This window comes from Chlorocebus sabaeus, chromosome X (assembly GCF_047675955.1).
Source record: "Chlorocebus sabaeus isolate Y175 chromosome X, mChlSab1.0.hap1, whole genome shotgun sequence".
Lineage (NCBI taxonomy): Eukaryota > Metazoa > Chordata > Mammalia > Primates > Cercopithecidae > Chlorocebus > Chlorocebus sabaeus.
This window is the reverse complement of record NC_132933.1, coordinates 105,342,556-105,413,491: the sequence shown is the minus strand read 5'-3', so window position 1 is coordinate 105,413,491 and position 70,936 is coordinate 105,342,556. Positions and strand designations below refer to the sequence as shown.

At 45.4% G+C, this 70,936-nt stretch overlaps 1 protein-coding gene and 2 non-coding genes across 5 annotated transcripts; 2 read left to right on the top strand and 1 right to left on the bottom strand.

Annotated features, from left to right (window-relative positions):
• Positions 1-3,442: 3,442 nt before the first annotated feature.
• On the bottom strand, positions 3,443-3,545 carry LOC119622044 (U6 spliceosomal RNA). The gene has a single exon (XR_005238640.1). It is a non-coding gene; the product is annotated as a U6 spliceosomal RNA (small nuclear RNA).
• Positions 3,546-17,294: 13,749 nt separating this feature from the next.
• Positions 17,295-66,799, top strand: ZNF157 (zinc finger protein 157). 3 transcript variants are annotated; one of them, XM_007991527.3, is made up of 5 exons: positions 17,295-17,586; positions 21,494-21,680; positions 61,226-61,352; positions 61,630-61,725; positions 63,342-66,799. In XM_007991527.3, exons 2-5 carry the CDS (start codon positions 21,609-21,611, stop codon positions 64,565-64,567), a joined length of 1,521 nt encoding a protein of 506 aa, XP_007989718.1. In that variant the 5' UTR covers positions 17,295-17,586; positions 21,494-21,608; the 3' UTR covers positions 64,568-66,799. The 3 variants fall into 3 exon arrangements, with proteins under 3 accessions (XP_007989718.1, XP_007989717.1, XP_007989719.1); XM_007991526.3 differs by having other exon boundaries at positions 17,295-17,762; XM_007991528.3 differs by lacking the exons at positions 17,295-17,586; positions 21,494-21,680 and having other exon boundaries at positions 61,246-61,352; positions 61,544-61,725.
• On the top strand, positions 40,929-41,057 carry LOC119622054 (small nucleolar RNA SNORA11). Its single transcript, XR_005238648.1, has one exon. It is a non-coding gene; the product is annotated as a small nucleolar RNA SNORA11 (small nucleolar RNA).
• Positions 66,800-70,936: the final 4,137 nt, after the last annotated feature.

The window sequence follows — 70,936 nt, the reverse complement described above, 5'->3', positions numbered from 1 at the left end:
TAATATCAAATGCTGTTATAATTTTTGTTTCAATAATCAAATATGGTATATAAAACTCATGAAGAAAAGGAGAGTCTATTTTATGTACCCATATTTCTGCTGTTTTCATTGAGCATTTTTCCTTCCTGATGCTTCAAGAATTTTTTTCTTTTTCTTTGTTTGTTTTTCTTTTTCTGTTTTTTTTTTTTTTTTTTTTTTTTTGAGACAGGATCTCACTGTGTTGGCCAGGCTGGAGTGCAGTGGTGCCATTATAATTCCCTGCAACCTTGAACTCCTGGGCCCAGGTGGTCCTCCTGCCTCAGCCTCTGGAGTTACTGAGACTACAGGAGTGCACCACCATGCCTAGCTAATTTTGAATTTTTTTGTAGAGATGGGGGTCTTGCTATGTTGCTCAGGCTAGTCTTGAACTCCTATCCTCAAGCAATCCTTCAGCCTCAGCCTCCCAAAGTGCTGGGATTACAGGTGTGAGCCACTGCACCTGGCTGAATCTGTCTTTTCTCATTTTCTTTTTCTTTCTTTCTTTTTTTTTTTTTTTTTTTGATGAACTTCCTTAGCCAATTGTTAAGGGTAGGCCTGCTAGCAACAGATTATTTAGTTTTCCTGTCTATGTCTTTATTTCCCTTTTTTTTTTTTTTTTTTTTTTGAGACGGAGTCTCGCTCTGTCGCCTAAACTGGAGTGCAGTGGCTGGATCTCAGCTCGCTGCAAGCTCCGCCTCCTGGGTTTACGCCATTCTCCTGCCTCAGCCTCCCGAGTAGCTGGGACTATAGGCGCCCGCCACCTTGCCCGGCTAGTTTTTTGTATTTTTTAGTAGAGACGGGGTTTCACCGTGTTAGCCAGGATGGTCTCGATCTCCTGACCTTGTGATCCGCCTGTCTCGACCTCCCAAAGTGCTGGGATTACAGGCTTGAGCCACCGCGCCTGGCCTTTATTTCCCTTTTTACCTGACAGTTTCACCAGATGTAGAATTGGTAGTTGACAGCTCTTTTCTTTCTAGCATTTTGAAAAATATTATGCTACTTCCTCCTGACCTCCAGATGAGAAATCTCCTGTCATTTATCTTTATTTATTTATTTTTTTTCCCGTTCAGGAAAGGAAGAATGCTGGCATTTAAAGTGGTGTTCTGCTATGAGTAACGCTTGTTTCTCTCTAGCTGCTTTCATGTTAGTTTCATTTTCTTTAGCTTTCAAAAGTGTTTTTTATTTGTTTGTTTGTTTTAAGATGGAGTTTCGCTCTTGGTGCCTAGGCTGGAGTGCAATGGCGTCATCTCGGCTCACCACAACCTCCGCCTCCCAGGTTCAAGAGATTCTCCTGCCTCAGCCTCCCGAGTAGCTGGGATTACAGGCATGCACCACCATGCCTGACTAATTTTGCATTTTTAGTAGAGACAGGGTTTCACCATGTTGGTCAGGCTGGCCTTGAACTACCAACCTCAGGTGATTCACCCACCTTAGCCTCCCAAAAGTGCTGGGATTACAGGTGTGAGCCACCATGCCCAGCAAAAGTTTTATTATAATAGACATGGACTTCTTTGAATTTATCCTCTTTGAGGTTCCCCCTGCTTCTTGGATTTGTAGGTTGGTGACCTTTGCCAAATTTGGGACATTTCATTCATTATTTCTTCAAATACTCTTTTGGCCTCATTGCCTTTCTCATGTCGTGGGACTTCCATGGTATGAATACTGGGTGATATGGTTTGGCTCTGTGTCCTCATCCAATTTTCATGTAGAATTGTAATCCTCACATTTCAGGGGAAAGACCTAGTGGGAGGTGATTGGATCATGGGGGCAGATTTTCCCCATGCTGTTCTCTTGATAACTAGTGAGTTCTCACAAGATCTGATGGTTAAAAAGTGTAGCACTTCCCCTCTTTGTGTGCTCTCTCTCTCTCTCCTGCCACCATGTAAGACGTGCCTTGCTTCTCCTTCCCCTTCCACCATGATTGAATTGTAAGTTTCCTGAGGCTTCCCCCAGTCATGTGGAACTGAGTCAATTAAACCTCTTTTCTTTATAAATTACCTAGTCTCAGGTAGTTCTTTATAGTAGTGTGAAAACAAATGAATAAGGCTGGGTGTGGTGGCTCATGCCTTTAATCCCAGCACTTTGGGAGGCCAAGGCTGGTGGATCACCTGAGGTCAGGAGTTCAACACCAGCCTGACCAACGTGGAGAAACCCCGTCTCTACTAAAAATACAAAATTAAAAATACAAAAAAATTAGCCAGGCATGGTGGCAGGCGCCTGTAGTCCCAGCTACTCAGGAGGCTGAGGCAGGAGAATAGCATGAACCTGGGAGGCAGAGCTTGCAGTGAGCCGAGATCACACCACTGCACTCCAGGCTGGGTGACAGAGCAAGACTCCATCTGAAAAAAAATAAATAAATAAATAAATAAATAAATAAACAAAATTAGCCAGGCATCATGACTCATGCCTGTAATCCCAGCTACTTGGGAGTCTGAGGCAGGAGAATCACTTGAACCTGGGAGGTGGAGGTTGTGGTGAGCCAAGATCACACCATTGCACTCCAGCCTAGGCAACAGAATGAAATGCCATCACAAAAAAAAAGAAAAAAAAAGAAAAAAAGAAAAAGAAAACGAATGAATACACTGGGTCTTTTGTTGTTGTCTCACAGGTTTTCGAAGCTCTGTTCAATATTTTCTGCCAGTTTTCACTCCTTTATTCATAGTGGGTGAATTTTACTGATCTGTCTTCAAAAGTTAACTGATTCTATCTTCTGTCATCTCCATTCTACTATTGATCCCATCCAGTGAGAGGTGTTTTTTTTGTTTTTTTTTTTTTTTTTGAGACGGTGTTTCATTCTTGTTGCCCAAGCTGGAGTGCAATGGTACAGTCTTGGCTCACTGCAATCTCTGCCTCCCAGGTTCAAGTGATTCTCCTGCCTCAGCCTCCCAAGTAGCTGGAATTACAGGCATGCTCTGCCACATCTGGCTAGTTTTTGTATTTTTAGTAGAGACAGGGTTTCACCATGTTGGCCAGGCTGGTCTCGAACTCCTGACCTCAAGTAATCTGCCCGCCTCGGCCTCCCAAAGTGCTGGGATTACAGGTGTGAGCCACCACACCAGGCCCCAGTGAGATTAAAAAAAATTTTTTTTTGTTGTTATTTTGTTGTTGTTGTTAATAGAAATGGGGTCTCACCATTTTTCTCAGGCTAGTCTCTAACACCTGGGCTCCCCACCTCGGCCTCCCAATGCTGGGATTACAGGTATGAGCTACTGCCCCCAGCCCCGGTTTTTATTTCTGTTACTGCACTTTTCAGTTCTATATTTGCCTTTTTTTTGTATTAATAATTTCTATTTCTTTGCTGAGATTTTTCTGTTTTCTTGTTTGTTCCAAGAGAATTTGTAGAATTTGTAGTTGATTGTTGAAACTTTTTATGATGGCTGCTTTAAAACCCTTGTCAGATAATTCCATCATCTGAGTCATCTTTAAACAAACTTTTTTTTTAATTTGCATGTCATCCTTGCACAGGGGCCATGCTAATCTTCTCTGTATCATTCCAGTTGTAGTATATGTGTTGCCAAAGCGAGCACATCTGAGTCATCCTGATGTTGGCGTGAGTTGGTTATCTTTTCGTATTCAAGTTGTGATTTTCTTGGTTCTTAGTATAATGTGTAATTTTCTATTGTATTCTGGCAATTTGTTTTTAATTAAAATTTTACAATGGCCAAAAATTGTGTGTGTGTATATATATATAGTACAACATAATGTTTTGAAATATATATACACTGTGGAATGGCTACATTGAGCTAATTAACATGTATTACCTCACATATTTATCATGTTTTTGTGAGAATACTTGAAATCTATTCCCTTAGCAATTTATTTTATTTAATTAATTAATTTATTTTTTTGAGACAGGGTCTCACTTTGTTGCACAAGCTGGTGTGCAGTGGTGCAATCTGGGTTCATCTCAGCCTTGACCTCCCAGGCACAGGTGATCCTCCCATTTCATCCTCCTGAGTAGCTGGGACTACAGGCACCTGCCACCATGCCTGACTAATTTTTGTATTTTTTGGGGAGACAGGGTTTCTCCATGTTGTCCAGGCTGGTCTTGAACTGTTGGGCTCAAGTGATCCTCCCGCCTCAGCCTCCCAAAGTGCTAGGATTACAGGCATGAGTCACCGCACCCAACCAGCAATTTTCAAGAATACAACACCACCAGGCACACGGTGGCTCATGACTGTAATCCCAGCACATTGGGAGGCCAAAGCAGAAAGATCACTTGAGCCCAGGAGTTTGAGACCAGGCTGGGCAACATAGCAAGAACTCGTCTCTACAAATAAAAAAATCAGCTGAGTGTGGTGGCACGCACTTGTGGTCCCAGCTACTCAGGAAGCTGAGGCAGGAGGATCACTTGAGCCCAGGAGATCGAGGCTGTAGTGAACCATGATTGTGCCACTACACTCCAAAGACACAGGGAGACCCTGTCTCTATTAAAAAAAAAAAAAAAAAGACTACAATACATTACTCTTAACTATAGTCACTGTGTTGTACAATAGATCTCACTTATTCCTACTATCTAATTGAAATATTGTATCCTTCACCAACATCTCCCCAACCCCCTTCACCCCCAGCCCCTAGTAACCACCATTCTACTCTCTGCTTTTATGACTTCAACTTTTTTAGATTCCACATGTGAGACCATGTGGTATTTGTCTTTCTGTGCCCGACTTATTTCCTTATATACCGTCCTCCAGGTTCATGATATAGTTTCCTTTGGTTATGTATCTAGTAATGAGATTGCTGGATCATATGGTAATTCTATTAAATTTGTGTGTGTGTGTGTGTGAAATAGGATCTAGCCCTCTCCCCCAGGCTGGAGTGCAGTGGCATGATCAATCACAGCTCACTACAGCCTCCACCTCCTGGGGTCAAGTGATCCTCTTGCCTCAGCCTCCCAAGTAACTGGAATTACAGGCGTGTGCCACCATGCCCAGCTAATATTTGTATTTTTTGTAGAGACAGGGTCTTGCTATGTTGCCCAGGCTGGTCTTTACCTCCTGGGCTCAAGTGATACTCCCTCCTTACCCTCCCAAAGTCCTGGGATTACAGGTGTGAGCTACTGTGCCTGGCCTATTTTTAATTTTTTGAGGTGCATCCTGGTCTATTATGTTAGGAGACTCGGAGTCCTATTTAAGTCTTTTATTTTAGCAGGCAGTCACTCTATTTAGGTTTATCATGTAGGTTTTGGCCTAGTTTTTCTGCTGTGTTTCTAATGGCGGTTTAGTCTTCAGAGCCTTTGTGGTGTTATTTTTGTCTGTTTGGTCTATCTGGTACCTCTGAGGCGCCCACTTGTCTCTGCTTGGTGCTGCCTGAAGGAACAGGAGAGATTTCTACAGGCCAGGTCTCCACGTGTTTCTTTCTTTTTTTTTTTTTTTTTTTTTTTTTTTTTTTTTTTTTTGAGACGGAGTCTCGGTCTGTCGCCCAGGCTGGAGTGCAGTGGCCGGATCTCAGCTCACTGCAAGCTCCGCCTCCCGGGTTCCCGCCATTCTCCTGCCTCAGCCTCCCGAGTAGCTGGGACTACAGGCGCCCGCCACCTCGCCCGGCTAGTTTTTTTGTATTTTTTAGTAGAGACGGGGTTTCACCGTGTTAGCCAGGATGGTCTCGATCTCCTGACCTCGTGATCCGCCCGTCTCGGCCTCCCAAAGTGCTGGGATTACAGGCTTGAGCCACCGCGCCCGGCCCACGTGTTTCTTTCTTTCTTTCTTTTTTTTAACAGAGTCTCACTCTGTCACCTAGGACGAAGGAGAGTGGCGTGATCATGGCTCACTGCAGCCTCGACCTCCTGGGCTCAAGTGATCCTCCTGCCTTAGCCTCTCGAGTAGCTGGGATCACAAGTGCGTGACGTCACGCTTGGCTAATTTTTAATTTTTGGTAGAAACGAGGTCCCCTCATGTTGCCCAGACTGGTCTCAAACTCCTGGGCTCAAACAATACTCCCGCCTCAGCCTCCCAAAGTGCTAGGAGTATAGGAAGGAGCCACCACGCCCAGCCCTGGGTGTTTCTTGATGGTGGGGCAATGTGATGAGATCCCCCTACCAGTGCCTTCTGGCTGCCCAGGTGTCTCTGCAGGGAAGTGGAATCCCAGGCCTGCAAGGCCAGTGGGGCTTCCTGGGCCAGGATGCTTGTTGTAGCTGGGTCCCTTTTGCTGGTTCTGCCTGTTTGTCCTAGTGCCTCTGAGCAGGAGAGGGGTTTTCTGAGTCTGGTCACCTGCTGTGGTTATATCATTTCTGCCAGTTTCACCTACTAGTCCCAAGCCTCCTGTTGGGAGAAGGGAGTCTCGAGTCTTCAAGGCACCTAAGGTAAGGGGTTGTCCAGGCCTGGCCTCTTGCTATGGCTGTGTCTTTTTGATGCAATACAGGTTCTCTCTGTCGGCCTGGGCAGGGTGGGGTTGGGGGGAGGTCCCTTACTGGGGAGGGGTATCCCTGGCCCTGTGGAGAAGGACAGCACTTCTCATGACCACTTACTGTTAATGGGTTCCCGATCCACCCTCTCACTGTTGGTGTTGGGTTTGCCTCACGTTATCAGAGGGACTTCCCTTTCATCCAGGGGAGGAACTAGCCTATTAGGGCTGCCTTCCATGGCTTGGATCAGGGTTAGGAAATGCTGGGCTCGAGTTGCCTTCTTCTGGTGAGTGGGGGGACATAAGATGCCCTGTAGTAGTGCTGTTTTTCCAATCTTGGAATTCTAAATGAGTTAACTTTCTTTTTCTTTCTTTTTTCAGATGGAGTTTCACTCTTGTTGCCCAGGCTGGAGTGCAATGGCGTGACCTTGGCTCACCGCAACCTCCACCTCCCGGGTTCAAGCGATTCTCCTGCCCCAGCCTCCTGAGTAGCTGGGATTACAGGCATGCGCCACCATGCCCAGCTAATTTTGTATTTTTAGTAGAGATGGGGTTTCTCCATGTTGGTTAGACTGATCTCAAACTCCTGACCTTAGGTGATCTGCCTGCCCTGGCCTCCCAAAGTGCTGGGATTACAGGTGTGAGCCACTGTACCTGGCCAAGGAGTTCAGTTTTTTCTTACTGCCATTCATAGTTTCCCTTTGGTTGTCTCTTGTACTATTTCCAGGGTTGATAGTTGTGCTCAGCAGGAAGGAGCAGGGAGAAATAGGTCTATGTTACCTCATTCAGACTGGAAATCTCTATTTTTTAGCCACCAATGCCTCTCAGGTCTGACCTTAAACCCAAGCCTCTGTTAACTATTCCATCAACAATGCCTGCTTTTTTTTTTTTTAGACAGAGTGTCACTCTGTTGCCCAGGCCGGAGTGCAGTGGCACGATCTCGCCTCACTGCAAGCTCCACCTCCTGGGTTAACGGGTTAACCCCATTCTCCTGCCTCAGCCTCCCCAGTAGCTGGTACTACAGGTGCTCACCACTACACCCAGCTAATTTTTTTGTGTGTGTGTGTATTTTTAGTAGAGACGGGGTTTCACTATGTTAGCCAGGATGGTCTCGATCTCTTGACCTTGTGATCCACCCGGCTCAGCCTCCCAAAGTGCTGAGCTTACAGGCATGAGTCACCATGCCCGGCCTTTTTTTTTTTTTTGAGATGGAGTTTCACTCTTGTCCCCCAGGCTGGAGTGCAGTGGTGTGATCTCAGCTCACTGTAACCTCTGCCTCCCAGATTCAAGCCATTCTCCTGCCTCAGCTTCCTGAATAGCTGGGATTACAGGCATGCGTCACCATGCTGAGCTAATTTTTGTATTTTTAGTAGAGACACAGTTTTACCATGTTGGCCAGGCTGATCTCGAACTCCTGAACTCAAGTGATCTGCCTGCCTCAGCCTCCCCAGGTGCTGGGATTACAGCCTTGAGCCACCGCATCTGGCCTCTTTTTTTTTTTTTAATACAGAGTCTGGCTCTGTCACCCAGGCTGGAGTGCAGTGGCATGATCTTGGCTCACTGCAAGCTCCGTTTCCTGGGTTCATGCCATTCTCCTGCCTCAGCCTCCCGAGTAGCTGGGACTACAGGCGCCTGCCACCACGCCCAGCTAATTTTTTTTTTTAATATTTTTAGTGGAGACAAGGTTTCACCGTGTTAGCCAGGATGGTCTCGATCTCCTGACCTCATGATCCGCCTGCCTTGGCCTCCCAAAGTGCTGGGATTTCAGGCGTGAGCCACTGCGCCCAGCCTCTTTTTTTTTTTTTTTTTTTTTTAGAGACAGGGTCTTGCTATGTTGCCAGGGTAATCTCGACCTCCTGGCCTCAAGCAATCCTCCTGCCTTGGCCTCCAAAAGTGCTGGGATTACAGGTGTCAGCCACCATACCCAGCCTACAATGCTACTGTTGTCTGTCCTTGAATATGGGCTTCTGTCAATAGTTCACCCTCAATGCCCATCTTTTATACATCTTTAACTCTGGCCTCTATTAACTCTTATCATTCATGGTCCTCTGGTCTACAATAAAAAACCATGTCTCTCTCAGCTTGATGTGATTTACGATTCTCCTGCTTCAGCCTCCCGAGTAGCTGGGATTACAGGCACGTGCCACCGTGCTTGGCTAATTTTTGTATTTTTAGTAGAGACAGGGTTTCACTATGTTGGCCAGGCTGGTCCTGAACTCTTGACCTCAGATGATCCACCTGCCTCGGCCTCCCAAAGTGCTAGGATTACAGGTGTGAGCCCCCATGCCTGGCTGCTAATTTTTTTTTAAAGAAATGGTACATTAGGGCCAGGCGCGGTGGCTCACTCCTGTAATCCCAGCACTTTGGGAGGCCGAGGTGGGCAGATCACGAGGTCAGGAGATCGAGACCATCCTGGCTAACACGGTGAAACCCCATCTCTACTAAAAATACAAAAAAAATTAGCCGGGCATGGTGGCGGGCACCTCTAGTCCCACCTGCTGGGGAGGCTGAGGCAGGAGAATGGCGTGAACCTGAGCGGTGGAGCTTGCAGTGAGCCAAGATCGCACCACTGCACTTCAGCCTGGATGACAGAGCAAGACTCCCTCTCAGAAAAAAAAAAAGACAGAAATGGTACATTAGGATGTTCTTGCACTGCTCTAAAGAAACACCTGGGGCCAGGTGCGGTGGCTCATGCCTGTAATCCCAGCACTTTAGGAGGCCGAGGCGGGCAGATCACGAGGTCAAGAGATCAAGACCATCCTGGTCAACATGTTGAAACCCTGTCTCTACTAAAAATACAAAAATTAGCCAGGTGTGGTGGAGCGCACCTGTAGTCCCAGCTACTCAGGAGGCTGAGGCAGGAGAATCACTTGAACCTGGGAGGCAGAGGTTGCCGTGAGCCGAGATTGCACCACTGCACCCCAGCCTGGCAACATAGCAAGACTCCATCTCAAAAAAAAAAAAAAAAAAAAAGGCTGGGCGCGGTGTCTCACGCCTGTAATCCCAGCACTTTGGAAGGCTGAGGCGGGTGGATCACAAGGTCAGGAGATCAAGACCATACTGGCCAACACAGTGAAATCCCGTCTCTACTAAGAAACATACAAATAAATTAGGCGGGTGCCGTAGCAGGCACCTGTACTCCCAGCTACTCGGGAGGCTGAGGCAGGAGAATGGCTTGAACCTGGGAGGCAGAGCTTGCAGTAAGCCGAGATCACGCCACTGCACTCCAGCCTGGGAGACAGAGCGAGACTCCATCTAAAAAAAAAAAAAGAAAAAAAAAAAAACAAAGAAAGAAATACCTGAGACTGGGTAAAGAAAAGAGGTTTAATTGGCTCATGATTCCACAGGTTGTACAGGAAGCATGGTTCTGGCATCTGCTCAGCTTCTGAGAAGGCCTCAGGAAACTTACAATCATGACAGAATGTGAAGAGGAAGCAGGCACAATTTACATGGCTGGAGCAGGAAGAGAGAGGGTGAGGTGCTACATACTTTTAAACAACCAGATCTTTTGATAACTCACTCACTCACTATAGTGAGAACAGCACCAAGAGGATGATGTTAAACCACTCATGAAGGAACACCCCTATGATCCGATCGCCTCCCACCAGGCTCCATCTCCAACTTTGGGGATTACAATTCAACATGAGATTTGGGAGGGGACACAGATCCAAACCATATCAGATGGGGGGTCTCACTATGTTGCCCCGGCTGGTTTCAAACTCCTGACCTCAAGTGATCCACCTACCTCGGCCTCCCAAAGTGCTGGGATTACAGGGATGAGCCACCACACCCGGCCCCAGGCTAGTCTTGAACTCCTGGGCTCAAGCAATCCTCCCACCTCGACCTCACAAAGTGTTTGGATTACAGGCATGAGCCACTGCCCACAGTGCTTTTGTTTTTTTATGGAGGCTTCATTACCTAGACATGATTGGTTAAACCATTGGCCATTGGTGATCAAGTCAATCTTCAGCCACTCTCCCCTTCCAGGAGGTTGGGGGTGGGTCTCAAAGTCCCAGTTCCCTATTTAGTTGCTCAGCCCCCAACCTGAAGCTATCTGGAGGCCCCCAGCCACCAGTCGTCTCATTAACAAGCAAAAGACACTCTTATCATTCTGGATATTCCAAGGGTTTTTGGAGCCACTTGTCCGGAAACTGGGACAAAACCAAATATATATTCCACAATATCACTTAGCTCCATCACCATCAATGGCATGTTGTTGAGGCTGGGCGCAGTGCCTCACCCCTGTAATCCTGGCACTTTGGGAGGCTGAGATGGGAGAATCGCTTGATCCCAGGAGTTTGAGACAAGCCTGGGCAACGTGGCAAAACTCTGTCTTTACAAAAATTAGCTGGGGTGTGGTGACTTGCACCTATAGCAGCAGCTACTCAGGAGGCTGAGATGGGAGGATCAACTGAGCCTGGGAGGTCAAGGCTGCAGTGAGCTGTGGCCATGCCACTGCACCCAAGCCTGGGCAACAGAGTAAAACCCTGTCTCAAAAAAAAAAAAAAAAAAATGTAATTTTGTCTAGAATTGTGCCATCAGATAAGGCCGAAATAGTCACATGGTTATTGAGCACTTGAGGTTAATGAGGCCAGGTGCAGTGGTCATGCCTGTAATCTCAGCATTTTGGGAGGCTGAAGCAGAAGGATTTTTTGAGCCCAGGAGATGGAGGCTGCAGTAAGCTATGATTGTACCACTGCCTTCCAGCCTCGGCGACAGAGCAATACCCTGTTTCAAAACAACAACAACAACAACAAAAAACTATGGGGCTAATAAGACTGAGGAACTGAATTTTTAAATTTATTCATTTTAGTTAATTTAACATTTAAATTAGATACACACCTACTGTGTACCCACAAAAATAAAAAATAAAAATTTAACACACACAATAAAATAGATAATTCAATTATTGGAAAACTTTTAAAGTACATTTGGAACGACTTATGAATTTGTTGTTGTTTGTTTGTTTATTTATAGAGACAGAATCTTTCTTTGCTGCCCAGGCTGGAGTATGGTGGCACAATCATAGCTCACTGCAGCCTGGAACCTCTGGCCATAAGCCATCTCTCCTCCTCAGCCTCCTGAGTAGCTGGGACCATAGGGGAGCACCATGATGACTAGCTAATTTTGTTTAGTTTTTGTAGAGACAGGGTCTCACTATGTTGCCCAGGCTAGTCTGGAACTCCTGGCCTTGAGCGATCCTCCCTCCTTGGCCTCCTGAAGTACTGGGATTACAGGCATAAGCCACTGTGCCTGGTCACTTGTGAATATTTTTGTTTTGTTTTTTGAGACAGAGTTTCGCTCTTGTTGCCCAGGCCAGAGTGCAATGGCGTGTTCTTGGCTCACTGTAACCTCCACCTCCTGGGTTTAAGTGATTCTCCTGCCTTAACCTCCCAGGCACACGCCACCACACCTGGCTAACTTTTTGTATTTTTAGTAGGCACGGGGTTTCCTCCATGTTGGCCAGGCTGGTCTAAAACTCCTGACCTCGGCCGGGCATCGTGGCTCAAGCCTGTAATCCCAGCATTTTGGGAGGCCGAGACGGGCGGATCACGAGGTCAGGAGATCGAGACCATCCTGGCTAACACAGTGAAACCCCGTCTCTACTAAAAAATACAAAAAATGAGCCGGGCGTGGTGGCGGCGCCTGTAGTCCCAGCTACTCGGGAGGCTGAGGCAGGAGAATGGCGTGAACCCGGGAGGCGGAGTTTGCAGTGAGCCGAGATCGTGCCACTGCACTCCAGCCTGGAGGACAGAGCGAGACTCCGTCTCAAAAACAAAACAAAACAAAACAAAACAACAACAACAACAACAAAAAACTCCTGACCTCAGGTGATCCACCCATCTCGGCCTGCCAAAGTGCTGGGATTCCAGGCATGTGCCACCATGCCAGGAATGTTAACCGATGTTTTCAACTAAATTTTGTGAAAGATATCTGAGTACAAATAAAGTACTTCTGATGAAAATTTAGCTTTCAAAATTGAGATTTGCTGTCAGTGTAAAATACACATCTGATTTCACAGTCTTATTACCACAAAAATAGTGCCAAATATCTAGGTAATTTTAAAAATTAATTACATGTTGAAATAAGAATGTTTGGTTATGTAGTTCAAACAAAGTATGTTATTAAAGTTCATTTAACTTATTTCTTTTCCTTTTGTGTCATCTGTCTGCAACGTCTCATGTTACATCTCCTCCCTGTCTTCCACTTGGATTGGAAATTGAGGCTGCTGTTCTGTGTCAAAGTGATTTAGTCTCTCAGGCATTAAGATGCTTCATTCTTAATGATGTAATTTGAACTGCAAAATTATTTCGCCTAGTGACAAGGATGTTCGCACTTCATTGGCCATGGAGACTAAAGCCTGCCTCCCACACAGAGCCATTGGCTAGCTGCGCCCTCTCTCCAAAGCAACCTCGGGCTGTGTTCCCACCCACTTCAACTACCTCCAGCTGTGCCATTTACCTGCATCCCCGTCAGGCTATGTCCGACCGGCCCCTTCCTTGCACTGGACAATGGGGACTTCTGCTGATTTATAGATCAGGCAGCCTCATATTGACCTGGGAGACCAGAGCCTATTTCTTATATTCAGCCATTAGCTAACTGCACCTTCAGTCCACAGCTTCTCAAGCTAGGCTTTGGCAGCCTCAATTCACATGGCAACGGGGTTAGTTACTACCTAGTAACAGTTTACCGTTACTGCCATAGGCTGAAGAGACAAACGCCCAACTTCTCGTGCATTCATTGGCTAACTATTTGCAGCAACTCAGGTCCTTTCCACCCTGCACATAGCAACAGGGGCTTCTCCCTAGAACCGGCTGCTTCATCCCATTGGCCACCAGAAACCAGATCCCACCTCCCCGATGCAGCCATTGGTCAGCTGCACCATCTATCTACAACTCCCCCCCCCCGATTTGGTCTAGACAAGAAATCTCAAACTGCTGGTTTCTATGAACTCTGCTGCCACCACTGCTCATCTGGCTGGACCTCGAACTTGGTCATCTGTTATCTAATCCACCGTCAATAATTCCCTTGTCAAAATCTAAAATCTAGGCCCCTGTTAACATTTTCACCACTTCTGGACCAACTTCAAACCCCATCTTTTTTTTTTTTTTTTTTTTTTTGAGACAGTCTCGCTCTTTCTATCGCCCAGGCTGGTGTGCAGTGGCGCGATCTCGGCTCACTGCAACCTCTGCCTCCTGGGTTCAAGCGATTCTCCTGCCTCAGCCTCCCAAGTAGCTGGGATTACAGGTGTGAGCCACCACATCCAGCTGATTTTTGTATTTTTGGTAGAGACAGGGTTTCACCATGTTGGCCAGGCTGGTCTTGAACTCCCAATCTCAGGTGATCTGCCCGCCTTGGCCTCCCAAAGTGCTGGGATTACAGGCGTGAGCCACCACGCCCGGCTTCCCAGCAGTATTAATTTAGTCTGACCTCAATCTAGTGCTCTAATAACTCTTCCACCATCAATGCCTTTCTGGTATAGCTTAGCATTCAGCCTTTGACTAACTATTCCCCCAGCAATGCCCCGCTGACCTGGAGCCTGAATCAGGTCTATTCATTTTTCCACCGTCAATGCATACTAGGAATGATCTCAAACTTCACCTCTGTGAACTCTTCCAACATTAATGACCTTGATAAAGACTACCAAGGTCACATTCCTAGTCCCGAAAGAAATGGGTTTATTAACCTGCTGCAGCAAGGAAGACCACGCCCCACAGGAACTGTGGGGATGTCTCACCTAAGGTAACTTAACTTGTTCCAGTTTGCCCAGGACTTTCCTGCTTTTAGAACTGAATGCCCTTGTCCCAGTAAACTCCATTCCTAGGCAAACAGGGATGGCTGATCACCTTAGTGTCAATGAACAAAGGAAGGAATGGGATTACTATAAGATATAGGAATGGAATTTAGGTAAAATTTAAGTGAAGCAGTGTTTTGACAAGCCCAAAGCAAAGGAGGTTGGTATGGAAAAGGATCAACATTAGGTTCAGACTGTGAAGCAGACCTAAGGTCCTTTTTCTTTAGAAACACAAAAGAAGCTGGGCGCGGTGGCTCACGCCTGTAATCCCAGCACTTTGGGAGGCTGAGGCGGGTGGATCACTTGAGGTTAGCAGTTCGAGACCAGCCTGGCCAACATGATGAAACCCTGTCTCTACTAAAAATACAAAAATTAGCTGAGTGTGGTGGCACACACCTGTAATCCCAGCTACTCGGGAGGCTGAGGCAGGAGAATCACATGAACCTGGGAGGCAGAGGTTGCAGTGAGCCGAGACCACACACTGCACTCCAGCCTGGGCAACAGAGCAAGACTCTGTCTCAAAAAATGAAAAATGAAAAAACGAAACAACAACAAAAAAGAAACACAAAAGATAGGCTGTGTGCAGTGGCTCAGGCCTGTAATCCTAGCACTTGAAGTGGGCGAATCCCTTGAGCCCAAGAGTTCAAGACCAGCCAGGGCAACATAGTAATATCTTGTCTTTACAAAAAACGAACAAAGGTAGCTGGGTGATGTGGTGTGTGCCTGTAGTCTGTCAGCTACTTGGAAGGCTGAGGTGGGAGGATCACTTGAGTCCAGGAGGTTGAGGTTGCAGTGAGCTATGATCATGCCACTGCACTTCAGCCTGGGTGACAGAGTGAGACCCTATCTCAGCAAAAAAAAAAAAAAAAACAAAAAAGAAAAAAGAAAAGAGAAAAAGAAAAGAAAAAAAAAAATAAACACTAAACATAGATGTGAAGTTTTGACTTCAGATACCCATTATCTGAAGCTCTGCGCCTGGGTCAGAAATCAAGGCTATTTCTCTGTGTCACAGTAGCTTAGATCCTCCAGGGAAGAGTAGGAGGTTTTATTCTTATTGATATTGTTTCAAACAGGAAAATTTCCGATAGTCTATGATTTTAGAGAACAAGGTTTCCAAGGTTTCTCTGCAGGGCTAGGACTAGGGTAAGGTGAGGGAGGCATTCGCCTTAAGTGTAAAATGTAAGGAGGTATTAAAAAAAACTCAGTAATCAAGATCAATACCATTTGATTGATTGATTGATTGATTGAGACAGTGTCTCCCTCTGTCCCTCAGGCTGCAGTGCAGTGGTGCGATCATGGCTCACTGCAGTCTGGACCTCCCAGGCTCAAGAGATCCTCCCACCTCCTCACCTCCTGAGTAGCTGGGACTATAGGTACACGTCACCATGCACAACTAATTTTGCTTATTTTTTGCGGAGATGAGGTCTCACTATATTGCTCAGGCTCGTCTCAAGTGATCTGCCCACCTCGGCCTTCCCCAAAATTCTGGGATTACAGGCGTGGACTATCACGCCCAGCCAAGATCAATAACATTTTTTGTTTGTTTGAGATGGAGTCTTGTTCTTTCACCCAGGCTGGAGTGCAGTGATGTGATCTCGGCTAACTGCAACCTCCACCTCCCGGGTTCAAGCTATTCTCGTCTCTCAGACTCCTGAGTCGCTGGGATTACAGGCACGCACCACTACGGCCGGTTAATTTTTATATTTTACTAATACAAGAGACAGAGTTTTACCATGTTAGCCAGGTTGGTCTCAAACTCCTGACCTCAGGTGATTCACCCACTTTGGCCTCCCAAAGTATTGGGATTACAGGCCTGAGCCATGGCGCCAGGCTCCTCTTCTCTTCTCTTTCCTTTCTTTTTTAGACAGGGTATCACTCTGTTGACAAGGGTGGAGTGCTGTGTCGCGATCTCTGCTCACTTGCAACCACCGCCTCCCAGGTTCAAGCCATCCTCCCACCTCAGCCTCCTGAGTAGCTGAGACTACAGATGCACACCACCACACCCGTTAAGTTTTGTATTTTTGGTAGAGACGGGTTTTGCCATTTTGCTGAGGCTGGTCCTGAACTCCTGACCTCAAGTGATCCTCCTGCGTTCCCTTCCCATAGTGTTGGGATTACAGGCATGAACCCGTACCTGGCCGCTCCTGGCCATTTTCTAAGCATTTTTCTTTAAACAAAAAAATTGAAATGAGGTCTCACTCTGTCACCCAGGCTGGAGTGCAGTGGTGCAATCATAACTCCCTAACTCCTGGGCTGAAGCGATCCTCCCACCTCAGCCTCTTGAGTAGCTAGGACTACAGGTGTGTGCCACCACACCCAGCTAATTTTTGTATTTTTAGTAGAGACGAGTTTCATCATGTTGCCCAGGCTAGTCTCGAACTCTGGATCTCAAGTGATCCGCTCACCTCAGCCTCCCAAAGTGCTGGGATTAGAGGTGTGAACCACCGCGCCTGGGCTTTAAGCATTTTTCTATTGATAATTTGCTAAAAAAAACCATTGGTTGTCCATGGCCCGGCGCATGGTTCACGCCTATAATCCCAGCACTTTGGGAGGCAGAGGCGGGTGGATTACCTGAGGTCGGGAGTTTGAGACCAGCCTGACCAACATGGAGAAACTCCATCTCTACTAAAAATACAAAATTAGTCGGGTGTGGCAGAGCATGTCTATAATTCCAGCTACTCCGGAGGCTGAGGCAGGAGAATCGCTTGAACCCGGGAGGCGGAGGTTGCGGAGAGCCGAGATCGTGCCAATGCACTGCAGCCTGGGCAACAAGAGTGAAACTCCATCTCAAAAATAAATAAATAAATAAATAAATAAATAAATAAATAAATAAATAAAAAAGGAAAGAAAAACCATTGGTTGTCCATATCAAAGACTATTATTATTATTATTATTCCTAACTACTATCATTGTAGTGGGGCAAGGAGGGTAACGGAGATGGGGGAGTTCAAGTCTTCTCCATGGTAACCGCAGCATATCGGGAGATTGTACACCCTGACTCCTTTCCCCTCTTCTCCAGTGGTATCGCCCACGATGGGCACCTGTGTTAACCTGATTTCTCCCCCTCTTCCCAGTGGTATCGCCAAGGGGGGGATTGTACCACCCTGACTTCTTCCTCTTGCCCAGTGGTGGATCCCTTGAACATCAGAACACGCCCCATCCTCCCTGGGTAGGAGGCACACCTCTGCTTCTTTAAACTTTGCCCAAACTTATAGAACCGAGTTCCAAAGACCAGCTTCTCCCAGAATCTTGCCCCAGAAGGATTCTACCCGTGAACGCCCTCTCGCCCCCGCCTTCTGTGGAACAGCCCACTGTACGGAATGGGTGCTAAGATGGCCGCCCCCATGAGACACGACATAGCGCAGCCATATTCCTCGCCTGACAACGCCACTCATGGACCAAGTCTCCGCCGATCCGTAACAGGGCTGTGTTCAGTGAGTAGACTACAACCTCTCAGTTCTCCTGATCGTGTGCAAAATCAACAGCCCTAGAAGGTGCAGTGTCGGGGTGAGGACAGGAAACGGAAATCCCCCTCAGAGGCCGTTTAAGTCGTCTTGGCGCGCGACGCTAAATGCAGTGCACGAGGTTTTATGGCGTGATAGTCGCTCAGGTGATTTTGAAGCTTTGTTGGCTTCGGGGGATGATGCATTGGCAGTTGTGGTGTCAACTGGTGGGGAAATAAAGAACCTGATGAATGGGAATCTATGAGTGTCAGGGATGAGGGCCTCTGGAGTAGTCAGGTTTTAGATTCCCTGCTGTGTCTTGATGTCCAGCCTTAATAGTGTGCGCTTTGGGTTTTTCCTTTATCAGTATTCCCAGAGGTTTGCTAATTTTATTAGCCTTTCCCAAAAAACAGCTTTTGACCTTGTTGCTCCTCTGATCACATATCTCTTCTGATGTACCTTTGTTTTCTATTTCTTCAATTTCTGCTCTTATCTGTACTGTTTTCTCTTTATCTAACTTCTTAAATTGAATGTTAATTCATTAATGCTCAGCCTTTCTTTGTTAAAAAAAAATTTTAAGAGCATACCCTTTTCCTTAAGAATCTCTTTAGCTGCAATCAAGAATATGTTGTATACACCGTGTTTTTTTTGTTTTTTTTTTTGACGAAGTCGCACTCTGTCGCTCAGGGTAGAGGGCAGTGGCGCGATCTCGGCTCACTGCAACCTCCACCTCCCCGGTTTCCAGCGATTCTCGTGCCTCGGCTTCCCGAGTCGCTGGGATTACTGGTGCGCGCCACCAAGCCCGGCTAATTTTTATATTTTTAGTGGAGATGGGGTTTCGCCATGTTGCCCAGACTGGTCTAGAACTCCTGGATTCAAACGATCCACTCGCCTCGGCCTCCCAAAGTGCTGGGATTACAGGCGTGAGCCACCGCGCCAGGCCGACTATTTTATATTAGTCAAAATTTTTCTCTTTTTGTAATCGTATAGGCCCACCTCCTTAAAATGTTTATTCTGGCCGGGCGCGGTGGCTTACCCCTGTAATCCCAGCACTTTGGAAGGCCGAGGAGGGCGATTGCTTGAGTCCAGGAGTCGAGAACAGCCTGGGCAACACAGGAAGACTGCCGTCTGTACGGGGAAAAAAAAAAAAAAAAAAAAGCTGAGGTGGAAAGATCGCCTGACTGCGAAAGCCTTGATTGCACCACTGCACTCCAGCCTGGATGACAGAGGGAGACCTTGTTTCAAAACAAAACAAAACAAAACAAAGTTACACTTACGTATTTTATATAGTTTTTACTATCATTATTTATGCAATTTTGTTTCCATTGGCTCGTTGTTATTGTAGAGAGAAACTGTCTGCTTTTGACCAGGCTCGGCGGCTCATGCCTGTAATCCCCGCCCTTTGGGAGGCCGAGGTGGGCAGATCACGAGGTCTGGAGTTCGAGATCAGCCTGACCAACATCGTGAAACCCCGTCTCTACTAAAAATACAAATATTAGCCGGGCATGGTGGCGCTCGCCTGTAATTCCGGCTACTCAGGAGGCTGAGGTAGCAGAATCTCAGAATCGCTTGAACCTGGAAGGTGGAGGTCGCAGGGAGGCGGAGGTAGCAGTGAGCCAAGATTGCGCCACTGCACTCCAGCCTGGGTGGCAGAGTGAGACTCCATCTCAAAAAAAAAAAAAAAAAAAAAAAAAAAAAAAAAAAAAAAGAAGCTATCTGCTTTTATAATTTTACCTTGTATCCAGCCCCTTACATTGTATTATACCCTATGAATTTTAGTAGTCTTTTAGCAGTCTGGTAGGGTTTCTATGTATAAAATAATCTTATTGGCAAGAAAGCTACATTTTCATTTTCATTTCTTTCCAGTGTTCATGTTCACCCTAATTATTTTTTTCTTTTTTCTTTCTGCCTTTTTTTTTCTTTCTTTTTTTCTTTCTTTTTTGTTTTCAGGCAGAGTCTTGCTCTGTTGCCTAGGCTGAAGTGCAGTGACGCAATCTCGGCTCACTGCAATCTCTGCCTCCCAAGTTCAAGCAATTTTCCTGCCTCAGCCTCTCGAGTAGCTGGGATTACAGGTGTGTTGCCACCATGTCCAGCTATTTTTGTGATTTTAGTAGACACGGGGTTTCACCATGGTCTCGAACTTCTGACCTGCTGACCTCAGGTGATCAGCCTGCCTCGGCCTACCAAAGTGCTGGGATTACAGGCGTGAGCCACCTCGTCCGGCCTCTTTTTTTTTTTCTTTAATAGAGACAAGGTGTCACTCTGTCGCCTAGGCTGGAGTATAGTGGAGTGATCTCAACTCACTGTAACTCTGTGTGTGTTTTTTGTTTGTTTGTTTGTTTTTTAAGGATACTGGGTTTTGTCATGCTGTCCAGGTTAGTTTTGAACACCTGGGCTCAAGGGATCCTCTTGCCTCGGCCTCCCAAAGTGTTGGGATTAAAGCCACGAGCCGCCGCACCTAGCCTGATTATTTATATCTTTTCTTTTCTTTCTTTCTTTCTTTTTTCTTTTAGAGACAAATTCTTGCTCTGTCACCCAGGCTGGAGTGCAGTGGCACCATCAGAGGTCACTGCAGCCTCCACCTCTCAGGCTCAAGTTATCTTTCTGCTTCAGCTTCCTTAGTAGCTGGCACTACGGGTGTGGACCACCACACTTGGATTATTTCACTTCTTGTAAAGACGGGGGGGGGGGGGGTCCTCACTTTGTTGCCAATGCTGGTTTCGAACTCCTGGACTCAAGCAACCTTCCTGTCTTAGCCTCCCAAAGTTCTGAGATTACAGGCATGAGTCACTGTGCCCAGCCCACTCTAATTATTTCATCTTCTCTTGTGTGAGCTAGAGCCCACAAAACAATTTTGGGTTATAGCAGACATTACTAATTTTATGGCAATAGCTTCATCATTTTACTTTTTAGCATGGTGTTTCAGGGTTATGTTTCAAAATTGATTTTTGTGTCATTTAAGTGATTTCCTTCTTCCCTGATTTCAGTTTGAGCTTACATTAGTAATGGCTGCTGAATTGCGTTGGATGCTTTTTTGGTGTAAGTTAATAGCAGAGTGTTTCCCCCTGTAATTTGTTGATGTAATATATAGCATTAGGCCAGGCGCAGTGGCTCACGCCTGTAATCCCAGCACTTTGGGAGGCAGAGGTGGGAGGATCACTTGAGGTCAGGAGTTTAAGACCAGCCTGACCAACATAGTGAAAACCCATCTCTACTAAAAATACCAGCATTAGCTGGGCGTGGTGGCGGGCGCCTGTAATCCCAGCCCCTAGGGAGGCTGAGGCAGGAGAATTGCTTGAACCTGGGAGGCGGAGGTTGCTGTGAGCAGAGATTGCACCATTCCACTGCAGCCTGGGTGACAAGAGCAAAACTCTATCTCAAAAAAAAAAAAAAAAGAAAGAAAATACATAACATTATTAAGATTGAACCATTTTTTTTTCTGGAAAGAAGAGGCTAAAAGCTTCCCAATAGAAGAATTTAAGAGGGATATTTCATCTAAGAGTGGAAAAAAAAAACAAAAGAAGACAGAAGAAAGGATCGGCTAATTTCCTTTCATTTAGATTATCAGCTTTCCAGGTTTCCTGCCCTCACAGTCACCCACCAGGTCCCCTTGAACATGCCCATCACCTGCCCACCCCATGGGCCTTAAGCACCCTTAAGCACTGCCCCGGTTCTACTTCTCCTAAACCCAGATCTGCTTTGAACTTGAACTGAGGTGTAGGCTGGCTGAGTAGCAAGTGAAGCACCTGGTAGAGCCACTCAAGAAGAGACCCCAAGCTCATTAATTTGGCTCCAAATTTGATCATTTCATAATCCACCTTGGCTAATGCTCTGGGGATGCTGAACATTGTGGCATGAATGTGGGATGACACTGATGATACGGATACTGTCCTTTTAGGATTTCTTGGCGTCCCTGTGGAGCCATTGAGCCTTACCCCTTACTGGAGGCTGCAGGACCCTCTACACACAGACAGCTGTCCAGCACGGAAGGTGGCCTGAGGCCCAGGGTGAACATGCCAGCTAATGGGACATCACCCCAGGGATTCCCTGCCCTGATTCCGGGAGAACCTGGCAGATCTTTTGAGGTAAGGAAGAGGATCCTATATTTTTTTCTATATGTTGTTTTAGTTTATCTATTTTTAGTTAAATTTATATTTTGGGATAATTGTAGATTCAAATGCGACGTACCATTTACCTAGTTTTTGTCCCCAGTAGTAACATCTTAAAATACCCAGGATATTGACATGCAGAACATTTCCATCCTCACAAGGATCCCCCATGTTGTCATTAAACAGACACAACCACTTCACTTCCTCCATCACTCCCCTCTCAACTCCGGGGCACCACTAATCTGTTCTCCAATAGTATAATTTTTTCATTTCAAGAATGTTGTGGCTGGACACGGTGGCTCACACCTGTCACCTGTAATCCCAGCACTTTGGGAGGCCAAGGTGGGTGGATCACTTGCAGCCAGGAGTTTGAGACCAGCCTGGCCAACATAGTGAAATCCTGTCTGTACTAAAAATACAATTAACCGGGTGTTGTGGTGCGCACCTGTACTCCCAGCTGCTCAGGAGGTTGAGGCCGGAGAATCGCTTGAACCTGGAGGCGGAGGTTGCAGTAATCCGAGATCACATCACTGCACTCTGCCTGGGTGACAGAGTGAGACGTTGTCTCACACACACACAAAAATGTTGTATTTGCTGGGCATGGCGGCTCATGCCTGTAATCCCAGCTCTTAGGGAGGCAGAAGCGGGAGGATAATTTGAGCCTAGGAGTTTGAGACCTGCTGGGCAATATAGTGAGACCCTGTTCTCCATGAAAAGGAAAAAAAAAAAAAAAAGGACAAAAACAAGATACTGTTGTATTATTCAGATTGTACAATATGTACCTTTTGGGACTGGCTTTCATCATTCAGCAAAATTCTGTGGAGATATCAATAGCTAACAGTATATCAATAGTTCATTCCTTTTTTTTTTTTTTTTTTGAGACAGAGTCTCGCCCTGTCACCCAGGCTGGAGTGCAATGGTGCGATCTTGGCTCACTGCAACCTCTGCCTCCCCGGTTCAAGCTATTCTCCTGCCTCAGCCTCCCAAGTAGCTGGTATTACAGGTGTGCACCACCACACCTGGCTAATTTTTTGTCTCTTTAGTAGAGATGGGGTTTCACCATGTTGGCCAGCCTGGTCTCTAACTCCTGACCTCGTGATCCACCTGCCTCAGTCTCCCAAAGTGCTGGGATTACAGGTGTGAGCCACCGTGCCCTGCCCATTCCTTTTTCTGCTGATACTTTTCCATGGCATGGATGTACCACATGGTGTAACCATTCACTGGTTGAAAGACATCCTGGTTGTTTCTAGTTGTTGGATATTATGAATAAAGATCCTATGACAGTTTGTGTAAGGTTTTTGTAGGGATGTGATATTGTGAAATATATAATTGGTCTTTCCTGGCAAACAACTCCTAATATCCTCAGAATCTCTAAAGTACTAAAGGGTCTTTTTGTATGCTAATGAGTTGACTGATGCCTGGCAGTCCCTAGGCAGCTTCCGAATGGGGCTGGTCACAAGAAAGACTAAGGTAGGTTTAGAGGGTTGGGACCCTCCAACCACCTGGGAGGGGAGAGGGTGCTGACAGTCAAGTTGATCCACAAGGGCAGATGATTTAATCAATCATGCCTACATAATGAAGCCCCCCTGAAACCCCAAAAGAATAGTTTGGAGAGCTCTGGGTAGCCGAACGCATGAGGATTCCTGAAGGGTGGTGCACCCAGAGAGGGCATGAAGACTCCAGGCCCCTTCCCCCATGCCTTGTCCTGTGTATCTCTTTATTTGACTGTGATTTATTTGTATTTGTTTTTTTTTGTTTGTTTGTTTGTTTTTGAGATGGAGTTTCGCTCTTGTTGTACAGGCTGGAGTGCAATGGTGTGATCTCGGCTCACTGCAACCTCTACCTCCCGGATTCAAGCGATTCTCCTGCCTCAGCCTCCTGAGTAGCTGGGATCACAGGCATATGCCACCATGCCCAGCTAATTTTGTATTTTTAATAGAGATGAGGTTTCTCCATGTTGGTCAGGCTGGTCTCAAACTCCCGACCTCAGGTGATCTGCCTGCCTCGGCCTCCAAAAGTGCTGGGATTACAGGTGTGAGCCACCACGCCTGGCCTGAATTTGTATTCTTTAAAATATCCTTTATTGGTGGGAGAGGTGGCTTATGCCTGTAATCCCAGAACTTTGGGAGGCCAAGGCTGGAGAATTGCTTGAGTCCAGGAATTCAAGACCAGCCTGGGCAACAAAGTGAGACCTCATCACTACAAAAAATAAAACAGGTGGGGCACGGTGGCTCATGCCTGTAATCCCAGCACTTTGGAAGGCTGAGGTGGGAGGATTGCTTGAGGTCAGGAGTTCGAGACCAGCCTGACCAACACGATAAAACCTCATCTCTACTAAAAATACAAAATTTAACTGGGTGTGGTGGCGGGCACCTGTAATCCCAGCTACTCGGAAGGCTGAGGCAGGAGAATCACTTGAACCTCTGAGGCGGAGGTTGCAGTGAGCTGAGGTCACACCACTGCACTGCAGGCTGGGCAAAAGAGTGAGACTCTGTCTTAAAAAAAAAAAAATCCTTTATAATAAACCAGTAAACATAGTCAGTTTTGTGTTTCCTGTTGAGGGTAAGCGGCCACTGTCTGGGCCGGTGGCTCACAGGTAAAAGAATTTACCACAACAGTTGTAGGTAAAGAAAGGCAGATTTATTAGAGAAAGTAGGAAAATACATTGCAAGAGAGCAACGGGTAGAATCAGCAAAAGAGGAACTGACTTCGAGGAAACGAAGGCTTGCTGGAGATTTTATAGGATGGTTCTTGATCTGTTTGATAACGCCATGGTAGCAGGGAGCTAACTTGCATTCTTCTATCAGCCGAGGTGTTTGATGATGAATTGGAGTGTTTGATGATAAGCAGGAAGTTTGTGAGTTATGTACATTATTTGCTCAAGAGAATTATATGTCCTGGGCCATAAAGAAAGACAGAGCCATAACTTAAACTTACCTGCGTCTTCTTTTTGTTTATATGTCCTGGACCAACTCCTTTTCCCTAATTAGGACTGCACATTTCCCTGAACTTTTTTTTTTTTTTTTTTAAGGCAAAGTCTCTCTGTCGCCCAGGCTGGAGCACAGTGACAGCTTACTGCAACCTCAGCCTCCTGGGTTCAAGTGAGCCTTCCAAGTAGCTAGGACCACAGGTGTGTGCCACCACGCCCAGCTAATTAAAATTTTTTTTTTTTTTTTTTTTGTACAGATGAGGTGCCACTTTGTTTCCCAGGCTGATCTTGAACTCCTGGCCTCAATCAATCCTCCCTCCTTAGCCTCCCAAAGTGCTGGCATTACAGGCATGAGCCACTACTCCCAGCCTTTCCTTGAGTTCTATGAGCCACTCTAGCAAATTAATTGAACCCTAGAAGGGGATTGTGGGAAGCTTGACTTGTAGCTGGTCAGTAAGAAGCTCTGGAGTCTGAAGTGGGGGTAGTCTTCAGAACTGAGCCCTCAACCTGTGGGACCTGATGCTATGTCCTGGCAGATAGTGTCAGAATGGAATTGAATTGGAGGACACCTAGCTGTTGTCTACTGCAGAATTGACCTCTTGCTTGATGTGTGAAGAAAATTCCTCACTCATCTGTTGTCACAGCATGTTATGAGAGTCTAGTAGGAGAAACTGTGTTTGTATTTCTACTCCTACACAGTGGGGTAAATGCATGCGAGGACAATTGCGGGATTATATGCCAAGTGCATATAGAACAGAATTAATAGACAATCTTTTTTTTTTTTTTTTTTTTTTTTTGAGACAGAGTCTCACTCTGTCGCCCAGGCTGTAGTGCAGTGATGTGATCTTGGCTCACTGCAACCTCTGCCTCTCGGGCCCAAGTGATTCTCCTGCCTCAGCCTCCCCAGTAGCTGGGATTACAAGTGCCCACCACCACACCCTGCTAATTTTTTATATTTTTAGTAAAGACAAGGTTTCACCACGTTGGCCAGTCTAGTCTCTAACTCCTGACCTCAGGTGATCCACCTGCCTTGGCCTCCCAAAATGCTGGGATTACAGGTGTAAGCCACCACACCCAACTTTTTTTTTTTTTTTTTTAAATTGATGAGACGGAGTCTCTATCTGTCACCCAGGCTGAAGTGCAGTGGCACAATCTTGGGTCACTGCCACCCCCGCCTCCCGGGTTCAAGCAATTCTCTTGCCTCAGTCTCCCAAGTAGCTGGGATTACAGGCACCCATCACCATGCCCGGCTAATTTTTTTGTATTTTTAGTAGACACAGGGTTTCACGATGTTGGCCAGGTTGGTCTCGAACTCCTGACCTCAGGTGATTCGCCTGCCTCAGCCTCCCAAAGTTCTGGGATTACAGGCGTGAGCCCCGAGCCAGGCTGACAATCTTTTTTTTTTTTTTTTTTTTTTTTGAGACAGTCTTGCTCTGTCACCCAAGCTGGAGTGCAGTAGCATGATCTTGGCCCACTGCAACCTCTGCCTCCCGGGTTCAAGTAATTCTCCTGCCTCAGCCTCCCGAGTAGCTCGGAGTACAGGTGTGCGCCACCACGCCCGGCTAATTTTTTGTATTTTTAGTAGAGACGGGGTTTAACCATGTTGGCCTGACTGGCCTTTAACTCTTGACCTTGTGATCCACCCACCTCGGCCTCCCAATGTGCTGGGATTATAGGCGTGAGCCACCACGCCTGGCCGACAATCATTTTTAATACAGTTTTAGAGGTACAGAAAAGTTAAGATACTGCCTGCAATTCCATGTACTGTCACCTCCTCAACCCCACAGTTTTCCCTATTATTCACATCTTGCATTAGTGTGGTACATTTGTAAAAATTAATGAACCAATAGTGATATATTACTATTCATTATAGCCTACAGTTTACAGTAAGGCTCACTGCTTTGTGTTGTACATAGGGGTTTTAGCAAATAGATCATGATATATATCCACCAGTGCAGCTTCATACAGTTTCATTCCATTTCACCTGTGCTTCAGCGATTCATCCTGCCTTTCCCTCTGCCTGAACCTCTACCAACCACTCATTTTTTACTGTCTTTGTAGTTTTGCCTTTTTTTTTTTTTTTTTTTTTTTTGACACAGTGCCTCACTCTGTGGCCCAGGCTGGAGTGCCACGGTGTGATCACTGCTCACTGCAGCCTCCACCTCCCAGGCTCAGGTGATCCTCCCATCTCAGCCTCCTGGGTAGTTAGGACCACAGGCACATGCCACCATGTCTGACTAATTTTTAGTATTTTTTATAGAGACACAATTTTACCATGTTGCCCAGTGTGGTCTTGAACTCCTGGGCTCAAGCAATTTGCCCACTTCAGCCTCCCAAAGTGCTGGGATTTACAGGTGTGAGCTATCATACCAGGTCTAGTTTTGCCCTTTCTAAAATGTCATATAGTTGGAATCATGGAGTATGTAGTCTTTTCAAACTGGCTTCTTTCACTTAGCAATTTGTATTTAAGGTTCCTCCATGTTTTTTTGTGGTTTGATAGTTCCATGGATTGCAGTGCCAGTTTGCTTAATTCCTTCACCTACCGAAGGGCACTTTCATTGTTTTTAGGTTTTAGCAATGATGAAAAAAGCTACTATGAACATTTCATGTGTGGAGTTTTGTGTGAACATGTTTTGAACTCAATTGGCTAAATAACTAGGAGCATAATTGCTATGTCATATAAGCTTTATAAGCTTTATAAGAAACTGCCCAGGCAGAGCACGATGGCTCATGCTTATAATCCCAGCACTTTGGGAGGCTGAGGTGGGTGGATCACCTGAGGTCAGGAGTTCAAGACCAGCCTGGTCAACATGGTGAAACCCTGTCTCTACTACAGATACAAAAAATTAGCTGGGTGTGGTGGCAGGTGTCTGTAATCCCAGCTGTTTGAGAGGCTGAGGCAGGAGAATGGCTTGAACCTGGGAGACAGAGGTTGCAGTGAGGTGAGATCGTGCCATTGTACTCCAGCTTGGGCAACACGTCTAAAAAAAAAAAAAAAGGAGAGAGAGAGAAAGAAACTGCCCAACTGTCTTCCCAAGTTTTTCACCATTTTGCATTTCCACCAGCAATGAATGAGTATTACTGTTGCTCCACATCTTCACCAATGAAACCACTATTGCAAAATTGTAACTGAGACAGTGAAAGAGATCTGATCTAATCAGCTGCATCTTGCTTCATGCCTCCGAGCTGTCCTTGTTCATTCCTGGGCGTAGGCTGAACTAATTTAGGGAGGAACTTAGTTTGTAGTTTAAAACAAAGATGATAACAGGCCTTTCCCAAGGCAAATCCCCTGCTTGCCTGGGGACTAGATTGCCTTTGTAGGACTAACAAATTAGCCACCCGACTAGAAATTATGGTTTAGGAGTCATGCAGCTGGAGACTACAAGATTCTGACCCTCCCTAAACTGCTCCTAAGATCAGTGCTTGAGATATTTTGCAGACCCTGCACTTGATGGATCAGCTGGCACCACCCAGATCGATAAACTGGCTCATCTGATCTTGTGGCCCCCACCCAGGAACTGACTCAGCACAAGAAAACAGCTTTGATTCCCTATGAATTCGTCTTTGACCTGACCAATCAGCACTTCCGGCTTACACTGCCTCTCCGCCCCCCACCCCCCAAATTATCCTTTAAAAACTCTGATCCCCAAATGCTTGGGGAGACTGATTTGAGTATTAATACAACTCCAGGTCTTTGCGAATTACTCTGTGTGAATTACTCTTTCTCTATTGCAATTTCTCTGTCTTGATAAATCTGCTCTGTCTGGGCAACAGGCAAGGTGAACCCATTGGGCGGTTACACCAGTATTTGGTATTGTCAGCTTTTTAATTAATTAATTAATTATTTTGAGACAGCACAGTGGTATGATCACAGCTCGCTGTAGCCTCAACCTCCCCGGGTTCAGGTGATCCTCCTACCTCAACCTCCCAAAAGTAGCTGGGACTACAAGCATGTGCCACCATGCCTGGCTAATTTTTGTATTTTTAGTAGAGACGGGGTTTCACCATGTTGCCCAGGCTGGTCTTGAACTCCTGGCCTCAAATGATCCTCCTGCCTCAGCCTCCCGAAGTGCTGGGATTACAGGTGTGAGCCACCGTGCCCACCCATTTTTTTTAAAAAAAAATTCTAATAGGTGTGTGGTCTATATCCTTGTTTTAATTTGCAATTCTCTAGTGACATGAAGTTGAGGACCTTTTTATATGCTTATTTACCATCTGAATGTCTTTGATGAGGTTATCTTTTCAGATCTTTTGCCCATTTTTTAATTGAGTAGTTTGTTTTCTTATTGTTGAGTTTAAGAGTTCTTTGTATGTTTTGGATACTGTAACCTCCCAATGGGTTCACCTTGCCTGCTGCCTAGACAGAGCTGATTTATCAAGACAGGGGAACTACAATAGAGAAAGAGTAATTCACGCAGAGCCAGTTATAGGGGAGACTGGAATTTTTATTATTACTCAAATCAGTCTCCCTGAAAAGTCGGGGATTGGAGTTTTTAAGGATAATTTGGTGGGTAGGGGCCAGTGAGTTGGAAGTGCTGATTGGTCAGGTCACAGATCAAATCATAGGAGTTGAAGCTGTCCTCTTGTGCTGAGTCAGTTCCTGGGTGGGGGCCACAAGACCAGATGAGCCAGTTTATGGATCTGGGTGGTGCCAACTGATCAATTAAGTTCAGAGTCTGCAAAATATCTCAAGCACTAATCTTAGGTTTTACAATTGTGATGTTATTCCCAGGAACAATTTGGGTAGAGTCAGAATCTCGTAGCCTCTAGTTGCAAGACTCCTAAACCATTATTTCTAATCTTGTGACTAATTTCTTAGTCCTACAAAGGCAGGCTAGTCCCCAGACAGGAAGGGTGTTTGTTTTGGGAAAGGGCTGTTATCCTCTTTGTTTTAAACTATAAGCCAAGTTCCTCTCATGCTGGGCTTGGTGGCTCATGCCTATAATCCCAGCACTTAGGCTCACACAGGCGGATCACCTGAGGTCAGAAGTTTGAGACCAGCCTGGTCAACATGGCGAAACCTCATTTCTACAAAAATACAAAAATTAGCCAGGTGTGGTGGCCTGCACCTGTAATCCCAGCTACTCGGGAGGCTGAGGAAGGAGAATCGCTTGAACCCAGGAAGCAGAGGTAGCAGTGAGCCGAGATCGCGCCACTGCACTCCAGCCTGGGAGACAGTGCCAGACTCCATCTCAAAAAACAAAACTAAGTTCCTCTCAAAGTTAGTTTGGTCTGTGCCCAGGAATGAACAAAGACAGTTTGAAGGTTAGCAGCAAGATGGAGTTGGTTTAGGTTGGATCTCTTTCACTGTAATAATTATCTCATTATAATTTTACAACAGTGGTTTCAATACAAGTCCTTTATGAGATAAGTGTTTTGCAAATATTTTCTCCCAGTCTGTGGCTTGTCTATTCTGTCAGCAGTGTCTTTTACAGAAGAGAAGTTTCTAATTTTAATAATGTACAACATACTTTTTTTTTCTTTCACAGGTCATACTTTTGGTGTTGTATTCATATACATATATATATTTACAGAGATGGGGTCTCACTAGGTTGCCCAGGCTGGTCTTGAACTCCTGGGTTCAAGCGATCCACCCACCTCAGCCTCCCAAAGTGCTGTGATTACAGGCACGAGCCACTGCACTTGGCTGGTGTTGTATTTAAAAACTCATCACCAAACTCAAGGTTTCTTGGATTTTCTTCTTTGTTATCTTATAGAAATTTTATAGTTTTCATTTTACATATAGGTCTATAATCCATTTTGAGTTAATTTTTTTTTTTTTTTTGAGACAGGGTCTGCCTTTGTCACCCAGGCTGGAGCGCAGTGGTGCGATCTCGGCTCACTGCAACCTCTGCCTCCTGGGTTCCAGCAATTCTGCCTCAGCCTCCTGAGTAGCTGGGACTACAGGTGCACACCACCACAACCGACTAATTTTTGTATTTTTAGTAGAGATGGGGTATCACCATGTTGGCCAGGCTGATCTCGAACTCTTGACCTCAAGTGATCCGCTGCATTGGCCTCCCAGTTTTGAGTTAATTTTTGTGAAACATATAAGGACTGTGTCTAGATTATTATTAATTTTGCATATGGATGTCCAGTTGTTCCAGCACCATTAGTTGAAAAGACTTATTTCTTCACCGAATTTCTTTTTTTTTTTTTTTTTTTTTTGAGACGGAGTCTCGCTCTGTCGCCCAGGCTGGAGTGCAGTGGCCGGATCTCAGCTCACTGCAAGCTCCGCCTCCCGAGTTTACGCCATTCTCCTGCCTCAGCCTCCGGAGTAGCTGGGACTACAGGCGCCCGCCACCTCGCCCGGCTAGTTTTTTGTATTTTTAGTAGAGACGGGGTTTCACCGTGTTCGCCAGGATGGTCTTGATCTCCTGACCTCGTGATCCGCCCGTCTCGGCCTCCCAAAGTGCTGGGATTACAGGCTTGAGCCACCGCGCCCGGCCTCTTCACGGAATTTCTTTTGCTCCTTTGTCAATGATCAGTTGACTGTTTTTGTGTGTATATATATTTCTAGGCTCTCTATTCTGTTCCATTGATCGATTTGCCTATTCTTTCACCAATACCTCTGCCTTGATTACTCTAGTTTTATAGTAAGTCATGAAGTTGGGTAGTCTCAGTCCTCTGACTTTGTTCTTGTTTAGTACTATGTTGACTATTTTGGATTTTTGCCTTTCCATATAAACTTTAGAATCAGTTTTTTGATAGCCACAAAATAATTTGGTGGGAATTTGATTGGGATTATGTTGAATCTCCTGATCAAGGTGGGGACAACTGACATGTTAACAGTATTGAGTCTTCCATTTAGCAGCAGAGAATCCATACGGGTCTGCAGCAACCTCAATTCTTGCCTACTCAGAAGAAAGAATTTGAGGGGCATAAGACAGAGTGAGAGACCGGGACAAGTTTTAGAGTTGTAGTGAAAGTTTATTAAAAAGCTTTAGAGCAGGGATGAAAGGAAGCAAACTACACTTGGAAGAGGGTCAAGCAGGCGACTTCAGAGATCAAATGTGCGGTTTGACCTTTGACTTGGGGTTTTATGCTTCCTGGGTCTATATTACTCCTCTGATTCTTTTCTTGGGGTGGGCTGTCCGCATGTGCAGTGGCTTGTCAGCGCTTGGGAAGGGGCTGCATGCACATTGTGGTTACTGAAGTTGTACGCATGCTCACTTGAGGAGTTTTTCCGTTACCAGTGGAGTGTTCCTAAAGGAAGGTTACATACCAGTTAAACTCGGCCATTTTGCATCGTAGTGCACATGTCTTGAGCCCACTGGCCCAACTCCTGAGATCTTATTGGGAAGCTGCTGATCACCAGTTTCAGGTTTTTTTGTATCTATTGAGAGACTGCCTTTCCCTGGCGCCAGCTGCAACCAATTATTATTTTTATTTTTTATTGTTTTTTTTTCTTTTTTTTTTTTTAGGAGGAGCAGGAGGAGGAGGATGAGCAGGAGAAAAAGGAGGAGGAGAAAGAGGAGGAGCAGGAGGAGGAGAAAGAGAAGGAGAAGGAACAGGAGGAGGAGAAAGAAAAGGAGGAGGAGCAGGAGGAGGAGGAGAAAGAGGAGGAGCAGGAGGAGGAGCAGGAGGAGGAGAAGCAGGAGGAGAAAGAGAAGGAGGAGGAGCAGGAGGAGGAGAAGCAGCAGGAGGAGGAGGAGCAGCAGGAGGAAGAGGAGCAGGAGGAAGAGGAGCAGGAGGAGGAGAAGCAGCAGGAGGAGGAGGAGCAGCAGGAGGAGGAGAAGCAGGAGGAGGAAGAGAAGCAGGAGGAGGAGGAGCAGGAGGAAGAGAAGGAGGAGGAGCAGGGAGCAATTATTATTTTAGAGAAACAATTTTAACTGCCTGAACATCACCTCCTGGTGGGATTTGGGGGGTGGTGCTCTCCTGCTCTGCTCATGTCTAACTACCTAAGATAACTACCTAACTATTCTAACATTTCTGTCAATAAACATACAATATCTCTCTGTTTACTTATATTTTCTGATATATTTCATGCCAAATTTTGTTTGATTTTCCTCATGTATGTCTTCTAGATATTTTGTTAGGTTTATGTATATTTTATCTTTTTGGTGCTAACGTAAATGGTATTGTGTTTTTAATTTCAAATATCAATTGTTCATTTCGGGTATATAGGAAAACAATTGACTTTTATTAAGCCTGTATCCTGTGACTTTACTATAATCACTTAAGAGTGCCAGAAAATCCTTTACTGAAATGAATTGTGAGAGTAGCTAATTTATAGTGGTAGTATGTTTGATTTTGAATGCTGTAGAGTGGAAGAGCATGTCTGGGTTGATGCAGGACCCACAGCTCATAGTGACCAATCACAGATGGCTATACTTGAGCCAGACACACAAAAACACAAGAAGTTATTCATGAGGGAAGACCTAGCATGCCAGACTCGCCCAAAGCGCCTGTAAAGTGTGTTTACCCTGTTGACGAAAAGACTCAAACTCTGTAAAATATTTGAAGAGATTTATTCTGAACCAAATATGAGTGACCAAAGGTAAGTGACACAGTACTCAGGAGATACTGAGAACCGGTGCCCAAGGTATGTGTTAGATGTCCATTGATTCCGTTCGGAAAGGCGGGGCAACTTGAAGTGGGGGCTTCCAGGTCATAGGTAGATAAGAGACAAAAGATTGCATTCTCTTGGATCTTTGATCAGCTTTTCACTGAATACATAATTTACATGTGAGAGGGGATAGACTAGTCTGTCTAATGAAACAACAGGGCTGAGGAAGCAATCAGATATCCTTTTGTCTCAGGTGAGCAGAGGGAGGACATTGAGTTCTGTGTGTCCTTTGTCATCCTGCACCTGTGAAGATAAGCTATCAATTTACGTTGCCAGGGTGAAAATCAACAGAACTTTTTTTTTTTTTTTTTTTTTTTTTTGAGACGCCCAGGCTGGAGTGCAGTGGCGTGATCTCGGCTCACTGCAACCTCTGCCTCCCGGGTTCAAGCGACTCTCCTGCCTCAGCCTCCAAGTATCTGGGATTACAGACACGCACCACCACGCCCGGCTAATTTTTGTATTTTCAGTAGAGACGGGGTTTTACCATGTTGGTCAGGCTCGGCCTCCCAAAGTCTGGGATTATGGGTGTGAGCCACCGGTGCCCAACCCAGAACATCTTAAGGTAAAGGTTTGAGGCCCACAAGGTATTTTCTTGTGGGCAAATTGTGAGGGAGGCATGTAGCCTTTTTTTTTTTTTTTTTTTAAATCTTTGTAGCTATCTTACTTGGGAATAAAATGTGAAGCAGGTTTGCCTAACACTCCTTGGTTTAATGATTTTGGAGTCCTGAGATTTATTTTTCTTTCACAACCCTAAGTACGGGACTGAGTAACATATGCCAAGAGGAGCACCCCTGATGAAGCAGCTGATATGATGGACTGGCTTTATGGTGCCTGTGATATTCACCTGCTGAATATGCCCGTTACCCAGGCCATATTCAGCTATGGTTAAGGGGTCTTTTTGCATAGGCACCTCATGTAAACTTCCAGCTGCAAAATACAGCAATAGTCCCAAAAACCTCATTGAATTTGCTGCCCCAGCTTCCCTTCAGGGATCCCACAGCTGCTAATGAAAACATTAAGTCAACATGAAAATGGGGAGAAGCCTAGGGAAGAGTCAAGTCTACCAGCAAAGTGGAAATCTCTCAGTGGCTATTAAGAAATGGGATGGCCGGGCGCAGTGGCTCATGCCTGTAATCCCAGCACTTTGGGAGGCCGAGGTGGGTGGATCACAAGGTCAGGAGTTCAAGACCAGCCTGGTTAATATGGTGAACCCCCATCTCTACTAAAAAATACCAAAAAAATTAGCCGGGCGTGGTGGCGGGTGCCTGTAGTCCCAGCTACTCGGGAGGCTGAGGCAGGAGAATTGCTCGAACCCGGGAGGCAGAGGTTGCAGTGAGCTGAGATTGCGCCACTGCACTCCAGCCTGGGTGACAGGGAGAGACTCAGTCTCAAAAAAAAAAAAAAGAAAGAAAGAAAGAAAGAAAAAATAAAAAAAGAAAAAAGAAACGGGATGGCTGGGCTTTGGTGGCTCATGCCTGTAATTCCAGCACTTTGGGAGTCCCAGGCAGGCAGATCACCTGAGGTCAGGAGTTTGAGACCAGCCTGGCCAACATATAGTGAAACCCTGTCTCTACTAAAAAATACAAATTAGCGGGCGTGGTGGCGCATGCCTGTAGTCCCAGCACTTGGGAGGCTGAGGCAGGAGAATCGCTTGAACCTGGGAAGCAGAGGCTGCAGTGAGCCAAGATCACACCACTGCACTCCAGCCTGGGTGACAAAGCCAGACTCCGTGTCTCAAAAAAAAAAAAAAAAAAAAAAAAAAAAGGGATGAATAAAATGGAAACTGATGATGTTGAAACAGAAGTCTTAAAACAGCACCATCAAGGTTGGGTGGGCCAAAGGGATCCTCCTTAGTCCCCAAACATTAAAGGGTCCTTAACAAGTTGATTCCATTTATCACAGTGTGGGAGGAATTTAAAAAGCTGGAAAGGCAAAGATTACAATGGGAACTCCGCCATCAACTGCCTGGGGCATTAGCCAGGCAGATTAGTCGAGGTAAAAAATTGACCGGCTGGCGCGGTGGCTCACGCCTGTAATCCCAGCACTTTGGGAGGCCGAGGCGGGCGGATCGATGACAAGGTCAGGAGATGGAGACCATCCTGGCTAACATGGTGAAACCCTGTCTCTACTGAAAATAGAAAAACTAGCCGGGTGTGGTGGCGGGCGCCTGTAGTCCCAGCTACTCAGGAGGCTGAGGCAGGAGAATGGCGTGAACCCGGGAGGTGGAGCTTGCAGTGAGCCGAGATCGTGCTACCGCACTCCAGCCTGGGCGACAGAACGAGACTCCGTCTCAAAAAAAAAAAAAAAACCAAAAATATTGGCCAAGGTCAGTCCGGGAGCTGTAGTTCAGGCCTGTAATCCCAGCACTTTGGGAGGCTGAGACAGGTGGATCACTTGAGCCCAGGAATTCAAAACCAGCCTGGGCAACATAGCGAAATCCCATCTCTACAAAAAAAAAAAAAAAAAAAAAAAAAAAAAAATTAGCTGAGTGTGGTGGTGCACGCCTGTAATTCCAGCTGCTTGTGAAGCTGAGGTGGGAGGATCACTTGAGCTGGGGAGGTCAAGCCTGCAGTAAGCCATGATCGCACCACTGCACTCCGGCCTGGGGGCAGAGCGAGACTCTATCTCAGAAAAATAAATAAATAAATAAATAAAATAAAACAAAACAAAATAAAATAAAATAAAAAAGACCAAGGGCAAAGGTTCTTTGGCTCCACCTCGGGATGGGGACCCAAAGCTTTATGCACATAAAATGGGTGGCAAAGAGAAGTCTCTGGGTAAAATGGGAGGAAAAGAGAACTTTCTGGGACTCCTTTACATGGAAGCCTCACATATGGAGGTACCAAAATCCATTAGTGAAGGTGTAACATGGGCTACAACTAGATTGGGAGAATATAGAAATGTAACAGTTGATAGGATTAAGGTGTACATTTGGGTGAAAATTGGAATGTGTTTAAACAGGCTTTGTGGCTGGGTGCAGTGGCTCACCCCTGTAATCCCACCACTTTGGGAGGCCGAGGCTGGTGGATCACTTGAGGTCGGGAGTTCGAGACCAGCCTGCCTCACATGGTGAAACCCTGTTTCTACTGAAAATTAAAAAAAAAAAACAAAAAACAATTAGCTTGGTGTGGTGACACGTGCCCGTAGTCCCAGCTTCTTGGGAGTCTGAGGCAGGAGAATCACTTGAGCCTGGGAGGGGGAGGCTGCAGTGAGCCGAGATCGCGCCACTGCACTCCAGCCTAGGCGACAGAGTGAGGCTCAGTCTCAAATAAATAAATAAATAAATAAATAATTAGTTTTTTTTAAAAAAATAAAAACAAACAGGTTTTACCTGAATGTTTTATGGGAATGGATGTTATGACTGACAGGGAACACTTCCTCTAACTAGTATTGTGACACTCAAACCTGTTGATGAAATCCCAGTGGAGGAATGTAAGGGTTGATGGGATTAAGGTGAAAGTTTGGAAAATTTGCAGATTTGAACAGGCTTTATTTGAAATGGTTGCATCTCTTTTACCTCAATGTATTATGGAGATTGAAATTGTATCTGACTGTGGAATGTTTCCCCTCTCTAGTATTGTAAATCCACCCTTCAAGCAGTATTACTTGGACATGCTAAATGGGAACCAATAAGATTGCCCAAGCCTACGAAGTATAGAATAGAACCTGGGGTGCCGGCACAGACAGATTATCTGTACAAAGGCCCTTTGTGGAACAGAGACCGGCGCTTATGGCAAAAGCCTAAGAGCGCCTCCTAGTGGTAATCTGGGACTTTGGACTAGAGAATTTCCAGTTGAGCTTGGATTAGACATTAATTGAAAGTGCCCTTATGATTGAAGGACATAAAATAATTTTGAAACCTAAAATATCCATGATGTCTTGGGTGATAGTGTAAAGCTCCAATAGGGAGTGCAGTGCCCAGAGGAGTTCCATAATTACATGGAAATGGTTCGTACAAGAATATGCTGCCAGGGGAGTGCAGAGTTAGCAGTTTTCACAACCAGGTAGACTCTTCCGCCAGGACTAATGAAGGAGGAGTTGGTCAGTTCTATCATCGATTGGACAATGCTCCAGCTCTCAACTGACCAACAAAAAGATGCTTGGTTTGTGGATGGCAGTTCCAAAGCGAATGGACTGCGTCGTGTTTGGATGTCCCAATAGCATCCATTATAGCAAAAGGATCCAATTTAGGATTATGTTTAGCATTTACTTGTCATCACTTTAGTGTTATTCAGTTGAGAAGGGTCCTTCTTTGCCTTTCATAACTCTTTGAAGATTTAATTAAATAATAGTATTTAAGTATTTACAAATGTATATTCTTCTCATAACAAACTCTTGAATGCTGGCTCTGTGTCAGGTGCTGCCCTAAGCGATTCCACGTGTGTGTGTGTGTGTGTTTGAGACAGAGTCTTCTCATGTTGTCTAGGCTGTAGTGAGGTGGCTTGATCTTGGCTCGCTGCAACCTCCACTTCCCGGCTTCAAGCCGTTCTCCTGCTTCAGCCTCCTGAGTAGCTGGGATTACAGGTGCACGCCACCATGCCCAACTGATTTTTGTATTTTTAGTAGAGACAGATTTCACCATGTTGGCCAGGCTGATCTCAAACTCCTGACCTCAGGTGATCCACCTGCCTCGGTCTCTCAAAGTGCTGGGATTACAGGTGTGAGCCACTGCACCCGGCCTTGATTCCACATATGAATTCACCCAAGTTTCACAGATGACAAGACTGAGGCTCAGAGGAAGGCAGTAACTTAGCCAGAGTAACAGCACAAGCATGAGTCAGAGCCAAGATTCAAACCCAGGCAGCGTGGCTCCCACCGCCATGTTCTTACTTGTTCTCTTCTGTGTCCAGGAGATTCCCTCCTACCCGACCTTGTTCTCGACACTCTCTGGTTACTACTGCGTAGCCACAGTCTAAAGCAGTTACGCAACCATCCTAGGTGAGCTATGCATTTTTAAAAATTAAACTTTGGTTTTGAGATCAGTATCGATTCCCAGGCAATTGTAGGAATAATACAGAGAGATCCTATGTGCACTTTATCCAGTTTCCTCCAATAGTGACACCTTCCAGAATAACATCACAACAAGGATGTGGCCATTGACACAACCCCAAGATGTCTCCTGCTGCCATTTCACAACCAGACCTGCTACCCTTGTGCCTGCCATCTATTGCCTCCAGGTTCCTAACCCCGACACTAATCTGTTCTCTATCTCTAGAATGTTATCATTTCACGACTGTTATATAAATGAAATTATACAGTATGTGACTTTTTTTTTGAGATGGAGTCTTTCTCTGTCGCCAGGTTGGAGTGCAGTGGTGCGATCTCGGCTTGCTGCAACCTTTGCCTCCCAGGTTCAAGCAATTCTCCTGCCTCAGCCTCCCAAGTAGCTGGGACCAGAGGTGTGCACCACCACACCGGGCTAATTTTTGTATTTTTAGTAGAGATGGAGTTTCACCATGTTGGCCAGGCTGGTCTTGAACTCCGGACCTCAAGTGATCCGCCCATAATCGCAGAGTGCTGGGATTATAGGCGTGAGCCACCCCGCGCAGCTCCCAATCTGCCCTTTATTTATTTGTTATTTATTTGCTTGTTGCCTTTGTTTCCTTTGTATTTTAGGATGCTTCTAGGTATAAATAAATATTAGAGTAAAAGGAAGAGAAAAAGAAGAAAATATCAATACAAGTTTTAGAAAGTAGGCATGCGTGTCAGCAATCCTACTGAACTTACCGAACAAGAAAACTTTGCAGTCTTTTTTTTTTTTTTTTTTTTTTTTTTTGAGATGGAGTCTCACTCTGTCACCCAGACTGGAGTGCAGTGGCATGATCTTGGCTCACTGCAACCTCTGTTCAAGCAATTTCGTCCCTCAGCCTTCCAAGTAACTGGGACTACAGGCGTGCACCACCACGCCCTGCTATTTTTTTTTTTTTTTTTTTTTTTTGAGTTGGAGTTTCGCTCTTCTTGCCCAGGCTGGCAACAAGTGGGACGATCTCAGTTCACTGCAACCTCCGCCTCCCGGATTCAAGTGATTCTCCTGCCTCAGCCTCCCGAGTAGCCTGGGATTACAGGCATGCACCACGATGCCTGGCTAGTTTTGTATTTTTAGTAGAGATGGGGTCTCTCCATGTTGGTCAAGCTAGTCTTGAACTCCCGACCTCAGGTGATCTGCCCACCTCAACCTTCCAAAGTGCTGGGATTACAGGCATGAGCCACCGTGCCCAGCCTGATTTTTGTATTTTTAGTAGATGGGATTTCACCATGTTGGTCAGGGTGGTCTTGAACTCCTGAGCTCAAGTGATCCACCCACCCCAGCTTCCCAAAGTGCTGGGAGTACAGGCGTGAGCCACCATGCCTGGTCCTGAAGTCTTGCTTAATCTGTATATTCTAGAAGACACAGCAGAGTAGGAGCTGCAATCAAGAATTACAATGCCTCAGTCGGGCGCGGTGGCTCACACTTGTAATCCCAGCACTTTGGGAGGCTGAGGTGGTCTCAGGAGTTCGAGACCAGCCTGGCCAATGTAAAACCCCCATCTCTACTAAAAATACAAAAATTAGCCAGGCGTGGTGGCGCATGGTAGAACCCCCATCTCTACTAAAAATACAGAATTAGCCAGGCGTGGTGGCGCGTGTGTATAATCCCAGCTACTTGGAAGGCTGAGGCAGGAGACTCACCTGAACCCAGGAGGCAGAGTTTGCAGTGAGCTGAGATTGTGCCATTGCACTCCAGCCTGGGTGACAGAGCAAGACTCTGTCTCAAAAAAAAAAAAAAAAAAAAAAAAAAATTGCAATACTTATACAGAGAAATCAATAATTCCTTTATAGTGGAGAGTTCCTGATACTTAATTTTTTTTATTACCTTATTATTATTATTTTCTTAGAGACAGCGTCTTGCTTCATCTCCCAGGCTGGAGTGCAGTGACACAATCATAGCTCATTGCAGCCTTGAACTACTGTACTCAAATGATCCTCCCACCTAAGCCTCCTGAGTAGCAGGGACTGCAGGTGCTTGTCATCACATCCAGCTAATTTAAAAAAAATTTTTAGTAGAGATGAGGTCTGTGTTGCCCAGGCTGGTCCTAAACTCCTGAGCTCAAGTCATCCTCCTGCCTCAGCCTCCCAAAGTGCTGGGATTCCAGGCCTGAGCCACTGTGCCTGGCTATGTTTTTTTTTTTTTTTTTCAGTCGGAGTCTTCCACCTGAGTCTCCCGAATAGCTGGGACCATAGGCGCACACCAACATGCCTGGCTAATTTTTTAATTTTTGTTTTTGTAGAGACAGAATCTCACTACGTTGTCCACTCTAGTCTCGAACTCCTGGCCTCAAGCACTCCTCCTGCCTCAGCCTCCTGAGTTGGTGGGATTACAGGGGTGAACCACTGCAGGCGGCAGTTCCTAATACTTTTTTTTTTTTTTTTTTTTTGAGGCGGAGTTTCACTCTGTCGCCCAGGCTGGAGTGCAGTGGCCGGATCTCAGCTCACTGCAAGCTCCGCCTCCCGGGTTCACGCCATTCTCCTGCCTCAGCCTCCCAAGTAGCTGGGACTACAGGCGCCCGCCACCTCGCCCGGCTAGATTTTTGTATTTTTTAGTAGAGACGGGGTTTCACCATGTTAGCCAGGATGGTCTTGATCTCCTGACCTCGTGATCCGCCCGTCTCGGCCTCCCAAAGTGCTGGGATTACAGGCTTGAGCCACCGCGCCCGGCCCCTAATACTTGAGTGTCAAGAAATCTTCTGGGGTGTGCTCAGAGCACGGGGCCTGAAGAATGCTTCCTCTGTTTACAACACACCCAATGGGAACCTGGGGTCATTGTGATGAGGGGCACAAAACTTGTGACCTCTCTCTGAACAAATGCCCCACATATGAAAAAAAAAAAGAAATCTTTTGTTAAATCTTCATATGGATGATAGAAACAATATTTTATTTTCTTTTTCTTTCTTTCTATTTTTTTTTTTTTTTTTTTTTTGAGATGGAGTGTTGCTCTTTTGTCCAGGCTGGAGTACAGCGGTATAATCTCAGCTCACTGCAACCTCCACCTCCCAGGTTCAAGCAGTTCTCTTGCCTCAGCCTCTCAAGTAGCTGGGATTACAGGTGTGCACCACCATGCCTGGCAACATTTTTGTATTTTTAGTAGAGACAGGGTTTTACCATGTTGGCCAGGCTGGTCTCGAACTCCTGACCTCAAGAGATCCTCCCATCTCAGCCTCCCAAAGTGCTGGGACTACAGGTGTGAACCACCACACCCGGCCGGAAACAATATTTTCAATTACAACCTTTTCATAAGTGATATTACCGGTCTTCTGTGGCTGTTTGTCTTTTTGAAAAGATTTTTTCATCAATTTCTTTTTTTTTTTTTTTTTTTTTGAGACAGAGTCTTGCCTTGTCGCCCAGGCTGGAGTGCAATGGCAGGTCTCAGTTCACTGCAACCTCTGACTCCTGGGTTCTAGCGATTCTCCTGCCTCAGCCTTCCAAGTAACTGGGAGCCATTAACTTGTTTTCAAGACAGAGTCTTGCTCTGCTGGCCAGGCTCAAGTGCAGTGGCCTGATCACAGCTCACTGCAGCCTCAATCTCCCAGGCTCAAGCAGATCTTCCCACCTCAGCCTCTCGACTAGCTGAGACTACAGGCGCACGTCACCATGCCTGGCTAATTTTTTAATTTCTTGTAGATAGGAGGTCTCTGTATGTTCCCCAGGCTGGTCTCGAACTCCTGGGCTTAAGTGATCCTCCTTCCTTGGTCTCATTCAGTTTTTAAGTAAGATTTTAAAAACTATAGGATGAAGGGTGGGCACAGTGGCTCACACCTGTAATCCCAGCACTTTGGGAGGCCGAGGTGGGCAGATCACTTGAGGTCAGGAGTTCGAGACCAGCCTGGTCAACTTGGCGAAACCCCGTCTCTACTAAAAATACAAAAATGAGTTGGGTGTAGTGGCACATGCCTGTAGTACCAGCTACTTGGGAGGTTGAAGTGAGAGTATTGCTTGAGTCCAGAAGTTCGGGGCTGCAGTGACACAAGATCATGCCACTGCACTCCAGCCTGGGTGACAGAGGGAGACCCTGTCTCAAAGAAAAATAAAAGGAAGCCGTGGTTATTGCATACTGTACTATACTTGCCTCGATACATCTGAGTAGAATTTGCATTCCACGTGTTTTCATCTTTACCATCCTCTCGAATCTTCAGTCTATCTTCCCTTCCTTTTTGATGTCTTCATGCTTTTCCAACACTCTTCTTCTGGCTGGTTCTATTTTTTTCTGAGTTGGTAGATGATGCACAATTTGAGTTTTCTGATGATTTTGTTCTCAAATAAGTCTGTGTGGGAGGAGCATTACTAAATAAGGAAGTGCTAGTCAATATCCAGATGACTAGGAATGGATAAAGTATTGTTCCCAACAGGGACCCAGTGTCCCCATGGGAAGAGCATACCTTGGATATAGTCAGTCTTCCTATCTGTGCCTCAAAATGCTGTGCTGCTTCTTAAGGAGCTTCCAAAGGGAAACTGATTTGTGAAGTGAGAACCACCAAAAAGACAGAATTGAATGACCGCAGTAGTGCTTCTTTCTCTTGCATAAGATTTCCTCTTGGGCCAGGCACAGTGGCTCACGCCTGTAATCCCAGCACTTTGGGAGGCTGAGGCGGGCAGATCACCTGAGGTCGGGAGTTCGAGACCAGCCTCACCAACATGGAGAAACGCTGTCTCTACTAAAAATACAAAATTAGCCAGCCGTGGTGGTGGGTGCCTGTAATCCCAGGTACTCGGGAGGCTGAGGCAGGAGAATAGCTAGAACCTGGGAGGCGGAGGTTGCAGTGACCTGAGATCCTGCCATTGCACTCTAGCCTGGGCAACAAGAGCGAAACTCCGTCTCAAAAGAAAAAAAAACTTTCCTCTTGAATTCCATTTCTGCCTGTTTTTAGCAGAACAGCAGCTTTGGCAGCTTCTGTCTCTGTCTCTGTCTCTCTCTCTCTGTCTCTGTCTCTCTCTCTCTTTTTCTGGTCTTTGTGAAATGAGCAGCACTCTACGTGATTCCATGTGGTTGTCTGTTTCATATGTCTTTCAGCTGCCCTATATTCTGCCTTTCCCGTTTCTTTGTTCTTACATTCTTTTTGTCGATTGTTCTTGTTTCTTTTGATATCCAGCATTTCTCTTTCAGTTTTCCTTCTCAATTTCCCCCTTGATCTCTTTGTTCTTCCACTTACCTTTTCAAGTATTTTGGTTAGTCTTAGTCTGTTCACTCTGACAGTGAGGTTCTTGGTAGGTCTTTGATTTGACCTTCCTCTAAGCTCCCTTTGAGGCAATGACATGCCCTGATCTGTTTCCTCTTGTTTAATATATATGACTTTGTGTCAGGAGAGGTAGGTGGTGTATCACAAAACTCAACATTTCTGCACTGAAAGTTTTCCGAAGTGTTACTGGTTTCAAATGAGGGATGAAACAGTTACTAAACTTTCCGACTGGCTCCCATTTGCAACTCATGTTTCAATTTTTAGTTAGAGCATCTTTTGGTTTACTCTCTTGTCTGAAATACTCGGGACCAGAAGTGTTTCGGATTGTTTTTTTTCTTATTTTGGAACGTTTGAGTTATATTCACTGATTCGGGATCCCTAATCTGAAAATCCAAATCCAAAATGCTTTAATGAGCATTTCCTTTGAGCATCATGTTGGTGCTCAAAAGGTTTTGTATTTTGGAGCATTTCCGATTTTGGATTTTTTTTTTTTTTTTTTTTGAAACAGACTCTTGTTCTGTCTCGCCCAGGCTGGAGTGCAGTGGCACGATCTCAGCTCACTGCAACCTCTGCCTCCTGGGTTCAAGCAATTCTCCTATCTCAGCCTCCTGAGTAGCTGGGACTATAGGTATATGCCACCACACCCGGCTAATTTTGTATTTTTAGTAGAGACGGGGTTTCACTGTGTTGGCTAGGCTGGTCTTGAACTCCTGACCTCAGGTGATCCACTCACCTCGGCCTCCCAAAGTGCTGGGATTACAGGTGTGAGCCACCACACCTGGCCAAGATTTTGGATTGGGGATACTGAAACTGTATTGAATTTTTTTTTTTTTTTTTTTTTTGAGAGGGAGTGCTCTGTCACCCAGGCTGGAATGCAGTGGTGGGATCTCGGCTCACTGCAAGCTCCACCTCCCAGGTTCACGCTATTCTCCTGCCTCAGCCTCCCGAGTAGCTGGGACTACAGGTGCCTGCCACCATGCCTGGCTAATTTTTTGCATTTTTAGTAGAGACGGGGTTTCACCATGTTAGCCAGGCTGGTCTCAATCTCCTGACCTCGTGATCCACCCACCTCGGCCTCCCAAAGTGCTGGGATTACAGGCATGAGCCACTGCGCCCGGCCCTGAACCTGTATTGATTTTAATAGCAACAGAACTGTTTGAGGATGCTTCTGTCACTTTGTCGTCTTCCTAACCTGCAGCCATCTGTGTAGCCTGTTTATCATCAGCTGCCATGACACTATGACAACTGTGATGCTACTCTTGGCCACTGTGATGGCGACCTGAATGGTGCCCTGGAAGTATAGCATCATTCCCCTCTCCTCTTCTGGAAAAAGACACTTGTCATTTCATTTAGGGGCTACCCAGTTAATCCAGAATGATCTCAACTCAGATCCTTAACTACATCCGCAGAGATCCTTTTTCCAAATAACACCCAGGTAACATTCACCATGCCTGGGTGTTAGGATGTGGATATATCTTTTGGGGGAGCACACCATTCAACACTATAGTTTTTCCTCTAGCCTCCAAATTTATGTCCATCCCACATGCAAAATACATTCATCCCATCCCAACATACCCCAAAGTCTTAACCCATTACGGCATCAGTTTCTGCCTGTGGATCTGTGAAACTGGAAAACAAGTTACCTGTTTCCAAAACTACAATGGTGGGATAGGCATAGGATAGATATTCCCATTCCAAAAGGCAGAAATTGGAAGTCATAAAGGGTTCACTGATCCCAATCGAGTTTGAAACCCAGTAGGGAAAATATCGTTAGATTAAGGCCTGAAAAGAATTCCCTGTTGAGGCCGGGCATGGTGGCTCACACCTGTAATCCTAGCACTTTGGGAGGCTGAGGCAGGTGGATCACCTGAGGTCAGGAGTTTGAGACCAGCCTGGCCAGCATGGTGAAACCCCGTCTCTACTAAAAATACAAAAATTAGCCAGGCACGGGTGGTGCACCCCTCTAATCCCAGCTACTCAGGAGGCTGAGGCAGGAGAATCGCTTGGACCCGGGAGGCGGAGGTTGCAGTGAGCTGAGATCCTGCCACTGCACTCCAGCCTGGGGGACAGAGCAAGACTCTGTCTCCAAAAAAAAAAAAAAAAATCTCCTGTTGCTTTGCTCTCTTGGCCTCTGCCTCACCCATGCCTCTGCACCTGTGGTTCTGCCCTTGGAGTCATTCTTCCTTTTTCTTGAAGGTAGCACATGTTTATAACCGGATAGTTCGATTAGCCCATTTCCTGCCTGTAAAATTTTGGAAGTCTGACAGCCTTCTGTCATTTTGTCTTTTCTCTGTTTCTTTCCGTTTAAGCTGGCAGTGTTTGTACTGGTATAACATTCTCAAAAGCCTTGTCATTCTCCTGTGTGTGTTCCTATTAGACAAGAAGGCCATCCACAGAGCTTTCTTGGATAATCCCATCTCTATTCCTGATTCTGCTGAAATGGGTCATCAGATCCTTGAGTCACATATCTAATCTTTCCAGGAAAAGAGCATGCTTTCCCAACAGTGAATTTTTTTTTTTTTTTTTTTTGAGACAAGGTCTCACTCTGTCATCCAGGCTGTAGTGCAGTGGCATGATCACAGTTCACTGCAGCCTCAACTTCCTGGGCTCCAGCCCAGCTATCCTCCTGTCTCAGCCTCCTGAGTACCTGGGACTACAGGCGTGAGCTACCACCCCCAGTGCCCCCCCTCTTTTTTTTTTTTTTTTTTTTGAGGCAAAGTCTTGCTCTGTCGCCCAGGCTGGAGTGCAACGGCGAGATCTTGGCTCACTGCAACCTCTGCCTCCCAGGTTCGAGTGATTCTCCTGCTTCAGCCTCCCAAGTAGATGGGACTACAGGTGTGTGCCACCATGCCCGGCTAATTTTTTGTATTTTTAGTAGAGACAGGGTTTCACCATATTAGCCAGGATGGTGTCAATCTCCTGACCTCGTGATCCGCCTGCCTTGGCCTTCCAAAGTGCTGGGATTACAGGCGTGAGCCACTGCGCCCCTTTTGTTTTTTATGGAGGCTTCATTACCTAGGCATGATTGATTAAACCATTGACCACTGGTGATCGAGTCAACCTTCAGCCACTCTCCCCTCCCAGGAGGTTGAGCGTGGGGCTCAAAGTTCCAACCCCAATCAGGCACTTGGCTAATTCTGTTATTTTTTGTAGAGATGGGGGTCTCACTTTGTTGCCAAGGCTGGTCTCGAACTCTTGAGCTCAAGTGATCCTCCCACCTTGGCCTCCTACAGTGCTGGGATTATAGGCATGAGCCACTCTACCTGGCCAACAGTGAATTTTCTAATTTTAGCATCTATTACAATCTGGATCGGCTGAGAATCTCCCAAATCATCACGTGCTGGTTCCTTTTTGCTTAGCAGTTTCTTACTCAATGTATCTCTTATGTCTCACATTTTTCTGTAAGCTGTAAGAAAAAACCAGGCCGCCCCTTCAAACACATTGCTCGAAAATCTCTCAGCTAAATAAATACTGAAGTATTTGTATGGAAAGTACCTCTGGGTATTTCCAGAATAAAATTCTGTTAAGTTTTCTGCCATTATATAACAAGGATGGGTTTTCATCTAGTTTCCAGTATCATGTTCCTCATTTCCTTCTGAGTCAAACTAGAAGCACTTTTAACATTCATATTTCCAACATTTTTTGCAGGATGATGTTTGTATTTTGTAAGATGATAGAAGCTTTCTTAGTTGTGTTACTTCCTTCCTTCTGAGCCCTCCTCAGCAGTGTTTTTGTTTTGTTTTGTTTTGTTTTGTTTTTGGTAAGATCTCATTCTATTGCTCAGGCTGAATGGAGTACAGTGGTGTGATCTCAGCTCACTGCAGCCTTGACTTCCCAGGCTCAAGTGATTCTCCTACCTCAGCCTCCCAAGTAGCTGGGACTACAGGCGCACACCACCATGTCCAGCTAACTTTTTGTATTTTTTTTTGTAGAGACGGGGTCTCACCATGTTGCCCAGGTTGGTCTTGAACTCCTGGGCTCAACCTATCTGTCCACCTTGGCCTCCCAAAATGCTGGGGTTACAGGGGTGGAGGCATCGCCGTGTTTCCCAGGCATTGCTCAAACTCCTGGGCTCAAGAAATCCTCCTGTCTCAGCCTCTCAAAGTGTTGGGAATATAGGCATGAGCCACTGCTCCTGGCTAGATTCTTTTATTCAAGAGATGGGCATCTTGCTATGTTGCCCAGGCTGGTTTTGAACTCCTGAGCTCAAGCTATCCTCCTGCCTCAGCGTCCTGAATAGCTGGGGCTACAGGTGTGTGTCACCATGCCTGGCTTAATTGTAGATGTTAATCACATCTACAAAATATCTTCACAGCAACACTTAGATTAGTGTTTGATTGAATAACTGGGGCATATATCCAGTCCAATCGACACATCAAATTGATTATTGCAGTCCACCCCTCATTATCTTGGCACCTATACACATCTCTTTAAATCATACTTAATCTCTAAATAAATATAACAAGCTCGTACTTCTGTCTAACATGATGCAATTGTCAAATATACAACTAAAAACACCTTCTTTTCCTCAGAAGAGGAGACAAAGTCAGTGGGCGATGCTCACACTTTCTCCTCATGTCCTGTAACTTAAATAAATATTGTGGTCCAGGAGTGGTGGCTCACGCCTATAATCCTAGCACTTTGGGAGGCCGAAGTGGGAGGGTCACTTGAGGTCAGGAGTTTGAGACCAGCCTGGTCAACATGGTGAAAACCCAACTCTATAAAAAATGCAAAAATTAGACAGGTGTGGTGGTGTGTGCCTGTGGTCCCAGCTACTCAGGAGGCTGAGGTGGGAGGACTGCCTGGGCCTTTGGAGGTCGAGGCTGCAGTGAGCTGTGATTGAACCACTGCACTCCAGCCTGGGTGAGACAGCGAGACCTTGTCTCAAAAAATAAATATCATACTACAAAGTTAAGTATTAATAGATTTTATGTTAGATGATAAGAGGATAAGAGAGGGAACAAAACAAATACTTGTGATATACATGCATATATATTTATGTATCTACACACATATGCCTAACAAAATAAAGAAGAAATACTCATAAAAATTATAGTCCTGTAGCCAGGGGCAGTGGTGCATGCCTGTAGTCCCAGCTACTTAGGCGACTGAGGGAAGAGGATCCAGTCCAGCCTGGGTGACATAGCAAGACCTTGCCTCTAAAAAAAATTATATATTGGCCAGGTGTGGTAGCTTATGCCTGTAATCCCAGCATTTTGGGAGGCCAAGGCGGGCAGATCATCTGAGGTCAGGAGTTCCAGACCAGTCTGACCATGGTGCTGGGATTATAGATGTGAGCCACCACGTCTGGCCTATTCTTTCTGTTTCTCTCTATTTGTCACTGATTTCTACCCACTTCAACCAACATGGTGAAACCCCATCTCTACTGGAAAGACAAAAAATTAGCTGCACGTGGTGGTGCATGCCTGTAATTCCAGCTACTCGGGAGGCTGAGACAGGAGGATTGCTTGAACCCAGGAGGCGGAGGTTGCAGAGAGCCGAGATCGTGCCATTGCACTCCAACCTGGGCAATAAGAGTGAAACTCCATCTCAAAAAAAAAAAAAAATTATATATTTATATACAGACGTAATTTCTGAGATTTGGGTGGGGACACAGCCAAATTATATCAGCCGGCTACTGTTAGTCCTGCCTGAATTGGGTTGTTGTAGTTTTCAATTGACTTTAATCACAGGGCATTGTAGTGTGCTTTAAGGGGTCCTCTGTATTCCAGGCCTACTCTTCTTTATCTTCATTGTTTAATAGCAACCCAATGTCTTTTTTCTTTCTTTCTTTCTTTTTTTTTTTTGAGATGGAGTCTCACTCTGTTGCCCAGGCTGAAGTGCAGTGATGCGATCACGGCTAACTGCAACCTCTGCCTCCCAGGTTTAAATGATTCTCCTGCCTCAGCCTCCCAAGTAGCTGGGATTACAGGCATGTGCCACCATGCCTGCCTACTTTTTTTTTTTTTTTTTTGAGATGGAGTCTTGCTGTCACCCAGGCTGGAGTGCAGCAGCGCGATCTCGGCTCACTGCAACCTCCGCCTCCTGGGTTCGAGCGATTCTCCTGCCTCAGCCTTCCAAGTAGCTGGGACTACAGGTGCTTGCCACCACGCCTGGCTAATTTTTGTATTTTTAGTAAGGACGGAGTTTCACCATGTTGGCCAGGGTAGCTTAGAACTCCTGACCTCAAGTGATCTGCCTGTCTTGGCCTCCCGAAGTGCTGGGATTACAGGCGTGAGCCATCGTGCCCTGCTGCAAGTCAATTTAATCTTGGTAGTTAGGATCAGATGCTCCAGCCAATACAGCAACTCCCTTCTTTTCCTGTTACCTCAGAGGCATGAGAAGCCTCAAGTGGCCATGTGGCAGTCTTAGCTTCCAGTTCAATGAAATCACTGTTGTGTGCGTTGGTGAAAGCTTTCCTCCTTTTGGAACAAAGACCCCTATACCAGTGGAGCATAAGATCACGAAGGTAGGAAATAAAAATTTTACTAGTGGGTTACTAGGGGTAATAGTGAGTAGTGCCATTTGCATTTCTGTTTGTTTTTGTGGGTTTTTTTTTTTTTTTTTGAAACGGAGTCTTGCTCTGTTGCCCAGGCTGAAGTGCAGTGGCGCGACTTCAGCTCACTGCAACCTCTGCCACCCGGGTTCAAGTGATTCTCCTGCCTCAGCTTCCTGAGTAGCTGGGAGCCATTTGCATTTTTGCCCCCTTGATTCCTGGACTTGTGAATCCTGGCTATGGGAGAAATCACACCATATATTAAATGTGGATTCAGAGAATATTCAGACTCCTGCAGGACATTGCCCCAGCCCGGCAAGGTATTGTCACCTAGTTGGCACTGTAACTGAGTCTTCAAAAAGCAGGGTGAGGAACATAGTGAGACTTGTGAATTCCATAAGCATGGTCCCATTGCCCCACTGCTTTTGCTATGAAATAAGTTCCTTGGTCAGAAGCAATGCTTTGTAGAATACCGTGATGGTGGATTTCCTTTGTTGCATAACCCATGTATTCATTCCTTTACTTTCAGCTATTATTTCTTTTCTTTCTTTTTTTTTCTTTTTCTTTTTTTTTTTAAGAGAGTCTTACTCTGTCTCTCAGGCTGGAGGCTGGAGTGCCGTGGCACAATGTCGTCTCAATGCAACCTCCACCTCATGGTTTCAAGCAATTCTTCTGCCTTTGCCTCCCAAGTAGCTGGGATTACAGGCTCGTGCCAACACACCCAGCTAATTTTTGTTTTGTTTTTTTTTTTTCAGACAAAGTCTCACTCTTGTTGCCCAGGCTGGAGTGCAATGGCGCGATCTCAGTTCACTGCAGCCCCTGCCTCCCAGGCCCAAGCGATTCTCCTGCCTCAGCCTCCCGAGTAGCTGGGATTACAGGCGCCCACTACTTTTTGTATTTTTAGTAGAGACAGGCTTTCACCATGTTGGCCAGGCTGGTCTTGAACTCATGACCTCAGGTGACCCACCCGCCTCAGCCTCCCAAAGTGCTGGGATTACAGGTGTGAGCCACTACGTCTGGCCTATTCCTTCTGTTTCTCTCTATTTGTCACTGATTTCTACCCACACACTGTTCTGGTCGAGGTTGCTGGCAGCAATATTGATCTAGCAAATGCCTCCCCGTTGGTCTTTTCCCATTCATATAGCATATGGTTATATTGGTACTGAACTCATGGGGTATCTCAACCACTAGACAGTGCATCTGGATTCACTGTCAACCTCAATTTTGTCAGATGGGGTGAAGGCACGATCTATCTCATTAGGGCCATAGGAATTTTGGCATATATATTTTTTAAAGTATAGTTACAGATTCTTGCTGAGGATCATATCTGCTTCCAGCACCCACAGTTGTAGCCCTGGTCCTGGAACCATTGCAACAAGCAGTAAGAAAGATAGTTTAGGTAATATAGGGGAGAATTGTATAGTCATATTAGGATCCTCCCCCATCACCTTTACACCTCATCTCTCGGAAAAGTGGAGGAATCTCAGAATCTATCTAACAAGAATGTTCCATTGGCCGGGTGCGGTGGCTCACGCCTGTAATCCCAGCACTCTGGGAAGCTGAGGTGGGCGGATCACGAGGTCAGGAGATCGAGACCATCCTGGCTAACACAGTGAAACCCCGTCTCTACTAAAAAATACAAAAAATTAGCTGGGCGTGGTGGCAGGTGCCTGTAGTCCCAGCTAATCGGGAAGCTGAGGCAAGAGAATGGCGTGAACCTGGGAGGCGGAAGTTGCAGTGAGCCAAGATTGCGCCACTGCACTCCAGCCTGGGCGACAGAGCGAGACTCTGCCTCAAAAAAAAAAGAATGTTCCATTGATTCTGCTCATGTTGACTGTGAGCACAAACTTAGGAAGGTGTGTAAGCCAGCTCTTTAGGCCCATGTCTCCTCTCTCTCTCTCTTTTTTTTTGAGTTAGGATCTGGATCTGTTGCCCAGGCTGCAGTGCAGTGGTGTGACCTTGGCTCACTGCAGCCTCAACCTCCAGAACTGAAGCCATCCTCCCACTTCAGCCTCCTGAGTAGCTGGGACTACAGGCGTACACCATCATGCTTAGTTAATTTTTGTATTTTTTGGTAGAGATGTGGTCTCCCTATGTTGCCCCGGCTGGCCTCAGATTCTTGACCTCAAGTGATCCTCCCGCCTCAGCCTCCCAAAGTGTTGGTATTAAGGCGTGAGCCACGTTGCCCACTTTCTGTTCTCTCTGTCTCTCTTTTTTTTTTTTTTTTTTGAGATAGGGTCTCGTTCTGTCACCCAGGCTGGAGTGCAGTAGCACAATTTCGGCTCACCATAACGTCTGCCTCCCGGGTTCCAGTGATTCTCATGCCTCAGCCTCCCAAGTAGCTGGGACTATAGTTGCACACCACCACACCCAGCTAATTTTTATATTTTTAGTTGAGACTGTTTTGCCATGTTGGTCAGGCTGGTCTTGAACTCCTGACCTCAGGTGATCTGCCTGCCTTGGCCTCCCAGAGTGCTGGGATTACAGGCATGAGCCACCATGCCCGGCCTTCTCTCTCTCTCTCTCTCTCTCTCTCTCTCTCATTATTATTATTATTTTAGAGACAGGATCTAGCTATGTTGCCAAGGCTCATCTCAAACTCTTGGGCTCAAGGGATCCTCCCAAGTCGGTCTCCCAAAGTGCTGGGATTATAGGCATGAGCTACTGCACCCAGCCTTTGACAAGTGTTCAACTGTCCATTCCAATTATGTGCCAAACTACAACTCTGAGGATGATATGCAATATAATATGTCCATTTGATGTTTTATCTTTTTGCCCATTGTTGGATACTATGTGCTGTAAGGTGTGTTCCTTGATCTGAAGAAATGTAACATGGCAGTCTAAATTGGTATAGTATCTTCTGTTTCTTTTCTTTCTTTTTCAAGACAGAGCCTTGCTCTGTAACCAAGGTAGAGAGCAGTGGTGCTGTCAGGGCTCACTGCAGCCTCAACCTCCTGGGCTCAGGTGATTCTCCTGCCTCAGCCACCTGAGTAGCTGGGACTACAGGCATGTGCCGCCATGCCTGGCTAATTTTTTGTATTTTTTGTAGAGATGGATTCTCCCTATGTTCTCCAGGCTGGTCTTGAACTCCTGGCCTAAAGCGGTCCTCCCATCTCGGCCTCCCAAAGTGCTGGGACTACAGGCACGAGACCCTGTGCTCAGTCATGAGAGCTGTTCCTAGGGTGCCATCCATGTGGCAGTAGGAGCTGTCAGTTCCTCTGGTGGTTTCGAAGTTGGCTGTAGAGGAAATGCTGAATACGATGAGTACTGCCTTGCACTCCTCCAGTAGTATGTTCTCGTATAAACTGTTTCCATTATATTATGGAACTCTTCTGGGCATTACCTTCTTCATTAGAATGTTTCTCTGACATCACCTAGGACATTATGGGTATTTCAGGTTTCAAGATTATTTTATATCTTTCATTCACAAAAAAATCACCATACCACCACATCTGGAAATTCTCTGATCCAAAACCTCAGCCATTGCTGTTGGGTAGCACTCACGGGCTTTTGCCACAATCTCCAGTCTCTATAAATACAAGTTGCAGACATTTTCAAAATCATGTCTGCATGTGGATCTTATATAAGTGCTCAAAAGCATCAAGAGAGCTTCTGCTCTTTGCAATTCAGACATAGCCTGCTTAAATGTGGGCTTCTTTTGTGTTGTTTAATGGAGGGAAGCTAGCAATATTCTCAGATGTGGAACATGCATCCTGCAAATGACAAGTAACTTGATTAGGTACTGTGTTTCTCGCGTAGTACCAGGGGTAGTAAGCAGTGACAGCAGTTCATTTTTTTGTTGGTTGGGGAATGTTAGGGGTGGATCCTGCCCAGATTATTCCTAAGAATTTCACCATTTGAGTGGGTCCTTGGATTTTTGTTGCATTTATCAACCACCTCTGTTGGTCATGTATGTCACTATTGTATGTAAGTCAGTCCCAGCTTGCTCTTCAGTTTTTTGTTTTTTGAGACAGGATCTCACTATGTTGCCCAGGCCAGAGTGCAGTGGCACAATCACAGTTCACTAAGGCATCCACCTCCCTGCCGCAAGCAAACCTCCCACCTCAGCCTCCCAGGTAGCTAGGACCACAGGTGTGCACCACCACACCCACTAACTTTTTATATTTGGAGAGATAGGGTCTCACTATGTTGCTGATCTTGAACTCCTGGGCTCAAGCAGTCCTCCTGCTTTGGCCTCTCAAAGTTCTGGGATTACAGGCAAGAGCCACCATGCCTGACCGAGAACTGTAGCTTTATAGTAAGTGTTGGAATTAGGTACTATAAATCCTCTAGCTTTTTTCTTCCTTTTCAAAATTGCTTTGGCTGTTCTGGGCCCTTTTTTTTTTTTTTTTTTTGAGACGGAGTCTCTTGCTCTGTCGCCCAGGCTGGAGTGCAGTGGCCGGATCTCGGCTCACTGCAAGCTCCGCCTCCCGGGTTTACGCCATTCTCCTGCCTCAGCCTCCCGCGTAGCTGGGACTACAGGCGCCCGCCACCTCACCCGGCTAGTTTTTTTGTATTTTTTAGTAGAGACGGGGTTTCACCGTGTTAGCCAGGATGGTCTCGATCTCCTGACCTCGTGATCCGCCCGCCTGGGTCTCCCAAAGTGCTGGGATTACAAGCCTGAGCCACCGTGCCCGGCCATGTTCTAGGCCCTTTTAATTCCCATATGAATTTTAGAAGCAGCTTGTCAATTTCTAACTATTAATTTTGTTTTATTGATTGTGATCAGTGTTGTTTGTAATATATATATCTTAAGGAATCTTCTGAGGTTGTTTTCTTTGTGCCCTAGTATTTGACCAAGTTTTGTGAATATTTTATGTGAGAAAAAGTATATTCTATATGATCAGGGTGTGGTGTTCAATATATATACATCCAAAAGATCAACCTTACTGATTATGTGGTTTAGGTTCTTTATATTATTACTCATATTTTGTCCATTTAATCTGTCTCATTCTGTGAATGGTATGTTAAAAGTCTCCCATTAGAGAATATTTATATTTCTTCTTGCATTCCTTTTTTTTTTTTTGAGACAGAGTCTTGCTCTGTTGCCCAGGGTGGAGTGCAGTGGTGTGATCTCAGCTCACTTTTAGCTTTCTCTAATTCCTAACCAAGTGTCCTGGATATTATTCTTATTCTCTATTGTCTTGACTTTGTTTATTTATTATCTATTTAAAAAATTTTTTTTTTAACTTTTATTTTAGATTCGGGTACTGTATTAGTCTGTTCTCACACTCCTATAAAGAACGACCTGGGTAGTTTGTAAAGAATAGACGTTTAGGCCAGGTGCGGTGGCTCATGCCTGTAATCCCAGCACTTTGGGAGGCCGAGGTGGGCGGATCATGAGGTCAGGAGATTGAGACCATCCTGGCTAACACAGTGAAATCCCGTCTCTACTAAAATTGCAAAAAATTAGCCGAGCGTGGTGGCAGGCACCTGTAGTCCCAGCTACTTGGGAGGCTGAGGCAGGAGAATGGTGTGAACCCGGGAGGCGGAGACGAGATCACGCCACTGCACTCCAGCCTGGGTGACTAAGTGAGACTCCGTCTGAAAAAAAAAAAAAAAAAAAAAGAATAGAGGTTTAATTGACTTATGGTTCCACAGGCTGGACAGGCTTCTGCTTCTGGGGAGGACTCAGGAAACTTACAATTATGGTGGAAGGTGAAGGAGAAGCAAGGCATGTCTCACATGGCAACAGGAGAGAGAGAGCAAAGGGGGAAGTGCCACACACCAAACAACCAGATCTTGTGAGAACTCTCACTATCACAAGAAGAAGGGGGAGGCCGGGCGTGGTGGCTCACACCTGTAATCCCAGCACTTTGGGAAGCCAAGGTGGGTGAATCACCTGAAGTCAGGAATTCGAGACCAGCCTGGCCAACATGATGAAACCCCATCTCTACTAAAAATACAAAATGTTAGCTGGGCATGGTGGCATGCGCCTGTAATCCCAGCTACTCAGGAGGCTGAGGCAGGAGAATCGCTTGAACCCCAGAGGTGGAGGCTGCAGTGAGCCAAGATGGCGCCGCTGCACTCTAGCCTCAGCAACAAGAGCAAAACTCTGTCTTAAAAAAAAAAAAAATGAACAAGAGGGAAATCTACCCCCATGTTCCAATCACTTTCCAGCAGGCCCCTCCTCCAATGCTGAAGATCGTAATTCAACATGAGATTTGGATGGAGTCACAGAGCCAAACCGCATCAGGAACATGTGCAGGTTTATTAGGCATTTGGTAAATTTTTGTCCAAACCTTTTAATTTTAGCCTTTTGCATGAATGTGTTTTAAGCATGTCTCTTGTATGCAGCATAGTGCTGGGCTTTGCTTTATGAGGCAATGTTAAACCCTTTTTATTTTATTTATTTATTTTTTGATTGTATATGTTTTTACTTTATTATGCACCTAAATATTGCTGACCCATCAACAGAATAGCCCAGCCAGACATATGTAATAGTAATTAAATGCAGTTGTCTTTGATACTTTGCTGACTTTACATGGAAAACGTAGCTTTTACATATTTTTAGATTTTTTCATTTTTATTTTTCAGTTTCTTTTTTATTTCAGTAGGTTTTGGGGAATGGTTGGTGTTTGGTTACATGAATAAGTCCTATAGTGGTGATTTCTGAGATTTTGGTGCACCCATCACCCAAGCTGTATACCCAATGTGTAGTCTTTTGTCCCTCACCTCCCTCCCACCCTTTCTTCTCAGTCCCCAAAGTCCATTGTATCATTCTTTTGCCTTTGTGTCCTCATAGTTTAGCTTTAATATTTTATTAAAAATATTATTATTATTATTTTAAATAAATAGAGATGGTGTCTTCCTATGTTGGCCAGGCTGATCTTGAACTCCTGGCCTCAAGCAGTCCTCCCGCCTCAGCCTCCCAAAGTGCTAGGATTATAGGTGTGAGCCACCACATTTGCCCCCCTTTTTCTTGTAATAAGTGAATTAAGCCCATTTGTATTTATTCACATTACTGTTAAGCTTGGTCTCAATTCTCTCATTTTATTTTATGTTGTAATTACTGTGTGTATATATTACATTTACTGTATTTCTTTCTCTCTCTCTCTCTTTTTTTTTTTTTTGAGACAGAGTCTCACTCTGTCACCCAGGCTGGAGTATAGTGGCACGATCTTGGCTTAATGCAACTTTGACCTCCCCAGTTGAAGCGATTCTCCTGCCTCAGCCTCCTCTCCTGAGTAGCTGGGATTACAGGCATGCACCACTACACCTGGCTAGGTTTTAAAATTTTTAGTAGAGACAGGGTTTCGCCATGTTGGCTAGGCTGGTCTTGAACTCCTGACCTCAGGTGATATGCCTGCCTGGGCTCCCCAAAGTGCTGGGATTACAGGTGTGAGCCACTATGCCCAGCCAAAACATGATTGACTTTGATGAGTTGACTTTGTGTCCTGCAGTCTTGCTAAGAGCTTCTTTGTAGATTCCTTGGGATTTTCTACATAGACAATCATGTTGTGTGAGAACAGAGACAGTTTTATTTATTCTTTCCAACCGGTTATATGCCTTTTATTTCCTTTTTCTTGCCTGATTTCACTAAAGTAGAACTTTGAGTAGGATTTTGATTTCGAATAGGATTCGTAAAAGTGGACGTCTCTCGCCTTTTTCCTGATCTTCTAGGGAAAACATTCAGTCTTTTTCATTACGTATGATGTTAGCTGTAGGTTTTTGGTAGATGATCTTTAGCGGGTTAAAGAAGTTTCCTTCCATTCCTACTTTGATGAGAGTTTTTTGTCAGGAATGAATGTTGAATTTTGTCAAATGACTTTTCTGTATCAATTGATGATTGTGTGGTTTTTCTGTTTTAGTTTCTTAACATGGTGGATTATATTGATTGATTTAAAAATGTTCAGCCAACCTTGCGTTCTCTGGATAAACACCAACTGATCATGCTATGTGTTTACGTATGTTGCTGGATTTGATTTGCTAATATTTGTTGAGGCTTTTTACTTCTATGTTTATAAGGGATATTGGACTGCAATTTTCTTTTCTTGTCATGTCTTTGTCTGATGTTGTAATCAGGATAATGATGGCCTCATAAAATGAGAAGTGTCCTTGTCTAGAAAATGGAAGAGGAAGGATTGTATAGAACTGATGTATTCCTTAAATATTTGGTAGAATTTACTAGTGAAACTATCAAGGCCTGGGAATTTCTTTTTTGGAAGGTTTTAAACCACAAATTCAGTTTCTTTAATTGATATTCCATTCAGTTGTCAGTTTCTCTTTGGGTAAGTTTTGGTGTTTTATGTATTTCATGGAATTGGTCCATTTCATCTAAGTTGGTGAATTTATGTGAATAAAGATGTTCGTGGCATTCTCTTATTCTCATTTTAATGTCGTTGGAGGTATATAGTAATATATCTTCCGTTTCTTTTCTTTTCTTTCTTTCTTTTTTTTTTTTTTTTTTTGAGATGGAACTTGGCTCACTGCAACCTCCACCTCCCGAGTTCAAGCAATTCTCCTGCCTCAGCCTCCTGAGTAGCTGGGATTACAGGCCTGCACCACCATACCTGGCTCATTTCTTACCTATCACTTTAAACTGGAAATGGCACTGTTACTTGAAACTGTCTCCCCTCCTACCTTCCAAGACCCCACACTTTCCTGGTTCTATTTCTACCATCTAATAATTGTATTAGTCTGTTCTTGCATTGCTATAAAGAAATACCTGAGACTGGGTAATTTATAAAGAAAAGAGATTTAATTGGCTCATGGTTCTGCAGGCTGTACAAAAAGCATAATGACTTCTGGGGAGGCCTCAGGAAACTTCCAATCCATAGCAGAAGGCAAAGAGGAAGAAATAACTTTTTTTTTTTTTTTAAACGGAGTTTCACTCTTGTCACCCAGGCTAGAGCGCAAGGGCATGATCTTAGCTCATTGCAACCTCCGCCTCCTGGGTTCAAGTGATTCGCGATTCTCCTGCCTCAGCCTCCTGAGTAGCTGGGATTACAGGTGTGCACCACCACGCCCCGCTAATTTTTGTATTTATAGCAGAAATGGGGTTTCACCATGTTGGCCAGGCTGGTCTCAAACTCCTGAACTCAGGTGATCCACCCACCTCAGTCTTCCAAAGTGCTGGGATTATAGGCGTGAGCCACCATGCCCGGCAGCATATCTTTGTGTGTGTGTGTGTGTGTGTGTGTGTGTGTAAGATAGGATCTCGCTCTGTCACACAGGCTGGAGTGCAGTGGTGTCATCTTGGCTCACTGCAGCCTCGACCTCCTGGGCTCAAGTGATCCTCCTGCCTCAGTCCCCCAAGTAGCTGGGATTATAGGCATGCACCACAATGCCCAGCTAATTTTTGTTTGTTTGTAGAGACAGGATTTCGCCATGTTGCCCAGTCTGCTCAAATTCCTGGGCTCAAGCTATCTGCCTGCTTCAGCCTCCCAAAGTGCTGGGATTACAGGCGTGAGCCACTGTGCCCAGACAGCAGGCACATCTTACATAGCCAGAGCGGGAGGAATTGGGGCACAGGTGCCACACACTTTTAAACAACCAGATCTCATGAGAACTCACTATGGCGATGACAGCACCAGGGGAGGATGGTGTTAAACCATGAGAAACTACCCCCATAATCCAATCCCCTCCCACCAGGCCCCACCTCCAACATTGGGGATTACAATTCAACATGAGATTTGGGTGAAGATGCAGATCCAAACCATATCAAGAATTTACTCTGCAACCTTCATAGCATATTGGTGCTCCCTCAAACTCTGTACTTGGTGCTTCTCTCAAACTGTGCTCTTTCTTAGCTATCCAATTTATTCTGGTGGTTTCAGCTGGTACTGAAATGATCTTACCCTCCCCAAACCTTGGCCTCTGCTAGCCTTCTCTCCTGAGCTCCAGCTGGACATCTCCGTCAGTATGTTCCATAAACACTCTAAAATCAATCTCAATTTTTCTTCCATCAACTCATTGTCTATCCTGTTTTGCTAATGTCTATATGTGGCTCCAGCCTCATCCCAGCTGTTCATGCAGTTATCCTGGGAGCAATACTGTCTCCCTTTCTCCCACAGAACAGCACTTCTGTATTGTTTATAAGTATAAATATATTTTGTTTGTTCGTTTTGAGACAGGGTCTCTCTGTCACCCAGGCTGGAGTGCAGTGGTACAATCTCAGCTCACTGCAGCCTCTACCTCCTGAGTTCAAGTGATTCTCTTGCCTCAGGCTCCTGAGTAGCTGGGATTGCAGGCACCCTCCACCATGCCCAGCTAATTTTTAATTTTTATTTTTTATTTGTAGTAGAGATGGGGTTTCACCATGTTGGCCAGGCTAGTCTGAACTCCTAACCTCAAGTGATCTGCCTGCCTTGGCCTCCCAAAGTGCTGTGATCACAGACGTGAGCCACCATGCCCAGCCAGCTGCTGCTTCTTCTTTTTTTTTTTTTTTTCAAGACGGAGTCTTGCTCTGTCACCCAAGCTGGAGTGCAGTGGTGTGATCTTGGCTCACTGCAACCTCCGCCTCCTGGGTTCAAGCGATTCTCCTGCCTCAGCCTCCTGAGTAACTGGGACTACAGATGTTCACCAGCAAGCCCAGCTAATTTTTGTATTTTTAGTAGAGATGGGGTTTCACCATGTTGGCCAGTCTGGTCTTGAACTTCTGACCTCAGGCGATCTGCCCAGCTTGGCCTCCCAAAGTGCTGGGATTACAGGTGTGAGCCACTGCGCCCAGACTGCTTCTTCATTTTTTTTTTTTTATTTTTTTTTTTGAGACGGAGTCTCGCTCTATCTCCCAGGCTGGAGTGCAGTGGCCGGATCTCAGCTCACTGCAAGCTCCGCCTCCCGGGTTTACGCCATTCTCCTGCCTCAGCCTCCCGAGTAGCTGGGACTACAGGCACCCGCCACCTCGCCCGGCTAATTTTTTTTTTGTATTTTTAGTAGAGACGGGGTTTCACCGTGTTCGCCAGGATGGTCTCGATCTCCTGACCTCGTGATCCGCCCGTCTCGGCCTCCCAAAGTGCTGGGATTACAGGCTTGAGCCACCGCGCCCGGCCGCTTCTTCATTTTTTAACCCAGCAACTTGCACATGTCCGGACACATAGTGTTTGTTTTTTTATTGGTTTTCCAGAAATATGCTTACTGAGGCACATAGTGTTAACTCAGGAGTGCAGTGGTCTTTTCTTCATGCATTAATAAATTAACACAGTAACAGAGCTGTTCTGGGTATCCCCCACCCCAAAAGTATATCAACCAAGACATGAAATCAGGTATCCAGTGTAGCTCTTTTTAGTCAACTTTCAACAGGGCTCCATTGAGAAGATTCCTGCACATCTTTTTCATGCGTCCCATTCTGATCACTGGAGATTGTTATTACAGGGGTCCGTGTCATTCGAGGACGTGGCTGTGGATTTCACCCGACAGGAGTGGCACAGACTGGACCCTGCTCAGAGGACCATGCACAAGGATGTGATGCTAGAGACCTACAGCAACCTGGCATCTGTGGGTGAGGATGATTGTCCGTGTAACTCCTAGGAGCATGTGTTTCCTTTCTTGGTTGCTGTAACATGTGCAGCCTTGTGAGGGTTTAATGATATTGAGAGTCACAGATGAGTAATCAGTTTAGGGCACCAGGAAAAATGTGTGTGTTCTTACTTCCCCAATGAAAGCTTTAAATGGGCCCCCTTCCTTGTGCAGCTCATGAAGATGCACCTTCCTCCTCCATCAGAGGCCCTAGAGCTCAGACAACTTGGCCCACGTCCTGTGCCATTTCCCATTAACAGGCCTCTGCGTGGCCAAACCAGAGATGATCTTCAAGTTGGAGCGAGGAGAAGAGCTGTGGATATTAGAGGAGGAATCTTCAGGCCATGGTTACTCAGGTAAGTGGGCAAGAACTGGACATATGGAAAATAGGGGAAATAAGAGCCCGGAAATTCAGGTCAAAGGGTGCAACACTTTCTAGGAATCTCTTTTTAGAGGTCCTAGCTCTTTGAAAATAAGGACGGAAGGTCTACATGCTTCAGATACCAAAGTCACACATCTTAATATCACACTCAAACTTCAGTGCTTTCTCCTGTTTTATCTTGATTTTTTTTTTTTTTTTTTTTTTTTTTTTTTTGATGGAGTCTCACTCTGTTACCCAGACTGGAGTGCAGTGGTGTGATCTCAGCTCACCACAACCTCCGCCTCCTGGGCTCAAGCAATTATCCTGCCTCAGCCTCCCGAGCAGCTGGGATTACAGGTGTGTGCCACCACGCCTGGCTAATTTTTGTACTTTTAGTAGAGATAGGGTTTCACCATGTTGGCCAGGTTGGTCACGAACTCCTGACCTCAAGTGATCCACCTGCCTTGGCCTCTCAAAGTGCTGGGATTATAGGCGTGAGCCACCGCACCTGGCCTTTATCTTGATTTTTAAGTTATTTACCACCCTTATTTATCTCTACCTCATCTTAAGCATTTATTCTTTTATTTTTTTGAGACAGAGTATCTCTCTGTTGCCTAGGCTGGAGTGCAACGGTGCAATCATGGTTCAACCTCAACTTAACACCTCAACTGCCCCGTTTTAAGTGACCTTTGCAGGGCAGCCTCCCTAGTAGCTGGGACTACAGGCGCACACCACCATGCCTGGCTGATTTTTGTATTATTATTATTATTTTTTTTGTTGAGACAGAATCTCACTATGTTGGCCAGGCTGGTCTTGAACTCCTGGGCTCAAGTGATCCACCTGCCATGGCCTCCGGAAGTGCTAGGGTCAGAGGTATGAGCCACCACGCCTGGCAACATTTATTCTTCCTTCCCTCCATTGCCTTGGATGCTTTCTGTTATCAGGCATTCATTCATATATTCATTTAGTCATCCATGAAACTTTAAATGAGTATCAGTTATATGCTGGGTATGTTCTAGGTGTGGGAAACTGGTAGTGAATAAAATAATATCTCTGTTCTCTTGGAGATTACAATATAGTAGGGGAAAGTGACCAGAAACAAATAAATACATCATATGTTTGATGGTGAAAAGAAAATCAGTGCAAGGTAAGAAGGATAGATATTGATATGTGCTTTTAGGAAATAGAGGGTTTTTTTTGTTTGTTTGTTTGTATTTTTCAGATGGAGTCTCACTCTGTCACCCAGGCTGGAGTGCAGTGGCACGATCTCGGCTCACTGTAACTTCCACCTCCTGGGTTCAAGTGATTCTCTTGTCTCAGCCTCCCAAGTAGCTGGGATTACAGGCAGGCACCATTATGGCCAGCTAATTTTTGTATTTTCAGTAGAGATGGAGTTTTGCCATGTTGGGCAGGCTGATCTCAAACTCCTGACCTCAAGTGATCCGCCCACCTTGGCCTCCCAAAGTGCTGGGATTACAGGCATGAGCCACTGTGCCCGGCTGGAATAGAGTTTTAAAGGTTGTGTTAAGGAGTTTAATTTTATACTGTGACAAGAGAAGCCAGTTTGGGATTTTACATAAATGAGTGACATGCTGTGATTTGTTTTTAAAGGATCTCTCTCACTGCTGTGTGGCAATGGTTCTGTTGGGGATAATGCCCTCAGACATGATAATGACTTTCTTCACCATCAGAAGATTCAAACCTTGGATCAAAATGTTGAATATAATGGATGCGGGAAAGCCTTCCGTGAGAAAACAGGCTTTGTTAGACGTAAAAGAACACCCACAGGAGACAAAAACTTTGAATGTCATGAATGTGGGAAAGCTTATTGCAGGAAATCAAATCTTGTTGAACATCTGAGAATACACACAGGAGAGAGACCTTATGAATGTGGTGAATGTGCAAAAACCTTCAGTGCAAGATCATACCTCATTGCTCATCAGAAAACTCACACAGGGGAGAGACCCTTTGAATGTAATGAATGTGGGAAATCTTTTGGCAGGAAGTCACAACTCATCCTACATACAAGAACACACACTGGAGAGAGACCCTATGAATGTACTGAATGTGGGAAAACCTTTTCTGAGAAGGCAACCCTCACAATTCATCAGAGAACTCACACAGGGGAGAAACCCTATGAATGTAGTGAATGTGGGAAAACATTTCGTGTAAAGATATCCCTTACCCAACACCACAGAACTCACACAGGGGAGAAACCTTATGAATGTGGGGAGTGTGGGAAAAACTTCCGTGCAAAGAAATCCCTAAATCAGCATCAAAGAATTCACACAGGTGAGAAACCCTATGAGTGTGGTGAATGTGGGAAATTCTTCCGAATGAAGATGACTCTCAATAATCATCAGAGAACTCACACAGGTGAAAAGCCCTATCAGTGTAATGAATGTGGGAAATCTTTCAGGGTGCACTCATCTCTTGGGATCCATCAGAGAATTCACACAGGAGAGAAACCTTATGAATGTAACGAGTGTGGTAATGCTTTCTATGTGAAAGCACGCCTAATTGAACATCAGAGGATGCATTCAGGAGAGAAACCCTATGAATGTAGTGAATGTGGGAAAATCTTCAGTATGAAGAAATCCCTCTGTCAACACCGGAGAACTCACACAGGAGAGAAACCTTATGAATGTAGTGAATGTGGAAATGCCTTCTATGTGAAAGTACGCCTCATTGAGCATCAGCGAATTCACACAGGAGAGAGACCCTTTGAGTGTCAAGAATGTGGGAAAGCTTTCTGCCGGAAAGCACATCTCACAGAACATCAGAGAACTCACATAGGCCGGTCCTGGCATTATACAATGAAGAAAGCCTCTGTCTGAAGACTTCCCTCACCATTGGATCAAGCTCCTTGGGGCATATGATCACCAGGGCACACAGTGAGCCTGTGAAAATTTGGCACCTACATTTGTATCAAAATATGTCCTGATCCCCTTAGGGGATCGCTCATTGCTTTTATTCGGATTTCCCTAATTAGTGGTGTGTGAACATCTTATCTGTTGATTGGCTATTTGGGTTTTTTTTTCTGTGCATTGACTGTTCATGTCCTCTGCTCATTGTTTTCAAATGGGCTGTTCATCTCTTGCTTTTTGGTTTAAATGTTGTTGTTTTTTAACATATGAGAATATAAAAATCCTTTTTTTTTTCCAGTCATGTGTGTTGCAAATATCTTCTCCCAGACTGTCATTGGTTTTTAAAATTTTGTCATCTGTTTTCTTCTGCTGAAGTTTTATTTATTTATTTATTTATTTATTTTTTATTTTTTTTGAGATGGACTCTTACCCTGTGGCCCAGGCTAGAGTGCAATGGCATGACCTCAGCTCATTTCAACCTTTGCCTCCCAGGTTCAAGCAATTCTCCTGCCTCAGTCTCTTGAGTAGCTGGGATTACAGGTGTGCACCACCATGCCTGGCTGATTTTTGTATTTTTGGTAGAGATGGGGTTTCACCATGTTGGTCAGACTGGTCTCTAACTCCTGACCTCAGGTGATCCACTCACCTTGGCCTCTGAAAGTGTTGGGATTACAGGTATGAGCCACCGTGCCCCGCTAAAGTTTTATGTTTTAATATTATCAGTTTCAAGATGATAATATTCTCCTATACTTTCCTCTAAAGGTTTTCCTTTCAACATTTAGAATTTCAATCTCCTGTGAGTTTTTTGGTATAGCATGAAGTGTGCAATACATACTACTATATTGTCTTTATGTAATTTTACATAAATGAGATCACACTGTATTTAAAGTTCTGCAGCTTGCTTTTTTCATGTAATGTTACCTTTCCAAGATCTGTCCTTGTTGATAAGTATAGGTCTGACTAGTCATTTATCTCTCCATTCCCATAGTAAAAGACATTTGTATGTTTTTCAAGTTTAGTGTCTAAATCTAGAAGTGGAACTGATGGGTCATAGGATTTAGGCAATGTGCTGGTTATTAAGCTATTGTGTCCCAGCTCCAAACCCACCCTTCTTGACTGTGCTTTGTGACTCTACAAACTACATTTTGGCTTTGCCAACTGCTCCCTGTTGGGCCTTGCCAATAGGAGATACTAGATATACACTTTGGGGCTGGAGAGGGAGGAAGGGACTTGATCCTTTTTTTCTATTCCTATTAGCTCTTGGTCATTGGAGTGTCTGCTCAGCATTGCTTCTTCACTCAGACACCAGCAGTTCCTTGTCATAGCAGCGGTTTAATCTACTTTGCAGCTTTCCAGCACTCACAGATGGTAGCCCATCCCCTCTGAGACACAAGTATCAGCTGGCTGGTGTCACCTCCTTAGAGATGTGAATTCTAGCCACGTGGGACCCCTCCTCTTTCCTTCTAAGTTTTATTAATTTCAACTTATGGTTGGGTGTAGTGGATCGCGCCTGTAATCCCAGCACTTTGGGAGGCCAAGATGGGTGGATTGCTTGAGCTCAGGAGTCAAGACCAGCCTGGGAAATATGGTGAAACCCTATCTCTACAAAAAAATTCAAAAATCAGCTAGGCATGGGACGACACCTGTGGTCCCAGGTACTTGGGAGTCTGAGACTGGAGGTTGAAGCTGCAGTAAGCCATGATTGCGCCACTGCACTCCAGCCTGGGCAACAGAACAAGACCCTGTCTCCAAAAAAAACTGTCAACTTCTTCCCTTTGTTATGCCAGCCCAGCTGTTTTCTGCAGTTGCTACCTCCCTGATAACTTTAATGTTCTCTTTTTGTCTCTTCACTTACTTGGTTTACAACCTCATAACTAGTTAAAATTATTTATAAGTTCTCTCTGTTAAAATAACTAGTGTGGTTTTTGTCTCCTTGTTGGCTCTGATTGATACAGAAGGTTTTTTTTTAACTTTATTAAGTGTTGACATTTCCCTTCCAAATTGTATTAATTTATACTCCCATGAGCAGTTTGAGAAAGTTTTCATTTTGCCATTCAGCAGCACTTATTATCAGTCCTTTAAATTATTGCCAATCTGAAAGGTATGAAATGGCTTTGAGCCTTGGCTCCCATGAATGTGGTTTGTCTTTCTTTCTTTTGTTCTTTCCCTCTCCTCTCCTCTCCTCTCCTCTCCTCTCCTCTCCTCTCCTCTCCTCTCCTCTCCTCTCCTCTCCCCTCCCCTCCCCTCCCCTCCCTTCCCCTCCCCTCCCCTCACCTCCTCTCTCTCTCTCTCTCTCTTTCTTTCTTTCTTCTCTCTCTCTCTTTTCTTTTTTCTTTTTATTTTTTGAGACTGAGTTTCACTCTTGTTGCCCAGGCTGGGGTGCAATGGCGTGATCTTGGCTCACTGCAACCTCTGCCTCCCGGGATGGAACAATTCTCATGCCTCAGCCTCCCGAGTAGCTGGGATTACAGGCGCACATGACCACACCCAGCTAATTTTTATACTTTTAGTAGAGACGGGGTTTCATCATGTTGGCCAGGCTGGTCTCAAACTCCTGACCTCAGGTGATCTGCACGCCTCAGCCTCCCAAAGTGCTGTGATTACAGGCGTGAGCTACTGCACCTAGCCTATTTATTTATTTGAGACAGAGTCTCGCTCTATCACCCATGCTGGAGTGCAGTTGTGCAATCTTGGCTCACTGCAACCTCTGCCTCCTGGTTCAAGTGATTCTCATACCTCAGCCTTCCGAGTAGCTGGGACTATAGGTGCACACAACCACGCCCACCTGATTTTTGTATTTTTAATAGAGATAGGGTTTTGCTATGTTGGCCAGACTGGTCTTGAACTCCTGACCTCAAGTGATCCGCCTGCCTCAGCTTCCCAAAGTGCTGGGATTGCAGGAGTGAGCCACTGCACCTGGCCTGTCTTTGTTTATTTCTTAACTCATCTTTCCTACCCTTCAGTAGTATTTTATGGTTTTTTCCAAGAAATTGTCTATGAAAGTTAATTTTTTAATAGCAGCTTTGCATTTATGCAGGTATACACATATATATTTCTAAATATAATGATGTGGTTTATATATATATACTTATATATAATATTTGTGTCTCTGTCTCTCACAAACACACACATCTCCCTGCACAACATTTTTGTTTGATGTGGGCAGTTTTCATTTCCTTTTACCCAAATATTTACCACCTTGATTGCACTTCATTACTTTCTGCATTTCATCCAGGATCATTTTCTTCTGTGCTTGAAAAATACTCCAAAGAGTTTCCTTTAGTAAGAGTCTGCTAGTGGTGAGCCTCTCAGTTTTGTCTTAAAATGTTTTTCATTGTACCTTTTGTCGGTGGCTGGGGCCGGCATCGCGGGTGGTAAAAGATTTACCAAGACAGTCATGAATTAAATAAACCAAGTCTATTAGAGGGAAAGTAGATTGCAAGGAGGCAATGGGCAGCACAACAGAGAAAGGGGCTGTCTGCAAAGAGGCAAGAGCTGGAGGGAAGTTGTATAGGGTTGTGCTGGAGGGGCTATGTGAAGAATGAGTTTGTGCTGCTGGGGCTTTGCACAGAACAAGGTATTTGGGAACAGGTTGTTGTGCCAGCAGGTTGTTTGCGATTAGATTAGTGATCTCTCAAAACAATGGTTCTTCCCCACCTTCTTGTTTATTTATCTTATTGGGACTCTATACCTTTTTGATAAGTAAAAGTGAATCCTTTACCTTAAATATTTGGTAGCACTGTACTATGTCACAGTAAGTTGATAAAAAATTAAGTACTTGACTGGGTACAGTGGCTCACACCTGTAATCCCAGCACTTTGGGAGGATGAGGCGGGTGGATCACTTGTGGTCAGGAGTTCGAGACCAGCCTGGCCAACATGGCAAAACCCCGTCTCTAGTAAAAATTAGCTGGGTTTGGTGGTGCATGCCTGTAATCCCAGCTACTGTGGAGGCTGAGGCAGGAGAATCACTTGAATTCAGGAGGTGGAGGTTGCAGTGAGCTGAGATCCGGCCACTGCACTCCAGCCTGGGCGACAGAGCAAGACTCCATCTCAAAAAAAAAAAAAAAAAAAAAAAAAAAAAAAAAATTAAAAATTAAGTACTTTTTTGCTTTTTTCCTGAGTATCCTTTAATGATTATCGTGACCCAAGGTATTTGAATTACTCATCAGCTACCCCACAATACAGCATATATTTGAATATATATAAAATACATTTTTTGTGTTTTCTGTGCAGTATGCCCTCAGTCTATTAAGTATTAATTAACTATATCAAGATGCCATTTCATCAATACTTCCGATCTTTAGCTCACTGCTTCCCCCCGCCTTTTTTTTTTTTTTTTTTTTTTGAGATGGGGTCTTGCTCTGTCGCCCAGGCTGGAGTGCAGTGGCCGGATCTCAGCTCACTGCAAGCTCTGCCTCCCGGGTTTATGCCATTCTCCTGCCTCAGCCTCCCGAGTAGCTGGGACTACAGGCGCCCACCACCTCGCCCGGCTAGTTTTTTGTATTTTTTTTTAGTAGAGGCGGGGTTTCACCGTGTTAGCCAGGATCCTCTCGATCTCCTGACCTCGTGATCCACCAGTCTCGGCCTCCCAAAGTGCTGGGATTACAGGCTTGAGCCATCGCGCCCGGCCTTTTTTTTTCTTTTTGAGATGGAGTTTTGCTCTTGTTGCCCGGGTTGGAGTGCAATGGCATGATCTCTGCTCACTGCAACCTCTGCCTCCCGGGTTCAAGTGATTTTCCTGTCTCAGCCTCCTGAGTAGCTGGGATTACAGGTGTGCGCCACTACACCCAGCTAATTTTTTGTCTTTTAAGTAGAGACAGAGTTTCACCATGTTGGTCAGGCTGATCTTGAACTGCTGACCTCAGATGATCTGCCCACATCGGCTTCCCAAAGTGCTGGGATTATAGGTGTGAGCCACTGTGCCTGGTTGATGTTTTTAAATTTTTATTATGGAATATGCCAAACATAAATAAAGATAATTTATAGTGACACAAAACAGAACAGTTGTTGCCTCTGGAGTGAAAATTGACTTGTAAGGGATAGGAGGGAACTTACTGGGGCGATGGAGATACTCCATATCTTCATTGGAGTGTGAATACAATAGTCATCAAGTGGGTAAACTTAAGGTTTATTTATTTTATTGTATATAAATTATATCTCAATTGAAATGTGAAAACAAAGCAATAAAACATCCCCTGTTCCCATTTCAGGAGTCATGTCTGGGCTGCCTAGGAGGAAAACAGAAATACTGATTGCTAGAGCAAATAGAAGACTCTTGGCAGTGGGCGACTTGGTCCTCCTAAGGCTTTAGAAATTGTTTTGCCCCATGAAAATGACGTGTTCTGAGGCCCCAGTCTGGGGTATACTGACTTTCATTAGCTACTATCACCATCTGTGGTGCTCCCTCACTTGCCAACACTGCACTGTAGATTTGACTCCCAGGAGCCTAAGGATAGTCTCTGCCAATCCTCCAGTAGCCACCATCATAGTAGTTTTTACCCCCATGAGTCAGCAGTCCAGTGTCTACTAACCCCTCCATTAATTCACAGCAGTTCTTACCACCCCTTTAAGCCAGAGCACGATGTCTGATCACCCACCATTAGCTCACATCATGTCTTATCACCAACCTTCACCCCCAGCTTAGTGTCTGATGATCTTCCATTAAGTCAGTATCATGTCTTACTTCCCTCCTTTAGACTTAGCATGATGACAACTGACTCCCATTAGCTCACAGCCCTGTGTTTTGTCTTTCTGTTGACCTAATGTAGTGTCTGTTGACTCCATGTTAGCTTCACCATTTTGTTTGCTAATTCCCCATTGGCTACAGCCTCCCAAGTTGCTGGGACTACAGGCATGCGCCACCATGCCTGGCTAATTTTTAAATTTATTTGTGGAGACAGGATCTTGCTATGTTGCCCAGGCTGGTCTCAAACTCCTAGACTCAAGAGATCCTCCTGCCTCAGCCACCCAAAGTGTTGGGATTACAAGTGTGAACCACCGTGCTGGGCCTCTCTGCTGATTTTTTATTAGCTGTGGGTGCCGTGTCTTTGCCACATGAGCCCACAGCACAGTGGGCTCAGCACAGCACAATGGCACCCAATGGCTGTTCCTCAATTAGCTATCAATATGATGACTTTGGTCCTCTTGGGCCTCAGCACAATGTCTCCAGAACTCACATGACCATGTCACTGTCTTTTGGTCTCCCCTTATCGGGTTGCAAGATTTTTAGGCTTGAGGACCCAGTGGTGTCTGCTTCCCCTAAAATAGCCCCTAATGGTGTGTCAACTGCCCATATATTACAGCCCATGAGTATATCTGCTAACCATACGTGAATGTC

What these genes read in the sequence shown, in the direction of transcription:
- ZNF157 (XM_007991527.3), top strand. Translation starts at nt 21,609, where the DNA reads ATGCCAGCTAATGGGACATCACCCCAGGGATTCCCTGCCCTGATTCCG. An exon ending in AACCTGGCAGATCTTTTGAG is followed by an intron (nt 21,681 to 61,225) that starts GTAAGGAAGAGG and finishes TTGTTATTACAG; the next exon opens with GGGTCCGTGTCATTCGAGGA. An exon ending in CAGCAACCTGGCATCTGTGG is followed by an intron (nt 61,353 to 61,629) that starts GTGAGGATGATT and finishes TCCCATTAACAG; the next exon opens with GCCTCTGCGTGGCCAAACCA.